Source organism: Coregonus clupeaformis, chromosome 21 (assembly GCF_020615455.1).
Source record: "Coregonus clupeaformis isolate EN_2021a chromosome 21, ASM2061545v1, whole genome shotgun sequence".
Lineage (NCBI taxonomy): Eukaryota > Metazoa > Chordata > Actinopteri > Salmoniformes > Salmonidae > Coregonus > Coregonus clupeaformis.
Genome location: NC_059212.1, coordinates 12,141,426 through 12,213,514, shown reverse-complemented (window position 1 = coordinate 12,213,514; position 72,089 = coordinate 12,141,426). Strand labels below are relative to the sequence as shown.

At 44.2% G+C, this 72,089-nt stretch overlaps 1 protein-coding gene across 1 annotated transcript; it reads left to right on the top strand.

Moving 5' to 3' along the window:
* Positions 1-41,164: 41,164 nt before the first annotated feature.
* On the top strand, positions 41,165-71,510 carry LOC121534928 (ras-related protein Rab-18-B). Its single transcript, XM_041841552.2, has 7 exons — positions 41,165-41,328; positions 49,284-49,339; positions 49,567-49,628; positions 64,733-64,805; positions 65,178-65,299; positions 65,522-65,588; positions 70,840-71,510. The coding sequence occupies exons 1-7, from the start codon at positions 41,261-41,263 to the stop codon at positions 71,010-71,012; spliced, it is 621 nt and encodes a 206-aa protein (XP_041697486.1). The 5' UTR covers positions 41,165-41,260; the 3' UTR covers positions 71,013-71,510.
* The last annotated feature ends 579 nt before the right edge of the window (positions 71,511-72,089 follow it).

Below are 72,089 nucleotides of genomic sequence, written 5' to 3'. Positions count from 1 at the left end.
TTTTCTTCAATGAGTCGGATGCGAAGGATATTCTACAGACACCCGACAAGGCCCAAATCCCCGTCATTCGCATGAGAAAGAGACAGAGATATCGTGGACGTAGGTCAGTATGCCTTGTAAGGATCCGACGGCGAGCGAGTAATCTGCCTCTTCCATCAGTCCTATTAGCCAACGTACAATCATTGGAAAACAAAATGGACAACCTAAGATGAAGTATATCCTACCAACGGGACATAAAAAACGGTAATATCTTATGTTTCACCGAGTCGTGGATGAACGACGACATGGATAACATACAGCTGGTGGGATATATGCTACATAGGCAGGATAGAACGGCTGACTCCGGTAAGACAAGGTGTGGCGGTCTGTGTATATTTGTAAACAACAGCTGGTGCACCAAATCTAATACTAAGAAGGTTTTGCTCGCCTGAAGTAGAGTATCTCATGATAAACTGTAGACCACACTATTTACCAAGAGAGTTTTCTTCTATATTTTTCGTAGGTGTCTATTTACCACCCCAAACTGATGCTGGCACTAAGATTGCGCTCAATGAGCTGTATAAGGCCATAAGCAAACAGGAAAACGCTCATCCAGAGTCAGCGCTCCTAGTGGCCGGGGACTTTAATGGAGGGAAACTTAAATCCGTTCTCTAATTTCTACCAGCATGTTACATGTGCAACCAGAGGGAAAAAAAACTCGAAACCACCTTTACTCCACACACAGAGATGCGTACAAAGCTCTCTCTCACCCTCCATTTGGCAAATCTGACCATAATTCTATCCTTCTGATTCCTGCTTATAAGCAAAAATTAAAGCAGGAAGCAACAGTGACTCGGTTAAAAAGGAAGTGGTCAGATGACTCAGATGCTAAACTACAGAAAGGTTTTGCTAGCACAGGATGGAATATGTTCCGGGATTCTTCCGATGGCATTGAGGAGTATACCACATCAGTCACTGGCTTCATCAATAAGTGCATCGATGACGTCGTCCCCACGGTGACCGTACGTACATACCCCAACCAGAAGCCATGGATTACAGGCAACATCCGCACTGAGCTAAAGGGTAGAGCTGCCACTTTCAAGGAGCGGGACTCTAACAAGGACGTTTATAATAAATCCCGCTATGCCCTCCGACAAACCATCAAACAGGCAGAGTCAATACAAACCATCAAACAGGCAGAGTCAATACAGGACTAAGATTGAATCGTACTACACCGGCTCCGAAGCTCGTTGGATGTGGCAGGGCTTGCAAACTATTACAGACAACAAAGGGAAGCATAGCCGCGAGCTGCCCAGTGACACGAGCCTACCAGACGAGCTAAATCACGTCTATGCTCGCTTCGAGGCAAGCAACTGAAGCATTTATGAGAGCATCAGCTGTTCCGGATGACAATGTGATCACGCTCTCCGTAGCCGATGTGAGTAAGACTTTTAAGCAGGTCAACATTCACAAGGCCGCAGGGCTGGACGGATTACCAGGACGTGTACTCCGAGCATGCGCTGACCAACTGGCAAGTGTCTTCACTGACATTTCAACATGTCCCTGACTGAGTCTATAATGCCAACATGTTTCAAGCAGTCCACCATAGTCCCTGTGCCCAAGAACACTAAGATAACCTGCCTAAATGCTGTAGCCATGAAGTGCTTTGAAAGGCTGGTCATGGCTCACATCAACACCATTATCCCAGAAACCCTAGACCCACTCCAATTTGCATACCGCCCGAACAGATCCACAGATGACGCAATCTCTATTGCACTCCACAATGCCCTTTCCCACCTGGACAAGAGGAACACCTACGTGAGAATGCTATTCATTGACTACAGCTCAGCGTTCAACACCATAGTGCCCTCAAATCTCATCACTTAGCTAAGGACCCTGGGACTAAACACCTCCCTCTGCAACTGGATCCTGGACTTCCTGACGGGCCGCCCCCAGGTGGTAAGGGTAGGTAACAACACATCTGCCATGCTGATCCTCAACACGGGGGCCCCTCAGGGGTGCGTGCTCAGTCCCCTCCTGTACTCCCTGTTCACCCATGACTACATGGCCAGGCACGACTCCAACACCATCATTAAGTTTGCCGATGACACAACAGTAAGTGGTTTGATCACCGACAACAATGAGACAGCCTATAGGGAGGAGGTCAGAGACCTGGCCGTGTGGTGCCAGGATAACAACCTCTCCCTCAACGTGATCAAGACAAAAGAGATTATTGTGGACTACAGGAAAAAAAAGAGGACTGAGCATGCCCCCATTCTCATCGACGGGGCTGTTGTGGAACAGGTTGAGAAATTCAAGTTCCTTGGTGTCCACATCACCAACAAACTATCATGGTCCAAACACACCAAGACACACATCCTCAAAAGGTTCTACAGCTGCACCAGCGAGAGCATCCTGACTGGTTGCATCACCGCCTTGTATGGCAACTGCTTGGCCTCTGACCGCAAGGCACTACAGAGGGTAATGTGTAAGGCCCAGTACATCACTGGGGCCGAGCTTCCTGCCATCCAGGACCTCTATACCAGGCGGTGTCAGAGGAAGGCCCTAAAAATTGTCAAAGACTCCAGCCATCCTAGACATAGACTGTTCTCTCTGCTACTGCACGGCAAGCGGTACTTGAGCGCCAAGTCTAGGTCCAAAAGGCTTCTTTACAGCTTCTACCCCCAAGCCATAAGACTCCTGAACAGCTAATCCTGGCTACCCGGACTATTTGCATTGTCCCCCCCACCCCTGACTCAATACTTTGTAGAAGCACCTTTGGCAGCGATTACAGTCAAAATTGTTCAAGCTCTGTCAAATTGGTTGTTGATCACTGCTAGACAACCATTTTCAGGTCTTGCCATTGATTTTCAAGTAGATTTATGTCAAAACTGTACCTCGGCCACTCATGAACATTCACTCTCTTCTTGGCAAGCAACTCCAGTGTAGATTTGGCCTTGTGTTTTAGGTTATTGTCCTGCTGAAAGGTGAATTCATCTCCCAGTGTCTGGTGGAAAGCAGACTGAACCAGGTTTTCCTCTAGGATTCTGCCTGTGCTTAGCTCCATTCCTTTATTTTTTATCCTGAAAAACTCCCTAGTCCTTACAAGCTTACCCATAACATGATGCAGACACCACTATGCTTGAAAATATGGAGAGTGATACTCAGTAATGTGTTGTATTGGATTTGCCCCAAACATAACACTTCGTATTCAGGACAAAAAGTGAATTGCTTTGCCACATTTTTTGCAGTATTACTTTAGCGCCTTGTTGCAAACAGGATGCATGTTTTGGAATATTTGTATTCTGTACAGGCTTCCTTCTTTTTCAGTCTAGTCAATTAGGTTAGTATTGTGGAGTAACTACAATGTTGTTGATCCATCTTCAGTTATCTACTGTCACAGCCATTAAACTCTTTAACTGTTTAATGTCACCATTGGCCTCATGGTGAAATCCCTGAGAGGTTTCCTTCCTCTCCGGCAATAGGTTAGGAAGGACGCCTGTATCGGTGTAGTGACTGGGTGTATTGATACACCATCCAAAGTGTCACTAATAACGTCATCATGCTCAAAGGGATATTCAATGTTTTTTATCCATCTACCAATAGGTGCCCTTCTTTGCGATCCATTGGAAAACCTCCCTGGTCTTTGTGGTTGAATTTGTGTTTGAAATTCACTGCTCGACTGAGGGACCTTAAAGATAAATTTATGTGTGGGGCACAGAGATGAGGTAGTCATTAAACACTATCATTGCACACAGAGTGAGTCCATACAACACATTATGTGACTTGTTAAGCACATTTTTACTCCTGAACTTATTTAGGCTTGCCATAACAAAGGGGTTGAATACGTATTGACTCAAGACATTTCAGCTTTTCAATTTTTATTAATTTGTGAAAAATTTGAAAAACATAATTCCACTTTGACATTATGGGTTATTGTGTGTAGGCCAGTGACAAAACAATGTCAATTTAATCGATTTTAAATGCAGGCTGTAACACAATACAATGTGGAAAAAGTGTGAATACTTTCTGAAGGCATAATTTATCAATATAATGTAACATCTATAGGCCGTTCTCTTTTTCAGGGGGGTTTGCTCATACATTTGTATTTCCATGGTGTTCTGTTGTTGCCTCCAGAGCTAATTAGACAGTGTGCCATGGCACTCAACATTTGGCCTTGATTGGGTGAGTGAGTGAGTGAGTGAGTGAGGGAATAAGGGAAAGAGGGAATGAGGGAAAGAGGGAGTGCATGAGTGAGGAAAAGGTATTTATATCGCTTATAATTCATCAATACATTTTAATTGCTTTGAATTTTTAATTTCTTTTCAAATATTTATAGTGTTGATGTGCCTTGCTGCAACTCAAACAACAAATGAACTTAGTTCATACTGTACACTAATTTCCTCTCTTCCTTTTTACATTTATTGCATGGAAAATATCATGTGTAACAACATTCAGGTAACCTTAGCAAAATTAGCTATAAGGTCAATGTTTTTATTTAAAAAGTAAATTAATTACTTTTACTCTGAGTACTTTTTAAATGAGCTACTTTTTACTTTTACTTGAGTCGTTTTTACACCAGTAGTTTGACTTCTACTTGAGTAAAATGTAATTTAAGTAACAGTACTTCTACTTGAGTAGGATATTTCAGTACTCTTTCCACCCCTGTCCATGTCACGGTTTACTAAGCCAGAACCCAGAAGCAGACCAGGACAAGGTGAGTTGAAACGAAGGTGAGTATTTATTTAACAGATTCAAAAAACGATGTAGAATAATCCAGGGGACAGAGCGGGCGGCGGAGATGAGTTGGTGGAGGTGCAGTGGCAGATCCAAGAATGGCTCGGCAGCCGCCGACAACCAGGCAGGGTTGGGTGAAGGTTCCGGGAGATTGACTGCAGATAGAAACAAAACGGAGGTAAGTACACGGCAAGCCAACAAGGTGCAAAACAACAAAACTAACGCTAGAAAACTCCAAGGCTGATACACTGACAAACATACTGTTCATGGCTAACGATCCGGCAGGGAATGGATGTCAGGTCAGGGCTTAAGAAGGGTGATGATCAGGACCAGGTGTGCAGATCGCTGATGAGATGCAGGTGCGGTTAATCGGGAGATCTCCCGCCTAGCAACGTCGCCCGGCAACCAGGCCGGGAGCGTTCAAGAACCCTCAGGAAACTGGAGATTCCGAGCAGAAAAATGGCAACACAGGCAGGAACCGACTCAGGATGCAGGGTTCATGACAGTACCCCCCCTCCGACGAACGCCACCGGGCGGACTCCCCGGAGCGCCAGGATGGAGGCGGTAGAAGTCACGAAGGAGGTCAGCATCAAGGATCTGGCGCCGAGGAATCCAACGCCTCTCTTCAGGACCATACCCCTCCCAGTCCACGAGATACTGGAAACCCCGGCCCCGCCGTCTGGAATCCATAATGCGGCGCACCGTGTAGGCAGGACCACCTCCGATCATCCGAGGGGAGGAGGAGGAGGCGGAGGGGGTAACAGAGGACTGAGGAGAACAGGCTTGAGGCAGGAGACATGAAAGGTGGGATGGACTCTGAGCGTTCTAGGTAACTTGAGTCGAACCGCAACAGGATTGATCACCTTCTCCACCACAAACGGACCAATGAACTTCAGTGACAGTTTCTTAGACTCAGTCCGCAGAGGAAGATCCCGTGTGGCCAACCAGACCCTATCTCCGATGGTATAGGTGGGGGCGGGAATCCGGCGCCGATTCGCCTGGAGCTGATACCGGTCAGAAACTCTAAGGAGGGCCTTTCTGGCCCGATGCCAGGTCCGGTGGCAACGACGAATGTGGGCCTGAACAGAGGGCACTGAGAGATCTCTCTCCTGAGAAGGAAACAAGGGAGGTTGGTAGCCATACAGGCACTGGAAGGGCGACATCCCAGTGGCAGATGTAGGGAAAGTATTGTGGGCATACTCAACCCAAGGCAACTGAGAGACCCAGGAGGTGGGGTTGGAGGAGACAAGGCAGCGTAGCGTGGATTCCATCTTCTGGTTGGCTCTCTCCTCCTGACCGTTAGATTGGGGGTGAAAACCAGATGTGAGACTGACTGTAGCTCCAATGGCCAAACAGAAAGACTTCCAGACAGCCGAGGTAAACTGAGGGCCACGGTCGGAAACTATGTCACTGGGCAACCCGTGGACCCTGAAAACCTCCCTAACCAGGATCTCGGACGTCTCAGAGACCGAGGGAAGCTTGGAAATGGGCACAAAGTGGGCGAACTTGCTGAATCTGTCCACGATAGTCAGAATGACCGTGTTCCCCTCAGAAGAGGGCAACCCAGTGACAAAGTCCAGGGCAAGATGCGACCATGGTCGCCGGGGAATAGGGAGGGGGTGAAGTAGTCCAGAGCTGGGCCGGTTGGCACTCTTATTCTGCGCACACACTGGACAGGCAGCAACAAACCTCCGAGTATCTTCTCCCATGGCCGGCCACCAAAATCGTCTGCGAAGTAACGCCATCGTCCGAGTCACGCCAGGGTGACAAGCCATCTTGCTGGCGTGGGACCATTGGAGGACAGCAGAACGAACCGACACCGGCACAAACAAACGACCGGGTGGACCGTTACCGGGACCGGGCTGCGTCCGAAGGGCCGCCATAACCTCCTCCTCAATCCTCCACATAACTGCTCCCACGACACAGTTCCGGGGAAGAATCGTCTCGGTCTTGGCCCCACTCTCCTCCGTCTTGGAGAACATCCGGGACAAGGCGTCCGCCTTGCCGTTCTTAGACCCAGGTCGGAACGTCAGGGAAAAATTAAAGCGTCCGAAAAACAAAGCCCACCTGGCCTGACGGGAGTTGAGACGTCTAGCCGATTGCACGTAAGCAAGATTCTTGTGGTCGGTCCAGACAATAAACGGTTGCTCCGCCCCCTCCAACCAGTGGCGCCACTCCTCCAAGGCAAGCTTCACCGCGAGAAGCTCCCGGTTACCCACATCGTAGTTCCTCTCCGCAGACGAAAGACGATGAGAGTAGTAGGCGCAGGGATGGAGTTTCCCGTCAGTGGAGCATCGCTGGGACAGGATGGCGCCAACCCCCACATCAGACGCATCCACTTCCACGACGAACTGACGGGCCGTGTCAGGTTGAGAGAGAATCGGTGCGTTGGTGAATCGCCTCTTCAAATCCAGGAACGCTCGGTCCGCCTCAGGATTCCAACTGAAGGTCCTGGTACTGGAAGTCAGGGCAGTTAAAGGAGCGGCCACACGGCTGTAATCCCGGATGAATCTGCGATAGAAATGTGCAAACCCCAGAAACCTCTGGAGCTGCAATCTCGTACCGGGCTGGGCCCATTCCAGAACCGCCCTAACCTTCTCCTGGTCCATCCTAATCTCTCCCCTGGAGATGATGTACCCGAGGAAGGATGTAGTGTGGGCGTGAAATTCGCACTTCTCGGCCTTCACAAACAGGCGATTCTCCAACAATCGCTGCAGAACCTGCCTGACATGCTGGACGTGGCTGGAAGGTTCCTTCGAGAAGATAAGAATGTCATCCAGGTAAACAAACACAAAGAGACCGATCATATCTCTCAGGACATCATTAACCATACTCTGGAACACTGCTGGAGCATTGGTCAGTCCAAACGGCATCACCTGATACCAAAGTGACCCATCGGTGTATTGAAACCCGTCAACCACTCGTCCCCCTCTCTGATCCGGACCAGGTGATACGCATTGCGTAGGTCTAGCTTGGTGAACACAGTAGCACCCTGTAAGGAGTCGAAGGCAGAGCTCATCAAGGGCAGGGGATACTTGTTCTTGACCGTGATATCATTCAACCCCCGATAATCAATACACGGTCGAAGAGAGCCATCCTTCTTACCCACAAAGAAGAAACCTGCCCCCAGGGGTGATGACGAGGGACGAATGAGACCAGCAGCTAGGGACTCCTTGATGTAGGTCTCCAAAGCCTCACGTTCAGGTCGGGAGATGCTGTATAACCGTCCCTTGGGATAGACAGCTCCAGGGAACAGGTTTATGGCACAATCATATGGTCGGTGGGGAGGGAGTGACAGAGCCCTCTGCTTACTGAACACTTCCCCCAAATCGTGATATGTCTCGGGAACCAGGGACAAATCTGGGGGTTTAGCCTCAATCACCTGACTGGGAACAGAATGGGAACAGGCAGTATTGAGGCAGTTAGCATGACAATCAAGGCTCCAACTAGTTACCTTGCCAGTCACCCAATCGAACGTGGGATTGTGTTCTTTCAGCCAGGGGTATCCAAGGACCAGAGGAACATGGGAAGAAGGCAGAATGAAGAATGAGATCACCTCAGAATGATTCCCTGACAACAGCATCTTAACCGGTTCAGTCCTCATCGTGATACGTGCCAGACTACTGCCGTTCAGAGTGGTAGCTTCAATGGCTTCCGGTAATCGCTCCTTGGAAAGCCCCAGCTGTTCCACCACTTCGGCATCAATAAAGCTTCCATTGGCACCTGAATCGCCGAAAGCGTTAATCGCTAAACTCTGATTCCTGTTCATGAGGGTAGCTGGGAAACTGGGTCTGACAGAGGTATTGAGAGGTTGAAACTGGCTCGCTAAAAGTCCTCCCAACTTTAACGAGCCGAGCAGTTTGACGACCGCCGGGGACAAGTGGAGATGTAATGTCCCGAACTACCACAGTAGAGGCAGCAGTTGGTCTTACGTCTATGTTGGCGCTCCTCCTTGGTTAACCCGTGCCGCCCCACTTGCATGGGTTCAGAATCTGGAGGCAGGACCTCTCCACTAATCCTGTGTGGTGGACAATGATCGACGTATTCTGGTCCACCCCCTGACCCGACTGGGAACTGAGAAGCTGATTGATTGGACGGGCCCCATTGCTTCTCCCTCCTTCTCTCTCGAACTCTGTTATCCACCCGAATAGACAAGGCTACCAAGCTGTCCAGGTCACTAGGCTCCGGATAGGAGATCAACTCATCCTTGAGCTGCTCCGACAGCCCCTGGTAAAAGGCCGCTTGCAGAGACTCCTCATTCCACCCACTCTCCACAGCCAAAGTCCTGAACTCGATCACGAAGTCGGCAACGCTGCGAGTTCCTTGGCGAAGCGAAAACAGGCGCCTAGCTGCGTCCATACCTCGGACGGGATGGTCAAATAGCTTCCTCATCTCGGCCGTGAACTCCTGGTATGAAGCCATGCAGGTGTCCTGTCGTTCCCAAACGGCTGAAGCCCACTCCAGAGCTCGACCACGCAGCAACTCAATGACAAAGGCTATCCTAGCCTTGTCTGTGGCATAAGAGTGGGGCTGTAGATCGAACACTAACCCACACTGCATAAGGAAAGAACGGCATCTTCCCAACTCCCCCTCATATTTATCTGGCGTCGGAACCTTGGGCTCACGGAAGGGCACAGCTCCAGAAGCAGCAGGCGAGATGGGTGAAACCGGTCGTGGATTCTCCACCGGCAAACTGAGCTGAGCCTGGATCTTCGTCAGACTGGTAGAAAAGTTCCGAACGGACAATGCTATCTCCTGTAGTGCCGTGCTATGTTGTCCCAACATCTTCTCCTGATGGGTAATAGCATGGCGAACAGAGTCCAGGTCCGCTGGATTCATTTCTGGCCGGATCGTTCTGTCACGGTTTACTAAGCCAGAACCCAGAAGCAGACCAGGACAAGGTGAGTTGAAACGAAGGTGAGTATTTATTTATCAGATTCAAAAAACGATGTAGAATAATCCAGGGGACAGAGCGGGCGGCGGAGATGAGTTGGTGGAGGTGCAGTGGCAGATCCAAGAATGGCTCGGCAGCCGCCGACAACCAGGCAGGGTTGGTTGAAGGTCCTGGGAGATTGACTGCAGATAGAAACAAAACGGAGGTAAGTACACGGCAAGCCAACAAGGTGCAAAACAACAAAACTAACGCTAGAAAACTCCAAGGCTGATACACTGACAAACATACTGTTCATGGCTAACGATCCGGCAGGGAATGGATGTCAGGTCAGGGCTTAAGAAGGGTGATGATCAGGACCAGGTGTGCAGATCGCTGATGAGATGCAGGTGCGGTTAATCGGGAGATCTCCCGCCTAGCAACGTCGCCCGGCAACCAGGCCGGGAGCGTTCAAGAACCCTCAGGAAACTGGAGATTCCGAGCAGAAAAATGGCAACACAGGCAGGAACCGACTCAGGATGCAGGGTTCATGACAGTCCATGAACCTTGGCTGTCTAACTGATGACAGAGTCGGAAAAGGTCTCTTTGCTGATGCCGTGTTTGACTTTGAATGTGAGTTTGCGTGACCTCAGCTCAGCCTATCAGAAAACCGGGCCGGCCCATCTTTGTAGGGTGGTCGGCCGTTGCCCACTGATCAGCCAAAGGCTCGGTATAGATTAATATAACAGAGAAATTGTGCAAAATATATAAACTACTAGTCAAAGGTTTGGACACACGTACTCATTCAAGGGTTTTTCTTTATTTTTACTATTTTTTACATTGTAGAATAATAGATTACGACATCAAAACTATGAAATAACACATATGGAATCATGTAGTAACCAAAAAAGTGTTAAACAAATGAAAATATATATTTATATTTTAGATTCTTCAAATAGCCACCCTTTGCCTTGATGACAGCTTTGCACACTCTTGGCATTCTCTCAACCAGCTTCATGAGGTAGTCACCTGGAATGCATTTCAATTAACAGGTGTGCCTTCTTAAAAGTTAATTTGTGGAATCCTTTCCTTCTTAATGCGTTTGAGCCAATCAGTTGTGTTGTGACAAGGTAGAGAGGGTATACAGAAGATAGCCCTATTTGGTAAAATGCCAAGTCCATACTATGGCAAGAACAGCTCAAATAAACAAAGAGAAATAACAGTCCCATGATTACTTTAAGGCATGAAGGTCAGTCAATACGGAACATTTCAAGAACTTTGAATGTTTCTTCAAGTGCAGTCGCAAAAACCATCAAGTGCTATGATGAAACTGGCTCTCATGAGGACCACCACAGGAATGGAAGACCCAGAGTTACCTCTGCTGTAGAGGATAAGTTCATTAGAGTTACCAGCCTCAGAAATTGCAGCCCAAATAAATGCTTCACAGAGTTCAAGTTACAGACACATCTCAACATCAACTGTTCAGAGGAGACTGTGTAAATCAGGCCCTCATGGTTGAATTGCTGCAAATAAACCACTACTAAAGGACACCTAAAAGATGAAGAGACCTGCTTGGGCCAAGAAACACGAGCAATGGACATTAGACCGGTGGAAATCTGTATTTTTAAATTCCAACCGGCGTGTCTTTGTGAGATGAACGCATGTGTAGTTCCCACCGTAAAGCATGGAGGAGGAGGTATGATAGTGTGGGGGTGCTTTGCTGGTGACACTGTCTGTGATTTATTTAGAATTCAAGGCACACTTAATCAGCATGGCTACCACAGCATTCTGCAGCGATACGCCATCCCATCTGGTTTGCGCTTAGTGGGACTATCATTTGTTTTTCAACAGGACAATGACCCAAAACACACTTCTAGGCTGTCTAAGGGCTATTTGACCAAGGAGAGTGATGGAGTGCTGCATCAGATGACCTGGCCTCCATAATCACCCACCTCAACCCAATTGAGATGGTTTGAGATGAATTGGACCACAGAGTGAAGGAAAAGCAGCCAACAAGTGCTCAGCATATGTGGGAACTACTTTAAGACTGTTGGAAAAGCATTCCTCATGAAGTTGGTTGAGATAATGCCAAGAGTGTGCAAAGCTGTCATCAAGGCAAAGGGTGGCTACTTTGAAGAATCTAAAATCTAAAATATATTTTGATTTGTTTAACACTTTTTTGGTTACTACATGATTCCATATGTGCAATTTTATAGTTATGATGTCTTCACTATTATTCTACAATGTAGAAAATATTAAAAATAAAGAAAAACCCTTGAATGAGTAGGTGTGTCTAAACATTTGACTGGTACTGTGTATGGAATTCAAAGCAACCACCATCACCTTAGAGAAACTAATGATGCCAAAATATAAAGGAGGCATGGTACATTTGGATATTAAAACAAGTGTCCCACGGTGGAAGCATATTGGAAAATAATATTCTCTCTATTCCAAGGAGCAATAGAAAATCGACTACACACAAATGGAGCCTTTATCTTGCTTGGAAGTAACCTCCCAGAAAATACACCAAATGCTTCCATGCTCAGGACACTAACTCTCCTTGCTAAAAAGGTCATTTTAAAGCATTTGAAAGAGGAGCAGCCGCCTTCATTTGCAGAATGGCTCCAACTGTCAATGAACACTGTCAAATTTGAGAAAACTATTGCAAATGTATATGTGAAGTCAAAGGAATATGAAAAAATATGGGCCAAGTTTGAAGTTACTGAGTGAATGAAAACAGGTGGAAATGTATGTAATTTATAATATGTAATTAATTCCAATCATGTGTATTGATACCAAATCATTATACCAATCAATAATATGTAATTCTTGCAAAGCATGTACATAATGAGAAACTGAACTGCTGGCATTTCTTTCTCCATGACTGCAATTTTATCATGACTGCAATGTTATGATTATTCATACTATCACTTACCTATTTTTTTGTTTCTTGTTCTTGAAATTTCGTTGTTGTTTGGTGAGTGTGATTTGTTTTATGTGTTGTAAATAAATAATTGTAATAAATGATGTGATTTTTTAAGATGTGACAGGATATTCACATTCTGATTGATGGCCCCTGGTCGGTACTTGATCATGAATGTGAAGTTGGACAACGGCGCAGCCCACCTCTGTTCTACTGCCCCCAGTTTCGCTGTCTAATTGCACTAGAGGGTTATTATCCATGAATATGGTAAAGTCTGCTCCCCATAAGTAGCCCTTAAACTTCTCAGTGACTGCCCAGATGAGTGCCAGCAGCTCCAGTTTGAATGAGCTATAGTTCTGATTGTTACGATCCGTTGGTATGAGGCTGCAGCTCGCATTGGCAATCACCCTTTCCTGCCCATTTTGCACCTGAGATAACACTGCCCCCAAACCCCCTAAGCTATGGTCAGTGTACAACCGGAAGTGTAGGCTATAGTCTGCAAAGGCAAGGATGGGTGCCTGTTGTAGGGCTTGTTTCAGTCGGTCAAAGTCCTGCTGGTACTCCGTGGTCCACTGGACCAGGGCTGATTTCAGTCCATCCGTACCCTGGAGAAGACTCTGTAGGGTGGCAGCAATTTTGTCAAAGGCCGGGATGAACCAGTGGTAGTAGCCGGCGAAGCCTATGAAGGAAAGGACCTGCTTCACCATCTGTGGGACCGGCCACTGCCGCAGTCTTCTAGGTGGCTACCCCCTGTTGGCTGACCATGTGGCCCAGAAACTGCACTTCCTTCCTGAACAGCCGGCACTTCTGTGGTTTTAGCTTCAGCCTGTGTTTTTGGAGCCTCTCGAAGACTTGTTCGAGGTGTTGCAGGTGACTGTCGAAACAAGGAGAGTAGACTATTATATCATCCAGGTATATCAAGAAGAAATTGTTTACCTATTCCTAGAGGCACTGCTGCATCAGACGCTGGAACGTGGCTGGGGCATTACACAGACCGACGGATCGACCCCGACCTGCCAATACCCAATGGCCAAGTCCAGCGTCAAGTTCCACAGAGATTATTTCAGGCCGGGCAAGGGCTCCTCTATCCTGGTTAGCGGGAAGGCATCCTTGTGAGTCAAAGCATTCAGTTTGCGATAGTCTTTCTTACCAGGACTACCTGGGCTTCCCAGGGGCTGGTGCTTTCCTTCACAACCTTACTGTCCAGCATACCTTGTAGTAGAGCACGGAGCTCTGCGTAGAGGCTGGGAGGAATGGGTCTGTACTGTTCTCGTACTGGAGGTGCATCGCCAGTCGGAATCTGGTGCAACACTGTGCTGTTGCAGCCAAAGTCCTTTTCATGGGCTGCGAAGACAGTGGCCAATTCTTGGAGCAAAGATGTCATTGCCTCCACATGGTCAGGGCTCGGACAACAGCCAACAGCTCCCGATCACCAAGGTCGTAGTTCTGCTCTGCCGGGCTGAGCTTCTTGGAGAAGAAGGCACAGGGGCGGAGCTTGAGTGGTGTTCCCGAGCGTTGCGATAGGACAGCGCCTATCCCTACCTCGGACACATCCACCTCCACTACGAACGGTAGTGATGGATCGGGCTGGGCCAGTACCGGGGCTGAGGTGAACAGACCCCTCAGGTTACTGAAGGCCCTGTCAGCCTCAGCAGACCAGCTGAGCTGGGACGGCCCACCCTTCAACAGAGATGTGATGGGAGCTGCGACCTTGCCAAAGCCCAGGATAAACCTCCGATAGTAGTTGGCAAAGCCAATAAAGCGCTGCACCTCCTTTACCGTGATTGGAGTCGGCCAATTATGCACGGCTGAAATGCGATCTCCCTCCATCTCCACACCTGAGGTGGTAATGTGGTATCCAAGGAAGGAGAAGGACTGTTGGAAAAACAGACACTTTTCTGCCTTGGCATAAAGGTCATGTTCCAACAGTCGGGCCAGCACTTTGCGAACCAGGGACACATGCTCGGCGCGCGTAACGGAATACACCAGAATGTCATCGATGTAGACCACTACACCGTGACCAAGCATGTCCCGAAACACCTCGTTAATAAAGGACTGGAAGACGGATGGAGCATTCATCAAACCGTAAGGCATCACCAGGTATTCATAATGCCCCGTGGTTGTGCTGAATGCTGTCTTCCACTCGTCCCCCTCTCGGACACGCACCAGGTTGTACGCACTCCGTAGATCTAATTTGGTAAAGAAGCGCGCCCCATGCATTGACTCGATCACTGATGGAATGAGGGGGAGAGGATAACTAAATCGTATCGTCTCCTTGTTCAGTGATCAATAATCAATGCAAGGGCGCAGACCGCCGTCTTTCTTCTTCACAAAAAATAAACTAGAGGAGGCGGGCGAAGTGGAGGGATGTATCAACCCCTGGCACAGGGACTTGGTGACATATGTCTCCATTGCCTCCGTTTCAGCCTGTGACAGGGGGTACACATGACTCCTGGGAAGCACAGCGTCTACCTGGAGGTTTATCGCGCAATCCACCGCCCGATGAGGTGGTAACTTGGTCGCCTGCATTTTGGAAAACGTGTGCGCCAAATCGAGGTATTCGGGGGGAATGCGCACTGTGGAGGTACTGTCTGGACATTCCACCGTGGTTGCACCAACGGAAACACAGAGACACCTACCCTGACACTCTCGCGACCACCCCATGAGAACCCTCTGCGGTCATGAGATGGTAGGGTTGTTGAGTGTTAACCAAGGAATACCTAATACAAAAGGGAAAGCAGGAAACTCAATAATTTAAAAAAAGTGCCTTGCTCGCGATGAGTCTCGTGAGTAACCATAATGACTGGTGCTGTAACTTCCCTAACAAACCCGGACCTTAATGGTCGACTGTCAAGTGCTCTGATGGGGAGTGGAATGGATAGGGGAACCAATGAAATGCCTAGATTGTGTGAGAATGACCTGTCCATAAAATTCCCAGCTGCGCCTGAATTTACTAGCGCCTTACACTGGGGAACTACAATGTGATCAGGAAAGTGGATGGGTAGGGTACAGTGCGCACCGGAAGTGGTCGAAGAGGGCCCACTCGTTCCACCCGGACCCAGCTGCTAGAGTCCGGAACTCCAGGGTGAAGTCCTGCGCGGTCCTCGTCCCCTGCCTCAGGTGGACCAGCCACTCGCCCGCCTCTCCACCCTCGGGCGAGTGATCGAAGACAGCCCAAAAGAGACGAGCGAACTCCCCGTAGTTGTCCAATAAAGCTCCTCCTTCAAGCCCACTCCAGGGCTTTCCCCGAGAGGCAGGAGACAAGGGCAGACACCTTCTCCCGCTCCGATGGGGCCAGGCTGATGCTGGAATAATAGAGCTCCAGTTGGAGGAGGAATCCTTGGCAGAGAGCAGCTGCCCATCGAAATCCCTTGGTCAGGATATATGGATCCCTCTTGGTGCTGGGGTGTGGGTGGCTGGATCCGGTCGCCCAGCTGGTCTCGACAGATCGGGTCCTCTCCTCTCCAGGCGTTGGACGACCTGGAGAATCCGATCCATCGCTTCTCTCAAGCTGGCTAGCATCATCGAATGCTCCTGGACCCATGCCACGACTCCAGGCATGCGCTCCTCTCCCACTGACTCCATAGTTGATGGGTGATTCTGTGATGGGTGATTTGAAGGAGTCAGGCGCAGGAGGGTAAATCACAGAATACAGAGTTTATTCCAGAATAGTTAGGCAGGATAGCGTCAAACAGTCCAGTGCGCAAAACAAAAAACAGGAACACGGGGAAAAAATACACGTAGCTCAACCGAGCTACTCTCTCCTCACATAAACAATCACCCACAAGGACAAGGGGGCAGAGGGAACACTTATACACTTACTAATGAGGGGATATGAACCAGGTGTGTGTAATAGACAAGACAAAACAAAGGGAATTATGAGATGTGAAATGGCAGTGGCTAGAAGGCCGGTGAAGACGAACGCCGAAGCCTGCCCGAACAAGGAGAGGAGGCAGCTTCGGAGGAAGTCGTGACAACCACTTTATTTTAAGAATGGAAATGTCCGAATAATAGTAGAGAGAATAATTTATTTCAGCTTTTATTACTTTCATCACATTCCCAGTGGGTCAGAGGTTTACATACGCTCAATTAGTATTTGGTAGCGTTGCCTTTAAATTGTTTAACTTGGGTCAAACGTATCGGGTAGCCTTCCACAAGCTTCCCACAATAAGTTGGGTGAATTTTGGCCCATTCCTCCTGACAGAGCTGGTGTAACTGAGTCAGGTTTGTAGGCCTCCTTGCTCGCACACGCTTTTTCAGTTCTGCCCACACATTTTCTATAGGATTGAGGTCAGGGCTTTGTGATGGTCACTCCAATACCTTGACTTTGTTGACCTTAAGCCATTTTGCCACAACTTTGGAAGTATGCTTGGGATCATTGTCCATTTGGAAGACCCATTTACGACCAAGATTTAACTTGCTGACTGATGTCTTGAGATGTTGCTTCAATATATCCACATAATTTTCCTTCCTCATGATGCCATCTATTTTGTGAAGTGCACCAGTCCCTCCTGCAGCAAAGCACCCCCACAGCATGATGCTGCCACCCCCGTGCTTCACGGTTGGGATGGTGTTCTTCGGCTTGCATGCCTTCCCCTTTTTCCTCCAAACATAACAATGGTCATTATGGCCAAACAGTTATATTTTTGTTTCATCAGACCAGAGGACATTTCGCCCAAAAGTACGATCTTTGTCCCCATGTGCAGTTGTAAAACGTAGTCTGGCTTTTTTATGGTGGTTTTGGAGCAGTAGCTTCTTCCTTGCTGAGCGGCCTTTCAGGTTATGTCGAAATAGGACTTGTTTTACTGTGGATATAGATACTTTTGTACCCGTTTTCTCCAGCATCTTCACAAGGTCCTTTGCTGTTGTTCTGGGATTGATTTGCACTTTTCGCACCAAAGTACGCTCATCTCTAGGAGACAGAACGCGTCTCCTTCCTGAGCAGTATGACGGCTGCGCTGTCCCATGGTGTTTATACTTGCGTACTATTGGTTGTACAGATGAACGTGGTACCTTCAGGCGGTTGGAAATTGCTCCCAAGGATGAACCAGACTTGGCTGATTACTTTTGATTTTCCCATGATGTCAAGCAAAGAGGCCCTGAGTTTGAAGGTAGGCCTTGAAATACATCCACAGGTACACCTCCAATTGACTCAAATGATGTAAATTAGCCTATCAGAAGCTTCTAAAGCCATTGACATCATTATCTGGAATTTTCCAAGCTGTTTAAAGGCACAGTCAACTTAGTGTATGTAAACTTCTGACCAACTGGAATTGTGATACAGTGAATTATAAGTGAAATAATCTGTCTATACACAATTGTTGGAAACATTAATTGTGTCATGCACAAAGTAGATGTCCTAACTGACTTGCCAAAACTATAGTTTGTTAACAAGAAATTTGTGGAGTGGTTGAAAAACGAGTTTTAATGACTAAGTGTATGTAAACTTCCGACTTCAACTGTACCCCTATTTGGGTGAAGTGTCCTCCTTCCCTCTAAACATTACATGTTTATTGCTAGGCAGGAAGTTAAGTGATGTAGGCAATAAACTGTTCCTTCTCCCTTAATGTGACCTGACCTGACCTCATTCCTCATTCCTCACTGATCCACAGCTATCCATCCTTATCAGTGACCGCAACCCTGTGATTGCCTTTCCCTTACTCAGTAACATTCCAAGCCCCTGGCTCATATCCAACCTTAATTGACCCCACCATATACATTCCTCCTACAGATAACCATTAACTTCTGGTGTAGAAACCAGACTGTGGCACTCCTCATTTCCATAGGATACTTGATAATTAACAATAACATATTCTGACAGTATTTACACGTCCTGCATTCTTCTCTCTCCCTCTGTGAGATGACTAAGGATATTTCTAGTTCATAAGTCAGAACCCATCACAGGATACTTGGTTTTCTTGCCCTTGGCATGTGTGCTTGTGCAAGCATAAACGCACATGCACAATGGAACATTTAATGAGGATTTATACTAGGATCACTTAAGGGTCCGAGCAAAATACTGGTCTTGTTAAAGTTGTAAATAGACCCTGAAGCCCCTTTGACTCTACAGCTACATTAGTCACCAGTTTCTCCCCAGAGGTCCATAGGTCATCCCTGTAGACTGTCTGAAGCTAGTGCCTTACAGCTGTAGACTTATCATGTAGTTATCAACTTAGGATAGTGACTAAGCAACACACCACTAAGTAGGATCGGCCTAGATATGACATTAGACAAAATGCCATGAAAGAGTCATTTAGCCAAGACCGTGGACGTATATAGAATAGAGTCCAATTAGATGATTAAGGTGTGGTAATTATATTTTGCATATATTTTTGTTTGTCTTTTTTTTCGTTTTCTTTGACACTTAGGAAGTGATACTGCCACAAACAAGTTCCCCATACAACCACCAATTAGTGCCACAACGGCGCTAATTTGGGGAAGAAATTTTATGATGTATTGCGTGAGTGTTGTGCGTTATTAACGTCTGCCTAAGTTACTGCCTAGATCCAACAACCTGGACAACCGGACGACAGGTTCGGAACGACGATCCACTAACAGGACAACCTGTGGTCATTCTTGTGGTGGGTTGCAACTAGCAGAATCCTTCCAAGATTGAACCCACCAGAGGGGGACTGTCATGACTGACCACGAGAATCCAAATAGGTCAGATCAGGTTGGCAATGAATAACTTCAATCAGACCCCCTCTCACCCATAGAGGGGGAAGGAAAGAACTAGTGGGGATTAACAACTCACGTCCTGTTGTACATCAAGGGAGAAGATCCAGGCCTGTGCTCTCCAAATTCACCAAAGGAATGTGCTTTGTTTCAACAGACCAATTTCCCACTGAAACTTTAACACGTTCAAAATCGAATACTGGAACAATATTTCTAACGTAGAACGTGGGGAATGGTCAGAGGCCATCTATAGAACACTAATGTCATTTTGTTTGTTATTTTGTGATGTCATTAAAAATGTTATAAAGGAAATACTAGAACTTGGAAAGTATACCCACTACATAGATGAAGTTTCCATAAATGGGTTGTGTGTGTAATATGAAAAATTATGAAAGTGTTTTTGTTAACCTTTTGACGTGGAAGTTCTAAATATTAATAACCGTACTTACAGCGTGAGTTATTTTTGCACGCGGTACCAGAATTCTATGCTGCTGTTCTAGAATTTGATTGTTGTATTTTGCCACTATTCTCTGCACCCCTCATTGTTTCAATACCGCAATGACTGCTTCATATGAGGCTTTATACAAATATTTTCCTATAGTAGTAGCAGTTAGTATCTATAGTATTATTGATAATTGTATAATTATTATTATCATCTATATTACATTATCTGAAAGAGGCTTTGGTATTAGCCGGTCTGAGGGGCTGCGCGTGTGCGATGGGGTGGGAAATCTGAGGCGCTAAATCGGTGTATTTGATACAATAGTGGCGAACAAAAAGTGAGAGCGGGGTATGAGCATATATTACATATGTCGACCATGGCTAAGGGAAAGGCTGGCATCCTAAATACTTTTTCTTCATTTTTTAAAAATTAATTAAATGTATTCTCCCCTGGAAAAACTAGGCTACAGCGGTGGCTACATTTCATCATCATGTCAACGTATTATCACCACTGTAGCCTACAGATGCCTGCCTCATCACCAAGTGAGGAAGATATTTCTCATGAAATGCGGTGAGTATTATGGCTTGGATAGGTTTTAACCTGGTCGAGGCGGAGGATGATGAGAACAGGGTGGTGGACAAAGTCATTTAAGCAACAAAGTGAGGTAGTTTGTGCCGGCGATCAGATTGAATGGTGCGTGCGTGTAATCAGCTATATTGTATGCAGAGACCGTGGCATGAGTGAAGCGAGGTCGTAGATATAATGGGTTATCGTAAACTATGGAGCTAGACAGGATTATCTAGGTTTATGCTTTGGCGCCATCTACGGGCTGAATGTTACGTTGGTGGACCAGTTATCGCTCTCCTTCCAAAACATGGTTACATTTGTATAAACTTCAAGTATTACTAACTATACAGTATATTCCTAGGAAAAGTCGATGTAATGTAACAACTAAAATCATGCTCTTTAGTCTAAAGTAGTCTACAGATTAGACTAAAGGTTGTTGGCCAGGTCCTGAGGCAGCAAAGCATCCCCAAACCATCACACCACCACCACCATGCTTGACCTTTGGTATGATGTTCTTACTGTGGAATGCAGAGTTTGGTTTTTGCCAGGCATTACTGGAACCATGTCGTCCAAAAAGTTATACTTTTGAATCATCTGTCCATAGAACGTTCTTCCAAGAGTCTTGATGATCATCCAGGTGCTTTTTGGCAAACTTGAGTCAACTTTTTGGACGAGATGGGTCCCATTATGCCTGGCGAAAACCAAACACTGCATTCCACAGTAAGAACATCATACCAAAGGTCAAGCATGGTGGTGTGAGGGTTTGGGGATGCTTTGCTACCTCAGGACCTGGACGACTTGCCTTAATAGAAGGAACCATGAATTCTGCTCTGTATCAGAGAATTCTACAGTAGAATGTCAGACCATCCATCTGTGAGCTGAAGCTGAAGTGCAGCTGGGTCATGCAGCAAGACAATGATCCAAAACACACAATCAAGTCTACATGAAAATTGCTAAAAAGCAACACATTTGAAGTTTTGGAATGGCCTAGTCACTTCTCCAGTGTGCCAGTGGCCATCGAAGATGAGCATTTTCCCACTGAAGTCGGTTACAACGCCGAACTGCAGTCAGGTCAAGTCCCTGGTGAGGACAACGAGCGCGCAGATGAGCTTTCCTGAGATGGTTTCTGACAGTTTGTACAGAAATTATTTTGTTGCGCAAACCCACAGTTCTCTTTCAGTCGACTCGGTTCGACATCGCACTATCGGACACGCCCTCTTTTGCAGGTCATTGGTTGAAGCCTTATTCAATCACACCTAACAGGCCAATCAGAGCTTTGTGGGTGTACACCCCGCGTGTCTATATAACACCCTGCACTGCTCTGGTTTCGTTACTCTTCGCCTCTTCACGAGTATATTTGGTTACTAGCCCATTAAGCAGCTTTCTTCAGAAAACTAGCTCTCAACTTTACTGTTCTTTTCGGTGTGGGTTTCCACCCCACCATGGAGCATTGAGTGGCTTATTTTCAATTTTCATGAATTCTGTTAACTTCAGCTTCACTTTACTTAGTGAAGTTACCTCAGTTAGCTTGTTAAGAGCGCTTTTTGTTATTGGCTAGCTACAGTACACCTGTTTTTATTATATTTTTTCTTAGTATTCTTATTTTAATTTTTAATTTTTTACAGTACACCTGTTGCCTACACACAATTGGCTTTGTTATTTTGCTAGCTGCACTGCTTTAGCATCCCGCTAATAACAGGTTCCCACAAATGTTAGCTACTTCTACATGGGGTCTCTAGCTCTCCGTCGGTTCCCACCGTTTGGAGTTAGCTAGTTGAACTTTCGAGTGTCTTGGCTAGTTAGTGGGCTAACGGCTTCACTGGTGTTTTTAGTTAGCAACCTCTGGGCTAAACCCCCATTCGGTTTGTTTGGCTAGCATGAGCGGGGATGTTTCTTTAGTGTCTTACCCCACCATTGAAACACCATCCCTTTTACATTCCCCTGTGAAAGATAACCCAGCCATTCGTTCTACCTTGAGTTACTTGGTTTACACACCGAGTCGGAACTTGGTATCTCACGCGACGGCTCAGATAGCTGGCTATCATCACTAATTAGCTAGCATCACTGTTGGCTCTACTTTCACTACACCGAAAGTATAAAGATGGCATTTATTTCCCACCACCCTGGTAAATAAAGCTTTCTGTTTCTGCTTACCTGGCTCAAGCTCACGTTACCCAGTGTCTCTCCTGACTTACATTTACATTTACATTTTAGTCATTTAGCAGACGCTCTTATCCAGAGCGACTTACAGTTAGTGAGTGCATACATTATTTTTTTCATACTGGCCCCCCATGGGAATCGAACCCACAACCCTGGCATTGCAAATGCCATCCCTGCCGGCCAAACCCTCCCCTACCTTGGACGACGCTGGGCCAATTGTGTGCCACCCCATGTCTCCCGGTCGCGGCCGGCTACGACAGAGCCTGGATTCGAACCAGGATCTCTAGTGGTACAGTTAGCACTGACTTCATGTCATAGTAGCAGCACGTGGAGTGGCAAAGCTAGCACCCCGGTAATCCCATTTGTTTTTGTCCGTCCGGTCGAAACGAGATGTCAACTGGCTTACCGGCAAAGTTGTCAGGGAAGGGGGAGAAAAAGCAGCGCAAGCCTAGCAAAGCTTGCCCTGGCAATTGCGGGCATGACGGATTCCCATCCGCTCTGTACTACTTGCCTTGGCGTTGAACACGCTATGGAGGCTCTCATCGAACCCGCTAGTTGTGTGCATTGTGTTCAGCTGGGCTCTGGTGTCCTTAGTACATGGAAAGTATTGCCCAGGCCTCATCCTTGCTCGAGGACGACTCTGTTGACAACGAAGTTCCAGAGGAGGGAGAAGCTACTCAGGCATCTCCTCTGTCTGCGCTTCAGGCTGATTCGGAGAACCCCCACCTTTCCCAGGGGGCGGACCTTAATTCTGATGAAACCGGAAGTGAGGACGATGGCATGTCTCTTGCTGCATCAGGCAGCGCCCTCTCTGACCAGGAGATTGATTACGCTCCTGAAGTCTCCCCTCTGCTCAGTTTGTGCTACCCAGCCAGACTGAAGAGGTAGGGCAGGAGTCAATAACTGACCTCCCTTTCTTCGAGGCAATCAGACGCGCTGCCACCAAACTTGATGTTGAGTATCCCATGCCTCCCCCACCTTCCAAGAAGACTAGGATGGATGGAATCTCCTCTCAAGAGTAATTCTATAGTCGTCCGACAGCATGTACCAGCCTTCCAAGACTGTCTAGCGTGGTTGGAGTCTTCCTGGGCGGAGCCACTCAAGTCACCTTCTCCTGTGACTGGCTACCCCCACTTGGATATGCACGGCATGGAGTCGTCGGGATGGCTCAGCTCGCTTCCCATGGAGCCTTCAATGGCTGAGCATCTCGACCCAAAGGCTTTGAGCTCCTCTTCCTCTGCCCCCAAGCTCGCTCATTCCAATGACCGCTTCCCAATGACCGCGTGTGTATGAGAGGATCTACCGATCTGCAGCTCAGGCGAGCGCTCCGTGAACGCAGCTGCCCTCCTCTCCATCTACATGGCAGTGGCACATCAACCGGGAGAAGCTAATGGAGCTAAGTCACCTTGCCGACTATACTACCCGGACCCTCAAATGTACCGCTGAGGCTTCTGGGAAGGTCATGGTGCACTCGACCGTCAGCCAAAAAGCCCTCTGGCTGAACAATGCAAGGGTGTCTGAGAGGGAGAAGGGAAATAACCTGAATGGACAGATCGATCCCACCAGACTGGAGATACAGGCCAGGTTCGAGTCTAAGAAAAAGGAGACTGAGTCGCTGTGCTCCCTTTTACCACAGAAACAAGCCCCAAAGCCCCAGAAGCCCACATTCACCCAGGTCGTCACCATGAGGCTTCCCTCCCAGAACTGGAGGATCCCTAAGAAGCCTCAGCAGCCTTCTCCGGCAGCTCCGACCCAGGGACAGACACAGTCCGCTCACCGGCAACGCGGTACCTAAGGTCACAGGCGTCACAACAAGCAGCAGAGACCCACTCAGCTCCATCCAGAGGGAAGGGGAAGAAGCGGCACACCTAGCGCAAGGTGCGGGGGCTCGAGGAGCTGGCAGAGCTCCTCCGACCTCGACGACCAGAGTCTCCTCGGGAGTCCTGCGTCAGGACACACAAGCTTGTTTACACACTGGAGAGGTGTAGCATAGGAGCCCCCCACCTCAAGACCCATAAGCCCTCGTTGGGATGGGTCAACACAACAGTTCCCCAAGTTCAGTTCTCAAATAAAGAGTTCTCATCACATCCAGGCCCAAGGGCCGAGGGTGATTGTTTTGAATGGGAACATTCTGAACTATCAGCCTCTCGAGGGCAGCCTTGTCTGGCCACTAGGCCTGGCAGGCTCCCCATCCCTTCCACAGGACAGGTTGCCCACATGCGGCGTCACCCCAGTGGGGCGACTGCCCCATGGCTCTCCCGTCCCCCAGAGGGGACAGGCAGGTTCCCTTGCGCCTCACAGAGAGCAGTGGTGCGTGTGTGCAGTCTGCACTTGGATTCTACGCACCGTAGACCAGGGGTATAGACTACAATTCACAGGGTTCCCCCTGCGTTTCATGGGAATATTGCAATCCACTGCACAGCGGGAAGCCGCCCAAGTCCTCAGAGACGAGATACAGTCTCTGTTGGCCAAGGGAGCCGTACGCGTGGTACCGAGGGAGGAAGCTCATCAGGGCTTCTTCAGCCGTTATTTATTGGTCCCAAAAAAAGGGGGGACGGGTACGCCCCATCCTGGATTTACGGCACCTCAACAAGCATCTGAGAGTCTACAGATTTCGAATGCTAATGCATCGCATGCTGTTAGATTCGATTCGGCCGAACGAGTGGTTCACCACAGTAGACCTCAAGGATGCTTATTTCAACATCTGAGTTTATCCTGCACACAGGAGATATCTAAGGCTCGCCTTCGAGGGCATAGCCTACAAATATCTCACCTTACTATTCGGTCTGTCCCTTGCCCCATGGACATTCACAATGTGTGCTGAAGCCGCCCTAGCCCCCCTACGGGAGAGAGGCTTAAGAGTCCTGACGTGCATTGACGACTGGTTGATCTGCGCGGACACTCGGGCTCAAGCAGTGGAGCACACAGCCCAGCTGTTGTCGCACTTGCTTGCTGTAGGCTTCAGGATAAATTGTGCCAAAAGCTCGCTCTTAACGACCCAGCAGTGGATGGATTATCTTGGCAAAGGAGAAATGCTCATTAACAGGGATGTAAACAAATTTGTGCACAAAATTTGAGCGAAGTAAGCTTTTTGTGAGTATGGAACATTTCTGGGATCTTCTATTTTAGCTCATGAAACATGGTATTTTTTTGTATTTTATTAGGATCCCCATTAGCTGTTGCAAAAACAGCAGCTACTCTTCCTGGGGTCCACACAAAACATGAAACATGACATAATACAGAACATTAATAGACAAGAGCAGCTCAAGGACAGAACTACATATATATTTTTTAAAGGCACACGTACATACACACAAACTATCTAGGTCAAATAGGGGAGAGGCATTGTGCCGTGAGGCGTTGCATTATCTGTTTTTTGAAACCAGGTTTGCTGTTTATTTGAGCAATATGAGATGGAACGGAGTTCCATGCAATAATGGCACTATAAATGTTGCGTTTATATTTCTGTTCAGTGTAGTTCTGTTTTTTTGTGAAACCAACACACCGTTTCTGTAGAGAGAAATCAAATCATTCACAAGAGAAATCAAGTGAAGAACTACACTACAGTTTATTAGGTACACCACCCCCGTTCACAAAAATGGTTCGAGTCAAGTCGCTATGGCTTGCTATATAAAGCAGGCAGACAGGCATCGAGGCATTCAGTTAATGTTCGATTGAACGTTAGAATGGGCAAAACAAGTGACCTATGTAACTTTGATCGTGAAATGGCCGTCCTGCTGGGCTTTTCACGCACGACAGTGTCTAAGGTTTACAGAGAATGGTGAAAAAAAAGAAATCCAGTCGGCTGCAATCCTGTAGGCAAAAACAGCTTGTTGATGAGAGAGGTCGAAGGTGAATGGCAAGAGTCGTGCAAGCTAACAGGCGGGCCACAAACAGACAAATAACAGCGCCGTACAACAGTGGTGTGCAGAACGGCATCTCTGAAGCAGGCGACCACACCGGGTTCCACTCCTATCAGCTAAAAACAAGAAGAAGCGGCTCCAGTGGGCACGCGATTGCCAAACTGGACAATTGAGGAGTGGAAAAACATTGCCTGGTCCGACGAATACTGGTTCCTGTTGCATCATGCTGATGGCAGAGTCAGGATTTGGCGTAAGCAGCATGAGTCCATGGAACCATCCTGCCTGGTGCAGGCTGGTGGTGGTGGTGTACTGATGTGGGGAATGTTTTCTTGGCACACGTTAGGTCCCTTGATACCAATTGAGCAATGAACAACACCTTCTAGAATTCATGCCCCTAAGAAACTGGCTGGTGAGTGTATGTGGGACGCTGGGCTGAAGGGAGTTGTAGTTTTCATTAAGCAAATATTCAACCTACTTGAGGGCAGAAACGTGGTAATTAACTACAATGACCATAATCCATTGCTTCTGTTCTTTCCTGCTCCGACAGAGAAGGATACACTTTTACGCCTGCTATGTTAGGTTAGATACACACAGACCGCATGAGCTCTGCAGCCTACTTAGGCAGGCTAGCCTAGCTAAATAGGATGACTAAAGACAGTATGGGGAGCACAGAGATAACGTTAGGTTGTCTGGCTGGCTGCTGCTACTACTGGCTTTAGAATTTCCATTAGAAAGCTCTAAAATAATTGAAATGTCATTATTTCATAATGCATTTAATTTCCCATTTATAAACGTGACATACATTTTTTAAATGAAATGTATTCCAGAAACGTTTAAAAAATATATATATTTAAAAACAATACATAAATCTCACACGTAAGGATTAATTATTTTCTAATTGCATTTAGTGTTAGGCAACCTTATGACTACTTTGTTGTTTCTTGTATGTACTGTAGATGATACTTGCCATCTAATTTTCAGATTAGATCGAGATGGCGTAGACTATTGTAGGTTAATAATTTGGAAAACACACAGAAACCTATCTATACTGAACAAAAATATAAACGCAACATGTTAAGTGTTGGTCCCATGTTTCATGAGCTGAAATAAAAGATCCCAGAAATCTTCCATACACACAAAAAGCTTATTTATCTCAAATGTTTTGCACAAATTTCTTTACATCCCTGTTCGTGAGCAGTTCTCCTTTGTCAAGATAATCCATCCACCTGACAGGTGTGGCATATCAAGAAGCTGATTAAAAAGCATAATCATTACACAGGTACACCTTGTGCTGGGGACAATAAAAGGCCACTAAAATGTGGAGGTTTGTCACACAACACAATGCCACAGATGTCTCAAGTTTTAAGGGAGTGTGCAATTGGCATGCTGACTGCAGGAATGTCCACCAGAGCTGTTGCCAAAAAATGTAATGTTCATTTCTCTACCATAAGCCGCCTCCAACGTTGTTTTAGAGAATTTGGTAGTGCGTCCAACTGGCCTCCCAACCACAGACCATGTGTAACCACGCCCGCTCAGGACCTCCACATCTAGCTTCTTCACCTGCAGGATCAGCCACCCGGACAGCTGATGAAACTGAGGAGTATTTCTGTCTGTAATGAAGCCCTTTTGTGGGTAAAATCTCATTCTGATTGGCTGGGCCTGGCTCCCAAGTGGGTGGGTCTGTGGCTGCGCCCCTGCCCAGTCATGTGAAATCCCTAGATTAGGGCCTAATGAATTTATTTCAATTGACTGATTTCCTCATGTGAACTGTAACTCAGTAAAATCTTTGAAATTGTTGCGTTTATATTTTTGTTCAGAATAGCAATGATCAACAACCAATTTGACAGAGCTTGAATAATTTTTTTAAGAATAAAGGGCAAATATTGTACAATCCAGGTGTGCAAACCTCTGAGACTTATCCAGAAAGACTCACAGCTGTAATCGCTGCCAAAGGTGATTCTAACTGACTCAGGGGCGTGAATACTTATGTAAATTAGATTTTTCTGTATTTCATTTTCAAAAAATGTGCACAAGAAAATAAAATAATGTTTTCAATTTGTCATTTTCATTGTTTGTAGATGGGTGAGAAAAAAAATCAATTTGGAATTCAGGCTGTAATACAACACATTTTATTTCTGAAAGCACTGTATATCACGGTGGTGTATTAACTAGCTGGTTATAGAGCAAACAATGCAATTATCACAACACATAAGTTATAATATGCCTTTTTTCCTGGCTTTCTTCCCCAGTGATTTTACATTTACATTTACATTTTACCCTACGCAACGCTACTTTATTACAGTCATGTCGACCAGACCGAGCTGCTATCGCATTGGTGTCTATGGGAGATCCACCATGTTAAGGAGACCAGAACTGACCATTTTCTTCAATGGTTAACGGCCTGAGTGAACTTTCTTCATTCATTCACCATCTTTGGAGGCACCTCCACCCCTGTTACACTTCAATGGACTACAAATTGAGTCAAATGGACTACAATTAATGTAATATCAGATCACAACACTAGAGTGGCCCCAAGGGCCAGGAAAGCAGAGGATTCCCTTTTCTCCTTTTAGTCCTTCATCGGATCCTCCTTCCTGTACAGTTAAATTAATCCCTGTACAAACACATGTAAACACATACACACAGTACCTATGCATGCAAACACACACACACTCACACAGTACGTATATACGTACGCATGTAGACACAAAGGGGGTAAAAAAATACCAAAAATATATATAATAATAAATAAAACAAATAGCCCACAGATGGGCTGAAATGTGTGATGGACTGTTGAGAGGTGCGGTAGTGACGTGAACAGGCAGGTGTAAAATCACAGAAAGGCCTCCTAAGAACTTGGAAGTGCTAACACAACAGCAGAACCCACCCGCTTCCACAGCTGTGACAGAATACACACACACACACAGACACGCAGACAGGCAGGCAGGCAGGCAGGCAGGCAGGCAGGCAGGCAGACAGACAGGCAGGCAGGCAGGCAGGCAGGCAGGCAGGCAGGCAGGCAGGCAGACAGACAGACAGACAGACAGACAGACAGACAGACAGACAGACAGACAGACAGACAGACAGACAGACAGACAGACAGACAGACAGACAGACAGACAGACAGACAGACAAAGACACACTCACACTCTCTCTGTCATCAGTTTTCATATGTTGTAGGTTTAAATAGGATTTGCCAGTGTCATATACTTCCACAACCTGTGGAGGAACAATAAAGCATGTGCTGCTCTCTAGTGGTGGTCCATGTGTTTCCATTTGAAAGGTTTCTTATGAAAAATACCTTTATTTGACTGCTTATATTTTGGACCATGGAATCTGTCATAATGAAATCATCGTAATGATGTGTTGTTAAGCATTAAATTACAAGGGAGGATGCCAACAGGATGAACAAAATCATAAAGAAAGCTGGTTCTACCATCAGCACTCACCTGGACAATCTCGAGCCCATTCTGAATAAGCGGGTCATCAAGAAGCTCAAGAGCAATAAGGCCACCCCATCCACAGTATCTGTTTGGACCATCGCAGTGTAATGGCAGACAGATTCATTTTACCTAGGAGCCAAACAGAACGTTTCCACATTTGTTTTACCTTATGCTATGAGGGTTTTTAACATGAACACTTACGTGCTGTTTTTTGTTGTGTTTTATAGTGTATTTCTGGTGTTGTATGTATTAGCTGGTGCGATCAAATTTCCCCTTTGGGGGATTAATAAAGTACTTTCTTATCTGTAATGACCCTATAGGTGCCTTACGATCACTCATCACACAAAGTATATATAGCAATGATGGTTAATCACCCAACAACAATATTATTGTAATAAATGTTTTGTTTCCCTGTAACACAGGATTTGCTCAAGTAATCATGGATTTTGCGAACTGATGTTTTTATTTTCAACAGAATATGTGATGAAACAAAGCACTTGCACTCCTTTACATTCATACCCAAAGTCAGAGCAAACATCTTGTCTCTTTTAACAGGAAGTGAACTTCAAGATTATAGGCCTATGGCAGACGATTTGCCTCAGTCACTACTGTAGGGCTAATAATATTTAACAATCTACATTTAATAAATCTGACTATCTGGCTCCATTTAATATAGTAAATGTCCGATCAGGTTTTATGCATTTAGCTGACTAAGATTAAGAAATGGTAATGAGAAGCGAATCCAAGGTATTATTTAGTTATTCTCAATGAACAAGTTTCAAATAGATAACAAACATGGATGCTATAGTATTATTCTATCACACATTCCAATAGTCAGTCCTCTGGATAATGTAGAGAGAGAGAGAGAGAGATACTTTTGGCCTCTCAAATGGGGGAAGGGCTGTTTTAGGGCAATTCGCCATGCAGCCCCAGGTGACAGAGAGCACAGTTTGAGGCAGGGCCTACACTACCACTGCTGAAGTCATTGTCTCTGTCCCTTCATCTGGACTATTTCTGGTGTCATTTTCTGGACGCCCATGGTCCATTTCTGGCCACCTCAAATGCTCTGTCCAAGTCACTGTCCTCAGCAGCATCTTTAAGCGACTGCATCACAAGGGCATTTCTCCTCCTTGTATCCTCCATTCTCACTGGGTTAGCTTCAGGGAAATGCTTCATCAATTCCTTCTTCCTTTCTTCTCCTGGGGAAATCACTGAAAACATTGTATATCCAACACCTAGTGCACCGACCAGCGCTGTGGATGCCAGGATAGTGACTCTGCTCATAGTGTAACTTGGTCCCCTCGGTTTTGCATATGACTATTGAGACTTGTTTTTCTATGTTATGTTTTCTATGTTATCAATCACTGTTGTGTTTTTCCTTCAGCAGTGCACAATGTCCGCCCAGAGGTTTTGTAAGTGCCTTTATTTTGGTCTGTTGACAGTCACAATGCATTCTGGGATGGGAACAGAACGGAAGCTGCCTGGCACAAAAAGAATCCACTGTCAGCTGTGTGATCCAAGCAAGAGGAAGAAGAACTAGCAAGAACAAGGACGTGATTCCCTTTCAAAAGAAAAGTCCTGCGATGAAACTGATACAAAAGGGTACGAATTGTCAGAATTCGTACCATATTTGTAGTAGTAAATGGCATATGCTTAACAGAGTTTGAATATTCTTAAACATGATCAACAAAGTAATTATTTAATTAATTTTACAATTATTATTATTATTATTATGGTATTGGTTCTCCTTGTCCCATATGCATATCAGTGAGTAATAAATATAAGAGGATCTGAAAGATGTAGATGTTTTTCAATCTGTAGAGAGGTTAAATACCGGTAATGTAATTAAAGAGATTCTCCTGTACTTTTGTACACTTTTTAGCCAGTAGTTCTGAAAGTAGCGCTCACGAGCCAAAAGTGGTCCCAGAAAATCGCATACTACGCCACATACATTATGTGCAGATATGTGCACCACGTCATTGCTCTCTCTCTCTCTCTGCTGTGTGTGCATCTTGCTAGCTGTCACTCAAATGGCGAGGAGCTAAGCTTATTGGTTATATCTCGAGGGGCTGGCCCACGTGGGGAAGAATGTTGGGAAAATGGCGCAGCACAGCTTCCAGAAAAATAGTCACTTTCAAAATGGAGATTCCGTGGCTAATTGAGGTAAGGCAATAATTCTGCTCATAGATTATGCATGTATGAACTGCACATTGACAGATCCAGCCCAAAGTGGGAGGTTTAAAGGACCCATCTTGCACATATAATTGATGGTAATTATGTTTGACATTTCACTCAAGAGCCTCAAAAACCCTTTTTACCACGGTAACCATGGTAACCATGGTACCATTAATGTGTGGCGGACCTCTCCACATGCCTTTCTGATAAGCAGACAGAGACTGAAAGGAAAGGCTGCTTTTCAAGGCTCCTTTTCAAGCATGTCCATATTCATGTCGATTCTTTGTGTGAGAGCAGCCCCTGTACATTGAATTGTATTCATCACAGCAGATTCTACAGTATATGCCACCTAAACCTGCTTTTCCACTGAGCAAGCAAGGTCTCATACGTGTTGTGGTTTATTGTGTTTTAGTTCAATAATCACTGACAAGTAACGTCCCACCAAGTGTACAAAACATTAGGAACATTATTCACACCCCTTGACTTTTCCCACATTTTGTTGTGTTACAGCCTGAATATAAAATGTATTAAATTGAGATTTTTTGTCACTGATCTACACATAATACCCCAAAATGTTAAAGTAGAATTTTGTTTTTAGAAAGTTTTACAAATTAATTAAGTCAAGCCTAAAAAAGTTAAAGAGTAAACATTTGCTTAACAAATCACATTAAAAGTTGCATGGACTAACATAAAATGATCTGTATGGTCCCTCAGTGGAGTAGTGAATTTCAAGCACAGATTCAACCACAAAAATCAGGGAGGTTTTCCAATCCCTCACAAAGAAGGGCACTTATTGGTAGATAGAATAAATATATATATATATACAGCTCTGGAAAAAATTAAGAGACCACTGCAAATGTTTCTTAAATCAGCATCTCTACATGTATGACAGCCATTCCTTTCCAGTGTCTGTTGAATTCCAACACAGGCACACCTCATTCTACTGAATTAGGTACTGATTAGGTGATCACATGAACCAAATCTTATTTAACTAGGAAAAGTATAAAAACCACTGCTGTGGTCATCACTATCCTCTTGCAATAGGACCAGCTGGATGGCAAAAACAGTGCTAATAGTACCTCAAAAGTAATATGAATCAAAAAATAACTATTGACCATGCCAAAAGAGTTGAAAAGGAAAGTTTTGAGTGAGGAAAAGAAGGGTTCAATTCTGGCTATACTGGCAGAGGGATACAGTGAGCGTCAGGTTGCTTCCATCCTTAAAATTTAAAAGACGGCGGTTCATAAGAACAAGGTCAAGCAGCAGACATTGGGGACAACAAAGCTACAGACCGGCAGAGGGTGAAAACTACTCTCTACTGACCGGGATGACCGCCAACTCATTCGAATGTCACTCAACAACCATAGGATGACATCAAGTGACCTACAAAAAGAATGGCAAACGGCAGCTGGGGTGAAGTGCACGGCGAGGACGGTTCGAAACAGGCTCCTAGGGGCAGGGCTGAAGTCGTGCAAAGCTAGAAAAAAGCCCTTCATCAATGAGAAGCAAAGAAGAGCCAGGCTGAGGTTTGCAAAAGACCATTAGGATTGGGCCGTAGAGGACTGAAGTAAGGTCATCTTCTCTGATGAGTCCAATTTTCAGCTTTGCCCAACACCTGGTCATCTAATGGTTAGACGGAGACCTGGAGAGGCCTACAAGCCACAGTGTCTTGCACCCACTGTGAAATTTGGTGGATGATCGGTGATGATCTGGGGGTGCTTCAGCAATGCTGGGTCACAAGCCATCAAACAAAGCCGAGCTGCTTGAATTTTTGCGCCAGGAGTGGCATAAAGTCACCCAACATCAATGTGAAAGACTGGTGGAGAGCATGCCAAGACGCATGAAAGCTGTGATTACATATCAGGGTTATTCCACCAAATATTTTTTTTCTCTACTCTTCCTTAGTTAAAACATTAGTATTGTGTTGTTTAAAAATGAACTTGAACTTATTTTCTATTGCATTATTCGAGGTCCGTACCTTCAGGCTCTGATCAGTCCCTACACCCAAACGAGGGCATTGCGTTCATCCACCTCTGGCCTGCTGGCTCCCCTACCTCTGCTGAAGCACAGTTCCCGCTCAGCCCAGTCAAAACTGTTCGCTGCTCTGGCACCCCAATGGTGGAACAAGCTCCCTCACGACGCCAGGACAGCGGAGTCACTCACCACCTTCTGGAGACATTTGAAACCCCAGGATAAAGTAATCCTTCTACCCCCCCAAAATAAATAAATAAATAAACATTGTAAAGTGGTTATCCCACTGGCTATAAGGTGAATGCACCAATTTGTAAGTCGCTCTGGATAAGAGCGTCTGCTAAATGACGTAAATGTAAATGTAAATGTCTGACAACACTTTTTTGTTATTTTGACCAATTGACATTTTCTGCAAATAAATGCTCTAAATGACAATATTTTGGGGGGGAATTTGGGAGAAATGTTGTCAGTAGTTTATAGAATAAAACAAAAATGTTAATTTCACCCAAACACATACCTATAAATAGTAAAACCAGAGAAACTTATATTTTTACAGTGGTCTCTTAATTTTTTCCAGAGCTGTATATATATATATATATATAGTTGAAGTCGGAAGTTTACATACACCTTAGCCAAATAAATTTAAACTCAGTTTTTCACAATTCCTGACATTTAATCCTAGTAAAAATTCCCTGTTTTAGGTCAGTTAGGATCACCACTTTATTTTAAGAATGTGAAATGTCAGAAAAATAGTAGAGAGAATTATTTATTTCAGCTTTTATTTCTTTAATCACATTCCCAGGAGGTCAGAAGTTTACATACACTCAATTATTATTTGGTAGCATTGCCTTTACATTGTTTAACTTGGGTCAAACGTTTCGGGTAGCCTTCCACAAGCTTCCCACAATAGGTTGGGTGAATTTTGTCCCATTCCTCCTGACAGAGCTGGTGTAACTGAGTCAGGTTGGTAGGCCTCCTTGTTCGCACACGCTTTTTCAGCTCTGCCCACAGATTTTCTTTAGGATTGAGGTCAGGGCTTTGTGATGGCCACTCCAATACCTTGACTTTGTTGTCGTTAAGCCATTTTGCCACAACTTTGGAAGTATGCTTGGGGTCATTGTCCATTTGGAAGACCCATTTGTGACCAAGCTTTAACTTCCTGACTGATGTCTTGAGATGTTGCTTCAATATATCCACATAATTTTCCTTCCTCATGATGCCATCTATTTTGTGAAGTGCACCAGTCCCTCCTGCATCAAAGCACCCCCACAGCGTGATGCTGCCACCCCCGTACTTCACGGTAGGGATGGTGTTCTTCGGCTTGCAAGTTCCCCCTTTTTCCTCCAAACATAATGATGGTCATTTTGGCCAAACAGTTATATTTGTGTTTCATCAGACCAGAGTACATTTCTCCAAAAAGTACAATCTTTGTCCCCATGTGCAGTTGCAAACCTTAGTCTGGCTTTTTTATGGAGGTTTTGGAGCAGTGGCTTCTTCCTTGCTGAGCAGCCGTTCAGGTTATGTCGATATAGGACTCGTTTTACTGTGGATATAGATTGATTGATTTGCACTTTTCGCACCAAAGTACATTCATCTCTAGGAGACAGAACGCGTCTCCTTCCTGAGCGGTATGACGGCTGCGTGGTCCCATGGTGTTTATACTTGCGTACTATTGTTTTTACAGATGAACATGGTACCTTCAGGCGTTTGGAAATTGCTCCCAAGGATGAACCAGGCTTGTGGAGGTCTACAATCTTTTTTCTGAGGTCTTGGCTGATTTATTTTTATTTTCCCATGATGTCAAGCAAAGAGGCACTGAGTTGACGGAGAGGAAGGAAACCGCTCAGGGAATTCACCCTGAGGCCAATGGCGATTTTAAAACAGATACAGACTTTAATGGCTGTGATAGGAGAAAACTGAGGATGGATCAACAACATTGTAGTTACTCCAAAATACTAACCCAAATGACAGAGTGAAAAGGAGTAAGCCTGTACAGAATAAAAAATATTCCAAAACATGCATCCTATTTACAACAAGGCACTAAAGTAAAAAGGCAAAACATTTTCAGAAGGAATTAACTTTTTGTCCGGAATACAAAGTGTTATGTTTTGGGAAAATCCAACACAACACATCACTGGGTTCCACTCTCCATATTTCAAGTGTGGTGGTGGCTGCATCATGTTATGGGTATGCTTGTCATCTGCAATAACTATGTGAGAATGCTGTTCATAGACTACAGCTCAGCGTTCAGCTCATCACCAAGCTGGGGACCCTGGGACTGAACACCTCCCTCTACAACTGGATCCTGGACTTCTTGACGGGACGGAACCCAGGGGGTGAGGAGGTGAGGGCATGTGCTGACCAGCTGGCAAGTGTCTTCCCTGGCATTTTCAACCACTCCCTGACCCAGTCTGTAATACCTACATGTTTTAAGCAGACCACCACAGTCCCAGTGCCCAAGAACGTCAAGGTAACCTGTCTAATTGACTATCGCCCCGTAGCACACATTTGTAGCCATGAAATGCTTTGAAAGGTTGATCATGACTCACATCAACGCCATCATCCCAGACACCCTGGACCCACTCCAATTCGCATACTAACCCAACATCTATACCAGGCGGTGTCAGAGGAATGTCCTAAAAATTGTCTTAGTCCAGCCACCCAAGTTCCAGACTGTTCTCTCTGCTACCTCATGGCAACTGGTACTGATGCACCAAGTCTGGAAAAAACAGGACCCTGAACAGCTTCTACCCCCAAGCCATAAAACTACAAAATAGTTAACCAAATAGCTACTCAGCTAATCTGACTGGGCCCTCTTTGCACTAAATATTTGGACTCATCACATACGCTGCTGTTACTGTTTCTTATCTATCTTGTTGCCTAGTCACTCTCCCCTACCTACACTACCGGTCAAAAGTTTTAGAACACCTACTCATTCAAGGGTTTTTCTTTATTTTTTTACTATTTTCTACATTGTAGAATAATAGTGAAGACATCAAAACTGTGACATAACATGTAGTAACCAAAAAAAGCGTTAAACAAATCAAAATATATATTATATTTGAGATTCTTCAAATAGCCACCCTTTGCCTTGTTGAAAGCTTTGCACACTCTTGGCATTCTCTCAACCAGCTTCATGAGGTAGTCACCTGGAATGCATTTCAATTAACAGGTGTGCCTTCTTAAAAGTTAATTTGTGGAATTTCTTTCCTTCTTATTGCGTTTGAGCCAATCAGTTATGTTGTGACAAGGTAGGGATGGTATACAGAAGATAGCCCTATTTGTTAAAAGACCAAGTCCATATTATGTCAAGAACAGCTCAAATAAGCAAAGCGAAAAGACAGTCCATCATTACTTTAAGACATGAAAGTCAGTCAATATGGACAATTTGGACAAAAACCATCAAGCGCTATCATGAAACTGGCTCTCATGAGGACCGCCACAGGAAAGGAAGACCCAGAGTTACCTATGCTGGAGAGGATAAGTTCATTAGAGTTAACTGCACCTCAGATTGCAGCCCAAATAAATGCTTCACAGAGTTCAAGTAACAGACACATCTCAACATCAACTGTTCAGAGGAGACTGCAAGAATCAGGCCTTCATGGTCGAATTGCTGCAAAGAAACCACTACTAAAGGACAGTAATAAGAAGAACAGACTTGCTTGGGCCAAGAAACACGAGCAATGGACATTCGACCGGTGGAAATCTGTCCTTTGGTCTGATTAGTCCACATTTAGATTTTTGGTTCCAACCGCTGTGTCTTTGTGAGACGCAGAGTAGGTGAACGGATGATCTCCGCATGTGTGGTTCCCACCATATAGCATGGAGGAGGAGGTGTGATGGTGTGGAGGTGCTTTGCTGGTGACACTGTCTGTGATTTATTTACAATTCAAGGCACACTTAACCAGCATGGCTACCACAGCATTCTGCAATGATACGCCATCCCATCTGGTTTGCGCTTAGTGGGACTATCATTTGTTTTTCAACAGGACAATGACCCAAAACACATCCAGGCTGTGTAAGAGCTATTTGACCAAGGAGAGTGATGGAGTGCTGCATCATATGACCTGTCCTCCACAATCCCCTGACCTTAACCCAATTGAGATGGTTTGGGATGAGTTGGACCGCAGAGTGAAGGAAAAGCAGCAAACAAGTGCTCAGCATATGTGGGAACTCCTTCAAGACTGTTGGAAAAGCGCTCCTCATGAAGCTGGTTGAGAGAATGCAAATAGTGTGCAAAGCTGTCATCAAGGCAAATTGGTGGCTATTTGAAGAATCTCTAATATAAAATATATTTTGATTTGTTTAAAACTTTTTGGGTTACTACATGATTCCATGTGTTATTTCATAGTTTTGATGTCTTCACTATTATTCTACAATGTAAAACATAGTAAAAATAAAGAACAACCCTTGAATGAGTTGGTGTGTCCAAACTTTTGACTGGTACTGTATATAGCCAAGTTATCGTTACTCATTGTGTATTTATTCCTTGTGTTATAATTTTTTCTATTTTTTTCTCTCTGCATTGTTGGGAAGGGCCAGTAAGTAAGCATTTCACTGTTAGTATACACCTGTTGTTTACAAAGCATGTGACAAATGAAATCGCGTTGTTTGTAACTTATTTTTTAACTTATTGTGTACATAATGTTGCTGCTACCGCTCTTATGACCGAAAATAACTTCTGGACATCAGAACTGAGATTACTCAACTGGCAAGTGTCTTCACTGACATTTTCAACCTCTCGCTGACCGAGTCTGTAATACCTACATGTTCAAGCAGACCGCCATAGTCCCTGTGCCCAAGGAAGCAAAGGTAACCTGCCTAAATGATTACCGCCCCATGCTACTCACGTCGGTAGCCATGAAGTGCTTTGAAAGACTGGTCATGTCTCACATCAACAGCATCATCCCAGATACTCTAGACCTACTCCAATTCGCATATCCCCCCAACAGATCCACAGATTACGCAATCTCAATCGCACTCCACACTGCCCTTTCCCAACTGGACAAAACGAACACCTATGTGAGAATGCTGTTCATTGACTACAGCTCAGCGTTCAACACAATAGTGCCCACAAAGCTCATCATTAAGCTAAGGACAATGGGACTAAACAACTCCCTCTGCAACTGGATCCTGGACTTCCTGACGGGCTGCCTCCAGGTGGTAAGGGTAGGCAACAACACGTCTGCCACGCTGATCCACAACACTGGGGCCCCTCAGGGGTGCGTGCTTAGTCCCCTCCTGTACTCCCTGTTCACCCACGACTGCGTGGCCAAACACGACTCCAACACCATCATTAGGTTTGCTGACGACACAACAGTGGTAGGCCTGATCACCGACAACGATGAGACAGCCTATAGGGAGGAGGTCAGAGACCTGGCAGTGTGGTGCCAGGACAACAACCTCTCCCTCAATGTGAGCAAGACAAAGGAGCTGATCGTGGACTACAGGAAAGGCGGGCCAAACAGGCCCCCATTAACATCAACGGATCTGTAGTGGAGCGGGTCGAGAGTTTCAAGTTCCTTGGTGTCCACATCATCAACAAACTATTGTGGTCCAAACACACCAAGACAGTCGTGAAGAGGGCACAACAACACATTTCCCCCCTCAGGAGACTTGGCTTGGGTCCACAGATCCTCAAATAGTTATACAGCTGCACCATCGAGAGCATCCTGACCGGTTGCATCACTGCCTGGTATGGCAACTGCTCTGCATCTGACCGTAAGGCACTACAGAGAGTAGTGCATACGGCCCAGTACATCATTGGGGCCATGCTTCCTGCCATCCAGGACCTATATACTAGGCGGTGTCAGAAGAAAGCCCAAACAATTGTCAAAGACTCCAGTCAACCAAGTTATAGACTGTTCTCTCTGCTACCGCACGGCAAGCGGTACCAGAGCGCCAAGTCTAGGACCAAAAGGCTCCTTAACAGCTTCTACCCCCAAGCCATAAGACTGCTGAACAATTTTTCGTATGGCCACCCGGACTATTTACTATTTACCCCCTCCATTTGTTTTTACACTGCTGATACCCTCTGTCTATTATCTATGCATAGTCACTTTACCCCTACCTACATGTACAAATTACCTCGACTAACCTGTACCCCCGCACATTGACTCGGTACCCCCTGTATATAGCCTCGTTATTGTTATTTTATTGTGTAAATACTTTCTTGAACTGCATTGTTGGTTAAGGGCTTGTAAGTTAGCATGTCACGGTAAGGTCTACACCTGTTGTATTCGGCGCATGTGACAAATAAAGTTTGATTTGATTAGAAATTTGATTTGATTGAGGCCCGAAAAATTGCCAAAGACTTCAGCCACCCAAGCCATAGATTCTTCACCATGCTACCGTCCGGCAACCGTTACCGAAGCATCGACTCACGGACCAACAGGCTCCGAGACATCTTCTACCCCCAAGCCATTAGACTGCTAAATAGCCATAAGACTGCTAAATAGTTAATTAAATGGTTACCCGGAATATATTTTCCAGATTGCGATTTATAATGGACCGTTTTTGGATTACGTAAACAACAACAGTAATTTTGTGAGGGTGGGGATGCAGTGTAAAGGGTTTAGTATTGAATTAAATATATATATATATTGTACACAGGAAAAATTTAGTTGAACATGTAAAAATAATATTTTAAAGGAAAAGTGAAATAATGGATGTTGAGTTCAAAAACAAAAAAGCAAAAGCAAAACAAAAATAATTATATCCCCCTCAAAAATATGTTTTTATCTCAACATTATTTTTTTCACTTTTCCTCGAAAATATTATTTTTACATGTCCAACTTCATTTTTCATGTTTACGATGTATTTGAATTAGAATAGAACACTTTTTTTACGTAAAATTGACACCATAAATAATCCATTACACAGAATAGTATCTACTCTTATTTTGAAGGATTTTCAAAAACGCGACCAGGAAGTGTTTCGTTATTCTTGTCAGCTTCACTAATAATAGCAAAGACGTGTATGAAGATAGTCTAAAAATGCTTCTCCAATAGAAATCCCCGATAACTCTTGTAGGCAATGTCACAGTGAAGTTGGCTAGCTAAAGCGCATGCACAGAATCACGTAATCAGTCTAACTATCGTTTCGCGCCGAACTGCGCTAGTGCAGGCCAACAAATCAAAAGGCACTCCTTCGCTATAAAGTGTTTTTTTTTTACAAAAATCTAAACATGTCAGTTTGTCACTTTCACGAGGTTCGAGTAATAACATGTTCAACTACTTAAGACATTTGCTCGAATCTAGGTTGAGAAAATTAACAACTAAGGAAGAATTCTTTACGTTTCCCATTGACTTCTCAAACACTTGTCTGCTTCGCAAGCGTTCCCGGAAGTCTCGCAATGTTGTGTCTCTGGGTTTAGAAACTCTGTGCTAATAGTTACACTGTCAACATCAGACAAACGCCACAAAAAACTCTGACAGCTGAATAAAACAAATTAATATGGATGACGAGGTGTTGACAACTTTGAAAATATTGATAATAGGTGAGAGTGGTGTCGGAAAGTCAAGGTAAGTGTCTTTGTTTTGAAGTTTTGCTAATTAACATACGTAGTTAACATTGCAGGGGTGTTGTTGCTTACAAGCTTGATAGGTAGCTAACGTTAAGTAGTTAACGTTATCTGGCTAACCAGCTGAATTCCTTTGTTACAATTGGGAATAAAAACAGTTTCCCACACTTGGTTTGCTGATTTACTTTTTATCATCTTACTTGTTGGTTATTTAAATATTAGCTGGTAAATAGCTAGCTAGCAACTTGTTACAGTTGCTTTGTTTGTCTTTGTTGTCGGAAAGCTATCTGGTACTGGTGTTGTGTGGCAAGCAGCCCACCCCAGCCCTAGCTAGTGTGGCCAGCTCCTATTCATAGTTTTAAAAAATCGTTGTTATACTGCTAACCACTTATCCTTCTAGCTGGAGAACCTAGCTGGCTAGCTAATGTTATTTAGTCTCCTGAGTGGCGCAGTGGTCTAAGGCACTGCATCGCAGTGCTAGCTGTGCCACTAGAGATCCTGGTTCGAATCCAGGCTCTGTCGCAGCCGGCCGCGACCGGGAGACTCATGGGCGGCGCACAATTGGCCTAGCGTTGTCCAGTGTAGGGGAGGGAATGGCCGGCAGGGGTGTAGCTCAGTTGATAGAGCATGGCGTTTGCAACGCCAGGGTTGTGGGTTCGATTCCCACGGGGGACCAGTTTGGGAAAAAAAAAAAATATATATATATATATATGTATTCACTAACTGTAAGTCGCTCTGGATAAGAGCGTCTGCTAAATGACTAAAATGTAATGTAAATGATTTAGTACTAGCCAATGTCATGAGACTTGACATCGAACCAGTCAGGTAATTGGTTGAACATTCTTGAGTGTGTGACGTGGTTAGTACCGACCGAAGAACTTGGGAAACCCAGGGGCGCGTTCAGCAGGACGCAACGTTTTCGAAGTTCAGATATAAATATTCTATGTTGAACAAATATGCGCCTCTGACATGTAGAGTAAGGAATCACGTCCGCTCTATTCATGGTATTTCTATCTGCAACGTTCGAGAACGTTTTTCAGCTGAATGTGGCCCAGCTTCAGCTTGATCAACAAATTTAATTGGGAAATAATTAGGCTCACCAGCTAGCTACCAATCTACCAATCTATTTTAGTTTCACTGTATGATCATTCAATAAACGAGCCCACTAATTGTTATTTTTACCTTTCCACACAAGGTCTGGTATGTATTGCTTGATATGAGCAAGTTAACTTAAATGTATCAAAGAATGTCATGCCTCCATGACTAGTTAGTGCAATACTAGGTGTAATCATGTCTAACCAGTTGGCTAATGTAGCCTGTGTGCCCATGAGCTCCCAAGTCTAGATAGCTATGTCTTCTGGCGTCCACGATTAGCTAGTTGGCTACTACATGGCCAGTGTGAGCCAGCATGCGAGCTAGCCAGCTACATTTCAGTCAGTAGCTATCCTTCTAAATGTGGTGGTCACTGGATAAACTAGCTATGAGTTAAACATATATTTAGCTGAATACGAACTAGTAGCCAGTTGTTGTTGCCCATGGTGGAATCATATCTAACTCTGGCTCCTAAAGCCTATGTCCCCATGAGCTCCCGAGTCTCGCTAACGTTAGCTAATTTCACATGCTAGCTGAGCTGTTTTATAAGAAAACGGCTGATATGAATCAGGCCCTCCTTGGCGACCATGTTATTGGGGCGCGGGAATGTCAAATTCATATTTAAATTGTATGTTAGCTGTCATTGAAGTTGGTGGTTACTACTGGTTTCAGATTCGAGGCGAGAGAAATTGTCCGCCATGTTTTGGTAAGGGCTCAGTGACATCGCGCACTCAAGAAGGCTCAACCAATCACCTGAAGGGTTCTATGTCGACACTCATGAATATTCATGACCCTGGAACCCTGGATTGCTGATGCTATGTATTGGCCATTGAGAGGCTTTGAAGGCACAGTCAGCCATATTTGTGACAAGACCGGCTCGATTCGGTATTATGTAGCAACATTTGAAATTGTGTTTTTTACATTGGATAAAAGTAAAGACTCAGAGCTAGAAAATGGTATCATACACTACAGTTGAGGAACAATGGGAAAGTGATTCTGCTTTGAAACTTGATAAACTTGTAACCTCACTTGAGAAAATGGCCCTTGAATGTATTGGTAAACCTACTGGAGACCTCTTCTTTGTCTACACCCATTCAGCATCGTTCACACCCTCTTAAGCCGTAGCCCCACCCATCCTTTAAGGATTCACATGTGAGGCCATCTACTAAACAACCTAAGATTTCAACACTAAAGGCTGGTTTATACTACGGGTGTATTCGTAAATTCAATCTGGAGTGCCAGAGTGTGCTCTGGGCGTTCGTAAACTCAGAGCGTTGTCAGATTGTCTGTTCGGAGCGTTCAGAGTGCACACTGGACACTCTGGCCTAGGAGTAGGGTTGATCCAAGCAATCTGATCCTAACAACAGCAGTCAAGCACCCAAACTAACTGGCTTAACATTGGCTAGCTTGCTAGCTACTTCCAGACACAAATGAGAGAACAGCTCACTCTAACCATTTTACTCGGCCTAGCAGAGCTGGTTAGGCTGTTTTTTTATGTTATCCAGAGCGTTGGTGACTGTAACTGTGCTGCTGGCAACAATTTAATTCAGATTATTTTCCAACATTTACTGACACTGGCCATATTCAACGGATGTTGAGCGTTCGTAAATTTGTCAGTTATTCTGCGCTATGGCACACTCAGACGAGGGTGCTCTGAAATCGGAGTAGATAGCCAGAGTGAATTTACCAGCTACGTCTATCGACAGTTGTCACAGTGACATCATGAACATTCTATTGAAATGGTTACTTGCATAGTGGAGACTTTTTTGTTTAGACATTTAGCTAGCTAAACAATGAACCATAATCCCAACTCATAACGTTACTACCCTGCATGAATCTGCAGGTAACTAACCAACCAGGTTCAATGTTATCTAGCTAGCTAACATTAGGCTATAACAAGCAATGCAAATGGCTCTGCGATACGAATAATATTACTACACAGATCATACATGTAACGTTAGCTAGCTAGCTAACAGTATGCTTTAACTTGAAATGAAAATGACTTTCTGACAAAATTAGAAACGTGTAATATCTGGAAAATTTAGCTAGACTATCTTACCTGTATACATGGATGGACGCTTCTCCCTCTGGATGCCATGGTTGCCCTTAGTTTGAAGATGTAATCCGGAGACAGGTGTTTTATACAACAGCCTTCTGTGTGTTCTCTTTTCGACTCCGTCTGCATATTTGCCATCAAACGGCAGCATTTTCTCCATCTCCTTAGCTATCATACTCTAATTCCACCGGGCATTCCACTGATTTCAAAACTCTGTCCTCCAGAGAGTGGAGAGCAACACTTTCGCAGATCTACTATGTGATATCTTTCAAAAAAGCCACGTTAGAAAGGATTACCTACACATATTGACTAGCTCATGTTATAGACAGAAGCGTGCTACATGGCAGACCAATCCGAACTCATTCCTCGGCATGTCCAGCTAACTCATTATCTCAGCCAATCATGGCTAGCGGGAAGGTTCCTGTCTTTTCCCATGGCTAAACCAACTAGGCTCATAATTTAACAATTTACAGATGGCATACAAGTTTGTTATTAAGGCACATGAAAGTTCACATGTTCCAGAAGGCATTTATGCCAAAAAACGCATTTTTAAAACAAATGTTTAAGTTCAAATGGCTGTAGTTTCCTGAAACGAGTCACATTTGCACTCCCCAGTAAGAGCAGCCCTTCAAAGGAATTTATGGAATTGGTCTGTGTCAGTAAGTGGTCCAGTGTAAATATCTGGATTTGGAGTGAACTTTAAAATAATTCACTGTGGGGATCGAACTTGATCATCATAAACTAATTTTAGACGTGTAAAAAAATGTTTGGGGCCGTTCTGGGGATCGTAATTTACGTAGGATTTCTAAGGCAAACCAGGGCATTTGGCACCATTAGGTTGCTACGCAGTAGCCGACCAGTAGAGCTTGTGACGTCACGCTCCAGAACGGACACTGGGGGCCTGGTTTTGACATAATTAAGTAGAATACCATTGGAAATGAATGTTGAAAGTTACATTGAAATTCTTTAAAGATAAGTTGAAAATAACACTGTCAGGTTGAATGCACTGTTGAAAGGCCACACTGAATCGGAGAATAATTTTTTATGTCACTGTAGGGCTGACCCCAATTAGTCGACTGGTCGATTGTTTGGTCGATAGGCTGTTTGTAGACCGCACATTTTTTGTTGTAGCATGCAGTAGCATAGATGTATATTTATGGCACACGAGACACCTGTCTTATTCGCGCCCATCTCAGTGAACTAATCCATTGCAAAGGCCATAGGGATGGCACAGTCCAAGAAGGGGAGTGTGGCTGCACAATGCACATCTCTCTCCATAATGCGCTCTCTCCCGCCAATTTGTGCACATTCATTGTTTCATGACTTGTGTGAATTGTTTGCGTTTGATTGTTAGTCTATCAATTCCCCATTACCTACAGTACCAGTCAAAAGTTTGGACACACCAACTCATTCCAGGGTTTTTCTTTATTTGTACTATTTTCTACATTGTATAATAATAGTGAAGACATCAAAACTATGAAATAACACATATGGAATCATGTAGTAACCAAAAAAGTGTTCAACAAATATACAAAATATATATTATATTTGAGATTCTTCAAATAGCCACCCTTTGCCTTGATGACAGCTTAGCACACTCTTGGCATTCTCTCAACCAACTTCATGAGGTAGTCACCTGGAATGCATTTCAATTAACAGGTGTGCCTTCTTAAAGGTTAATTTGTGGAATCCTTTCCTTCTTAATGCGTTTGAGCCAATCAGTTGTGTTGTGACAAGGTAAGGAGGGTATACAGAAGATAGCCCTATTTGGTACTATCATACTATGGCAAGAACAGCTCAAATAAACCAAGAGAAACGACAGTCCCATCATTACTTTAAGGAATGAAGGTCAGTCAATACCGAACATTTCAAGAACTTTTAAAGTTTCTTCAAGTGCAGTCGCAAAAATCATCAAGCGCTATGATGAAACTTGCTCTCATGAAACACGAGCAATGGACATTAGACCGGTCGAAATTTGTCCTTTGGTCTGGAGTCCAAATTTGAGATTTTTGGTTCCAACCGCTGTGTCTTTGTGAGACGCTGTGTGGGTGAACGGAAGATCTCCGCATGTGCATTCCCACCGTGAAGCATGGAGGAGGTGGGGTTATGGTGTGGGGGTGCTTTGCTGGTGACACTGTCTGTGATTTATTTAGAATTCAAGGCACACTTAACCAGCATGGCTACCACAGCATTCTGCAGCGATACGCTTGTTTTGGCTTAGTGAGACTATCATTTGTTTTTCAACAGGACAATGACCCAACACACCTCCAGGCTGTGTAAGGGCTATTTTACCAAGAAGGAGAGTGATGGAGTGCTGCATCAGATGACCTGGCCTCCACAATCCCCCGACCTCAACCCAATTGAGATGGTTTGGGATGAGTCGGACGGCAGAGTGAAGGAAAAGCAGCCAACAAGTGCTCAGCATATGTGGGAACTCCTTCAAGACTGCAAAAGCATTCCAGGTGAAGCTGATTGAGTGAATGCGAAGAGTGTGCAAAGCTGTCATCAAGGCAAAGTGTGGCTATTTGAAGAATCTCAAATATATGTTTAACACTTTTTGTTTACTACATGATTACATGTGTTATTTCATAGTTTTGATGTCTTCACTATTATTCTACAATGTAAAAAATAAATAAAAATTGAATGAGTAGGTGTGTCCAAACTTTTGACTGGTAGTGTATATCACCGCTAGTACATTTAACATTAATTTCTATAATTTCTAATCTACAATGTTTGTTTGGTTATGGTAATGTCTGTTAATGCATTGAATGTAATATTATTCCAGTCTTAACGTTCTCATTGTCGGAGTGGACACGTTGTTTGCAGAGCGCACAACCGATGCTACACTTGTGAGAAACAAGTTTTGGTTTATTTCATTCCATTTACGAGTTTTGTCAATTTAGTCATTGTCTTTTGTTTTAAGCGCTCCTGTCAATGTTGAGTAAAGACGCGCATCTGATTACGCATAGAAGTAAGCCTATAGGCTACCTGGCCTGCAAGCAAATGTAGGCATATCAATGTGCCCATTTGGGGATCTGATAGTATTTCTGATTGGCTTAACGCACCACCGCTAATGAGCTGCGGAGCTTCTCAAAGTAATGTTTTCTTCACCTCAAACAGCAATCAAATGAAGTCTGTTTTTACATCCACTGAGAATGACCGTAGTTCCTCAATGTATTTGAAAAATCTTACCAGCTCTCTCCCTTTTGATAACCACTCAGCGTGAAAGGGAAAAATGTAATGCTCTGATCCAGTGGAAACAGCGTAAAATAGGCCTACCTGATTACTTCTTATCCCTTGCGCAAATAGCCTACAGCTGTGTCTGTCCCGAGCTCTCTTGTGCATGAAACTCTGAGGGCCCAGAATATTTGGTCTAAGGCACTGCATCGCAGCTAGCTGTGCCACTAGAGATCCTGGTTCGAATCCAGGCTCTGTCGTAGCCGGCCGCGACCGGGAGACCCATGGGCTGGCGCACAATTGGCCCAGCGTCGTCCAGGGTAGGGGAGGGATTGGCCGGCAGGGATGTAGCTCTGTTGGTAGAGCATGGCGTTTGCAACGCCAGGGTAGTGGGTTCGATTCCCACGGGGGGCCAGTATGAAAAAAATAACAAAAAATAATGTATGCACTCACTAACTGTAAGTCGCTCTGGATAAGAGTGTCTGCTAAATGACTAAAATGTAAATGTAATGTTGCAAGTTTGCGAGCATGAGCTTCAAGTTGATACAATGTTTCAAGTTCGTCGCAGACAGGCCTTGCATAGCCAATGTGATTTATAGGAGATTTATTTTTATCAGGATATTTTCTACCTGCAGACTGCAATGTTTTAATTTGTTGGCTTTATAGGCTATTTTTACATAGTTGGCAATGGCAATAAAGTTACTTTTTAGGTTTGTGTCATTTCCATTAGTTGAGTTTTGATTTAACCACTTGACAATCATTTTGAGATACGGAGACGTTATTATAAATGAAATGAAACAGTTCCATGAAAATGTGCATATGAAAACATTGTTTGTTGTTGTCTGGGACAGCCCTATATCACAGAAAGTCATCTAAATTCTAGAATGTCAGATGGAAGTTTTGGGAGGCTGCCGAAACAGGGAAGGAAACAAATCAGTTGCTTTGTAATTGTAACGAATCACGACCCGGCATAGGATATCAACAGTGACAACAGTTGGCTGCTATTTGAGTGATAGTTTAACTGTCAAATCCATGTATTGGTGTGTGTGGTCAATGACTTTTATAGAGAGACCGCCCCGAACTATCCGTGCCATTTTAATGAGAAAATGTCAAGAGTTCTCAGTCCTGGGACCCCCAGCCCGTATGACAAAATCAACAGCAGAAAGCCAAAGATATTGATCTGTTTTAAGCAATCGATCTTGTCATTGTGTTGACTATGAACTTTTATACTAACATCACCAATCTGAAAAGGATGTGTAATTCCCCACCAATTCGATGTGGTCAAAACGTCAGCTTGTGTAATGTAGTAACATGCTTTACACATCAAGTAAAGTAGTGTAATATAAAATAATTAAATATGGAAAAAATGATGACATTTTAATTTAGAATGATAGTAAATGAAGCAAACACAGCTTTTTACAATAATCACAGATTTCTCACTAGTTTAACCATCAAAATAGTTGCTCTTATGCACGATTTAACCGGACGCTTTAGAGCGCAGTTTCCATAGTGACTGCACAGCAGCCTGTGTAATCACCCTCCCTACTAGTACAAATAATTCACGTATGGAGTGTCAGTGTTACAATGTCTGCTCACTGATATGGTATTCCCATGCGTCTGTCCCCAAACAGTCTTCTCCTGAGATTCACAGACGATACTTTTGACCAAGAGCTAGCAGCAACCATAGGTAAGTCTAAAGGAGCTCCATCATGAAAGGAGTATGACCCAGTGCACTGTTAATGTGGAGGGAAAACACAGAATTCCAACTCTAACAGTCCTTTTGACACAGTTGCTAGGCCTATGAGATACTGGAATATTTTTATGTCACACATTAAGCTATTAATTTTTATGGGTCAACAATTGAAAACCAATGGTTCCTCTGAGTCTGCATCTTCCGCTCTCTTGTTGATGCAGGTGTGGACTTTAAAGTAAAAACAATTGCAGTGGATGGGAACAGAGCCAAGCTTGCTATTTGGGTAAGTCTAATCTCTGTCAATGTAAGTGGATTGATTATTTTAGGTGTGGCCAAAGTAATCTGTGAAGTGAACATCAGGAATTTCACTTTCTTAAAGGGACTATCTTCAGTTCAAACAACAGCAAAGCCGACACCCCGCCACTGTTTTTGTAAACAGCTGAGGAATTGGGATGGAGAAATGTAACCACTCTCAAAATCATAGACAGAGCTATGGATACAAGGACTGACCATCTACAGGGGTTCCCAAACCTTTTCACTCAGAGGCCCACCTTCCAGTATTGGGGAACATCCCGTGCCCCCCCCCCCCCACACACACACCACGTCTATTTATTTAATTTGTATTTAACCTTTATTTTATCAGGGAGTCATACTGAGACCAAGGTCTCTTTTACAGATGAGCCCTGAATCACATAAATACACACATCAATATAAATACAAAATGCAAGCAGAAAGAAAGAACAACATGGCCATAAAAAACAAACACATGAATCAGTAATAAGGTCCTCAATCAGATTTCTGAATTGCCCTAGAGGCACCAAAACATGACATTTTCAAGATTGTTCCACAAATAAGGTTCAAGAAAACCAAAAGCTTATTTACCTAACTCGGTAGACACCAAAGGAAAGTCCAGAGTTAACCATCCCTGAGACCGGGTGTGGTAACTCGTATGTCTAAAGTTTAGTAAAGATGTTAGGTACAGTGGGACTTTTTGTAAAATGGCTTTATAAATGAAAACCTACGTGACATCAGAGGGCCAACCAAGTTTCTGGTAGAGAATGAAGTGATGGGTACTAAAATTGTCGCCCATAAAAAAGCGCAATGCGCTATGACAAACTGCATCTAACGGCTTTATTGTGGCAGCTGCTTTCATTTAGATGATGTAGCCATAGTCCAGGACCAATAGAAATGTCGACTGAATAATCTGCTTTCTACTTTCTCTATTTCTATGCGCATAAGCACTGTTCATGACACAAACTGTTCACACCCCTCTAGTTATCGGAGAGAACATTTTGCAGGTTTAAAGCTTATTTCCTGCAATTCTACAAATTCTTCACAGGGTGCAGAGAAAATGTTGCCGTTTTGAAAGCAAATTTTCTTGCAATTCTATACATTTTGCCATGTCTAATGTGTATTAACCTCCTGAGTGGCGCAGTGGTCTAAGGCACTGCTTTGCAGTGCTAACTGTGCCACTAGAGATCCTGGTTCGAATCCAGGCTCTGTCGCAGCCGGCCGCGACCGGGAGACTCATGGACGGCGCACAATTGGCCCAGCGTCGTCCAGGGTAGGGGAGGGAATGGCCGGCAGGGATGTAGCTCAGTTGATAGAGCATGGCGTTTGCAACGCCAGGGTTGTGGGTTCGATTCCCACGGGGGGCCAGTATAAAAAAAAAAAATGTATTCACTAACTGTAAGTCGCTCTGGATAAGAGCGTCTGCTAAATGTAAATGTAAATGTATTCATGTGATATGTGAGTGACTCAAACATTACATTGCTGCCTCTGCCGATCCCTCGCATGCCCCACAGTTTGGGAACCACTGATCTATGATGTACAAATTATAGTTTAAAGGGGAATGGAAACGCTTAAGGAAGTAAAGCTGAGCAAAGAGATGTATTCAATCCACTAATACTAAACATGCGCTTATAACATAGAAACTCCTCTATTTTAATTGAACAATGTTTATTAGAGGTATGGGTAGCGGCATCTTGAATTGCCATAGTAATGACTGACGCCAATACGTCATTGGTAGGAATGAGGAAATTGTGAGTTTTGACGCAGAGAAAAAAGTGAATGCTGCCACCGGGAGGCGCCTCACCTCTAGTGGACCTGAAAGGTTTCTCACAACTTTCACATCTCTGTCATTAAGATCAGGACAACAATATTAAGGTAAGAAACAGTATACAATTTCATTTTTATGTTGGTAATTATAATATGTACTTTTTAGAGTATTTTTTTCCAACGGATAAGATGTAAAATAAAATTTTAATAACAAGCCGAGTAGACAATCAGCTAGCTAGCCTACTTTATTTAGCTTTTCTCTTTTTTTTATGTAAATGTTTTAATTGATAACTGTACAAAATAAAATACTCATTGACAATTTGAAGAGCATTTGTTGTTAGGTATTAGCTAGACCTAGCTAAAGTGATCTGGCTAGTGATTAGATATGAAACTAGCTAGCCAGCCAAGCAGAAGAGAAGGCTGCTGCAGGATTGCTATTTTACCAGTAAAAGTACTTATTAGCTAGCTAGCTAACTACTTACAGTGCCTTCAGAAACTATTCATACCCCTAGACTTATTCTACATTTTGTTGATACAGCCTGAATTCTAAATGGATGAAATGTGTTTGTTTTTCTCTCACCCATCTACACATAAATCAAATCAAATCAAATCAAATCAAATTTTATTGGTCACATGCGCCGAATACAACAGGTGCAGACATTACAGTGAAATGCTTACTTACAGCCCTTAACCAACAGTGCATTTATTTTAAACAAAAAAGTAAGAATAAAACAACAACAAAAAAGTGTTGAGAAAAAAAGAGCAGAAGTAAAATAAAGTGACAGTAGGGAGGCTATATATACAGTAAAATAAAGTGACAGTAGGGAGGCTATATATACAGGGGGTACCGTTGCATAGTCAATGTGCGGGGGCACCGGCTAGTTGAGGTAGTTGAGGTAATATGTACATGTGGGTAGAGTTAAAGTGACTATGCATAAATACTTAACAGAGTAGCAGCAGCGTAAAAGGATGGGGTGGGGGGGCAGTGCAAATAGTCCGGGTAGCCATGATTAGCTGTTCAGGAGTCTTATGGCTTGGGGGTAGAAGCTGTTGAGAAGTCTTTTGAACCTAGACTTGGCACTCCGGTACCGCTTGCCGTGCGGTAGCAGAGAGAACAGTCTATGACTAGGGTGGCTGGAGTCTTTGACAATTTTGAGGGCCTTCCTCTGACACCGCCTGGTATAGAGGTCCTGGATGGCAGGAGCTTTGCCCCAGTGATGTACTGGGCCGTACGCACTACCCTCTGTAGTGCCTTGCGGTCAGAGGCCAAGCAGTTGCCATACCAGGCGGTGATGCAACCAGTCAGGATGCTCTCGATGGTGCAGCTGTAGAATTTTTGAGGATCTGAGGACCCATGCCAAATCTTTTTAGTCTCCTGAGGGGGAATAGGCTTTGTCGTGCCCTCTTCACGACTGTCTTGGTGTGTTTGGACCATGATAGTTCGTTGGTGATGTGGACACCAAGGAACTTGAAGCTCTCAACCTGTTCCACTACAGCCCCGTCGATGAGAATGGGGGCGTGCTCAGTCCTCTTTTTTTTTCCTGTAGTCCACAATCATCTCCTTTGTCTTGGTCACGTTGAGGGAGAGGTTGTTGTCCTGGCACCACACGGCCAGATCTCTGACCTCCTCCCCTATAGGCTGTCTCATCGTTGTCGGTGATCAGGCCTACCACTGTTGTGTCGTCGGCAAACTTAATGATGGTGTTGGAGTCGTGCCTGGCCATGCAGTCATGGGTGAACAGAGAGTACAGGAGGGGACTGAGCACGCACCCCTGAGGGGCCCCCGTGTTGAGGATCAGTGTGGCAGATGTGTTGTTACCTACCCTTACCACCTGGGGGCGGCCCGTCAGGAAGTCCAGGATCCAGTTGCAGAGGGAGGTGTTTAGTCCCAGGATCCTTAGCTTAGTGATGAGCTTAGAGGGCACTATGGTGTTGAATGCTGAGCTGTAGTCAATGAATAGCATTCTCACGTAGGTGTTCCTCTTGTCCAGGTGGGAAAGGGCAGTGTGGAGTGCGATAGAGATTGCATCATCTGTGGATCTGTTGGGGCGGTATGCAAATTGGAGTGGGTCTAGGGTTTCTGGGATTATGCTGTTGATGTGAGCCATGACCAGTCTTTCAAAGCACTTCATGGCTACAGACGTCAGTGCTACGGGTCGGTAGTCATTTAGGCAGGTTATCTTAGAGTTCTTGGGCACGGGGACTATGGTGGTCTGCTTGAAACATGTTGGTATTACAGACTCAGTCAGGGACATGTTGAAAATGTCAGTGAAGACACTTGCCAGTTGGTCAGCACATGCTCGGAGTACACGTCCTGGTAATCCGTCTGGCCCTGCGGCCTTGTGAATGTTGACCTGCTTAAAAGTCTTACTCACATCGGCTACGGAGAGCGTGATCACATAGTCGTCCCGGAACAGCTGGTGCTCTCGTGCATGCTTCAGTGTTGCTTGCCTCGAGCGAGCATAGAAGTGGTTTAGCTCGTCTGGTAGGCTTGTGTCACTGGGCAGCTCGCGGCTGTGCTTCCCTTTGTAGTCTGTAATAGTTTTCAAGCCCTGCCACATCCGACGAGCGTCAGAGCCAGTGTAGTATGATTCAATCTTAGACCTGTATTGACTCTTTGCCTGTTTGATGGTTCGTCGGAGGTCATAGCGGGATTTCTTATAAGCGTCCGGGTTAGAGTCCCGTTCCTTGAAAGCGGCAGCTCTACCCTTTAGCTCAGTGCGGATGTTTCCTGTAATCCATGGCTTCTGGTTGGGGTATGTACGTACGGTCACTGTGGGGGACGACATCATCGATGCACTTATTGATGAAGCCAGTGACTGATGTGGTGTACTCCTCAATGCTGTCTGAAGAATCCCGGAACATGTTCCAGTCTGTGCTAGCAAAACAGTCCTGTAGCTTAGCATCTGCGTCATCTGACCACTTTTTTATTAGCCGAATCACTGGTGCTTCCTGCTTCAGTTTTTGCTTATAAGCAGGAATCAGGAGGATAGAGTTATGGTCAGATTTGCCAAATGGAGGGCGAGGGAGAGCTTTGTATGCGTCTTTGTGTGTGGAGTAAAGGTGGTCTAGAGTTTTTTCCCCTCTGGTTGCACATTTAACATGCTGGTAGAAATGAGGTAGAACGGATTTAAGTTTCCCTGCATTAAAGTCCCCGGCTACTAGGAGCGCTGCATCTGGATGAGCGTTTTCCTGTTGATTAATGGCCTTGTACAACTCATTCAGTGCAATCTTAATGCCAGCATTGGTTTGTGGTGGTAAATAGACAGCTATGAAAAATATAGATGAAAACTCTCTTGGTAAATAGTGTGGTCTACAGCTTATCATAAGATACTCTACCTCAGGCGAGCAAAACCTCGAGACTTCCTTAGTATTTGATTTTGTGCACCAGCTGTTGTTTACAAATATACACAGACCGCCACCCTTTGTCTTACCAGAGTCTGCAGTTCTGTCCTGTCGATGTAGCGTATAGCCCGCTAGCTGAATGTTGTCATTGTTGTCGTTCAGCCACGACTCCGTGAAACATAAGATATTACAGTTTTTAATGTCCCGTTGGTAGGATAACCGTAATCTTAAATCGTCAATTTTATTCTCAAAAGATTGAACATTGGCTAATAGGATTGATGGGAGAGGCAGTTTACTCGTTCGCCGTCGGATCCTTACAAGGCACCCGGATCTGCGTCCACGATATCTCCGTCTCTTCTTCACGCGAATGACGGGGATCTGGGCCTTGTCGGGAGTCTGTAGAATATCCTTCGCGAACGCCTCGTTGAAGAAAAAGTCTTCGTCCAACGCGAGGTGAGTAATCGCTGTCCTGATATCCAGAAGCTCTCTTTGGTTATAAGAGACGATGGCAGAAACATTATGTACAAAATAAATTACAAATAACGCGGAAAAACACACATAGTAGTACAATTGGTTAGAGGGCTGTAAAACGGCAGCCATCTTCTTCCGGCGCTGTTCATAATAGCCCATAATGACAAAGTGAAATCATGTTTTTAGAAATTTTGGCAAATTTGTTGAAAATTAAATACAGAAATATACAGTACCTGTCAAAGGTTTGGACACCTACTCATTCAAGGGTTTTTCTTTATTTTTTACTATTTTCTACATTGTAGAATAATAGTGAAGACATTAAAACTATGAAATAACACATTAATGGAATCATGTAGTAACCAAAAAAAGTGTTAAACAAATCAAAATATATTTGAGATTCTTCAAATAGCCACACTTTGCCTTCATGACAGCTTTAACACTCTTGGCATTCTCTCAACCAGCTTCACCTGGAATGCTTTTCCAACAGTCTTGAAGGAGTTCCCACATATGCTGAGCACTTGTTGGCTGCTTTTCCTTCACTCTGCCATCCGACTCATCCCAAACCATCTCAATTGGGTTGAGGTCGGGGAATTGTGGAGGCCAGGACATCTGATGCAGTATGCCATCACTCTCCTTCTTGGTAAAATATCCCTTACACAGCCTGGAGGTATGTTGGGTCATTGTCCTGTTTAAAAACAAATGATAGTCCCACTAAGCCCAAACCAGATGGGATGGCGTATCGCTGCAGAATGCTGTGGTAGCCATGCTGGTTATGTGTGCCTTGAATTCAAAATAAATCACAGACAGTGTCAACAGCAAAGCACCTCCACACCATAACACCACCTCCTCCATGTTTTACGGTGGGAACTACACATGCGGAGATCATCCGTTCACCCACACCGCGTCTCACAAAGACACGGCGGTTGGAACCAAAAATCTCACATTTGGACTCCAGACCAAAGGACACATTTCCACCGGTCTAATGTCCATTGCGTGTTTTTCTTGTCCCAAGCAGGTCTCTTCTTCTTATTGGTGTCCTTTTAGTAGTGGTTTCTTTGCAGCAATTTGACCATGAAGGCCTGATTCACACAGTGCCCTCTGAACAGTTGATATCCTCCTCTCCACCCTCTCCGAGTTGGGTATCTCCGGCGCTGCTCACTCTTGGATTGCGTCCTACCTGACAGGTCGCTCCTACCAGGTGGCGTTGCGAGAATCTGTCTCAGCACCACGTGCTCTCACCACTGGTGTCCCCCAGGGCTCAGTCTAGGCCCTCTCCTATTCTCTCTATACACCAAGTCACTTGGCTCTGTCATATCCTCACATGGTCTCTCCTATCATTGCTACGCAGACAACACACAATTAATTTTCTCCTTCCCCCCTTCTGATAACCAGGTGGCGAATCGCATCTCTGCATGTCTGGCAGACATTTCAGTGTGAATGTCGGATCACCACATCAAGCTGAACCTCGGCAAGACGGAGATGCTCTTCCTCCCGGGGAAGGACTGCCCGCTCCATGATCTCGCCATCACGGTTGACAACTCCATTGTGTCCTCCTCCCAGAATGCAAAGAACCTTGGCGTGACCCTGGACAACATCCTGTCGTTCTCCGCTAACATCAAAGCGGTGACCCGATCCTGCAGGTTCATGCTCTACAACTTTCGCAGAGTACGACCCTACCTTACACAGAAAGCGGCACAGGTCCTAATCCAGGCAGTTGTCATCTCCCGTCTGGATTACTGCAACTCGCTGTTGGCTGTGCTCCCTGCCTGTGCCATTAAACCCCTACAACTTATCCAGAACGCTGCAGCCCGTCTGGTGTTCAACCTTCCCAAGTTCTCTCATGTCACCCCGCTCCTCCGCACACTCCACTGGCTTCCAGTTGAGGCTCGCATCTACTACAAGACCATGGTGCTTGCCTACGGAGCTGTGAGGAGAACGGCACCTCCTTACCTTCAGGCTCTGATTAGACCCTACACCAAAACGAGGGTACTACATTCATCCACCTCTGGCCTGCTAGCCCCCCTACCTCTACGGAAGCACAGTTCCCGCTCAGCCCAGTCAAAGCTATTCGCTGCTCTGGCACCCCAATGGTGGAACAAGCTCCCCACGATGCCAGGACAGCGGAGTCACTGACCACCTTCCAGAGACACTTGAAACCCTACCTCTTTAAGGAATACCTGGAATAGTATCAAAGTAATCCTTCTATTAAAAAAAAATAAAAAATTTAAAAAAGTGGTTGTCCCACTGGCTATCATAAGTTGAATGCACCAATTTGTAATAAGAGTTGATGTGTCTGTGACTTGAACTCTTTGAAGCATTTATTTGGGCTGCAATTTCTGAGGCTGGCAGCAGAGGTAAATCTGGGTCTTCCATTCCTGTGGCGGTCCTCATGAGAGCCCGTTTCATCATAGCGCTTGATGGTTTTTGCGACTGCACTTGAAGAAACTTTCAAAGTACTTAATTTTCCATGTTGACTGACCTTCATGTCTTAATGTAATGATTGCTTATTTGAGATGTTCTTGCCGTAATATGGACTAGGTCTTTTACCAAATAGGGCTATCTTAAATCAACACTCTAACTTTGCCACTCATGTAATTCACCGTCTTCTTGATAAGCAAGTCCAGTGTAGATTTGGCCTTGTGTTTTAGGTTATTGTCCTGCTGAAAGGTGAATTCATCTCGCAGTGTCTGGTGAAAAGTAGACTGAATCAGGTTTTCCTCTATGATTTTGCCTGTGCTTAGCTGCATTCTGTTTCTTTTTTATCCTGAAACTCCCGTCCTTAACGATTACAAGCCTACATATAACATGATGCCGCGATCCCTATGCTTGAAAATATGGAGAGGTGCTCAGTAATGTGTTCTATTGGATTTGCCCCAAACACTTTGCCACTGTTTTTTTTGTTGCAATATTAGTGCCTTGTCACAAACATGTGCATGTTTTCTATTCTGTATAGGCTTCCTTGTTTTCACTCTGTCAATTAGCTTAGAATTGTGGAGTAACTACAATGTTGTTGATCCATCCTTAGTTTTCTCCTGTCACAGCCATTAAACTCTGTAACTGTTTTAAAATCGCCATTGGCCTCATGGTAAAATCCCTGAGTGGTTTCCTTCCTCTCCGGCAACTGAGTTAGGAAGGACACCTGTATCTTTGTGGTGACTGGGTGTATTGATACACCATCCAAAGTGTAATTAATAACTTCACCATGCTCAAAGGGATATTCAATGTCTGCTTTTTTATTTATTTATCCATCTACCAATAGGTGCCCTTCTTTGCGAGGCATTGGAAAACCTCCCTGGTCTTTGTGGTTGAATCTGTGTTTTGAAATTCACTGTTCGACTGAGGGACCTTACAGATAAATATATGTGTAGGGTACAGAGGAAACTCTATCACCACCGATAAATCTACAATAATCGAGAATTTCAACAAGCATTTTGCTACAGCTGGCCATGCTTTCCACCTGGCTACCACTACCCCGGCCACCAGCTCTGCACCCTCCGCTGCAACTTGCTCATGCCCCCCCCGCTTCTCCTTCACACAAATTCAGACAGCTGATGTTCTGAAAGAGCTGGAAAATCTGGACCCCTACAAATCATCTGGGCTAGACAATCTGGACCCCTTCTTTCTAAAATTAGCCGCCGAAATTGTCGCAACCCCTATTACTAGCCTGTTCAACCTCTTTCGTAACGTCTGAGATCCCCAGAGATTGGAAAGCTGCTGCGGTCATCCCCCTCTTCAAAGGGGGTGACACTCTAGATCCAAACTGTTACAGACCTATATCCATCCTGCCCTGCCTTTCGAAAGTTTTTGAAAGCCAAGTTAACAAACAGATCACCGACCATTTCGAATCCCACCGTACCTTCTCCGCTATGCAACCCGGTTTCCGAGCTGGTCATGGGTGCACATCAGCCAGGCTCAAGGTCCTAAACGATATTATAACTGCGATCGATAATAGACAGTACTGTGCAGCCGTCTTCATTGAACTGGCCAAGGCTTTCGACTCTGTCAACCACCGCATTCTTATTGGCAGACTAAATAGCCTTGGTTTCTCAAATGACTGCCTCGCCTGGTTCATCAACTACTTCTCAGATAGAGTTCAATGTGTCAAATCGGAGGGCCTGTTTTCTGGACCTATGGCAGTCTCTATGGGGATGCCACAGGGTTCAATTCTCGGGCCGACTCTATTCTCTGTGTATATCAATGATGTCGCTCTTGCTGCTGGTGACTCTCAGATCCACCTCTACGCAGACGACACCATTTTGTATACATCTGGCCCTTCATTGGACACTGTTAACAAACCTCCAAACGAGTTTCAATGCCATACAACACTCCTTCTGTAGCCTCTAACTGCTCTTAAACACTAGTAAAACTCGGCGGGTCTGACCTAGAGTATGTGGACAACTACAAATACCTAGGTGTCTGGTTAGACCGTAAACTCTCCTTCCAGACTCACATTAAGCATCTCCAATCCAAAGTTAAATCTAGAATTGGCTTCCTATTTCGCAACAAAGCCTCCTTCACTCATGCTGCCAAACATGCCCTCGTAAAACTGACTATCCTACCGATCTTTGACTTCGGCGATGTCATTTACAAAATAGCCTCCAACACTCTACTCAGCAAATTGGATGTAGTCTATCACAGTGCCATCCGTTTTGTCACCAAAGCCCCATATACTACCCACCACTGTGACCTGTACGCTCTTGTTGGCTGGTCCTCACTACATATTCGTCGCCAAACCCACTGGCTCCAGGTCATCTATAAATCACTGCTAAGCAAATCCCCGCCTTAGCTTAGCTCATTGGTCACCATAGCAACACCCACCCGTAGTATGCGCTCCAGCAGGTACATCTCACTGGTCATCCCCAAAGCCAACACCTCCTTTGGCCGCCATTCCTTCCAGTTCTCTGCTGCCAATGACTGGAACGAACTGCTTCAGAGACTCTTATCTCCCTCACTAACTTTAAGCATCAGTTGTCAGAGCACCTTACCGATCACTGCACCTGTACACAGCCCATCTGTAATTAGCCCGCCCAACTACCTCATCCCCATATTGTTATTTATTTTGCTCATTTGCACCCCAGTATCTCATCAGCTCATCAGCTAGTCCATGCAACGTATTATGTTACTTGTTATTATGTTACTTGTTATTATGTGACTTGTTAACTCCTGAACATATTTAGGATTGCCATAACAAAGGGGTTGAATACTTATTGACTCCAGACATTTCAGCTTTTCATTTTTAATTCATTTGTAAAAATTTCTACAAACATATTTCCACTTGGACATTTTGGCTTATTGTGTGTAAAAGTAAATCTTCCACTTTGACATTAGTATTTTGTGTAGATCGTTGATAAAAAATGACAATGAAATCCATTTTAATCCCACTTTGTAACACATCAAAATATGGAAAAAGTCAAGGGGTGTGAGTACTTTATGAAGGCACTGTACATACCATACATAGGTACTAGTAATGGGAAGCCTTTTAGTCTTCACCCAGTAGCTCAGATTGTCACTGGTAATTTCCCCTTGCTTGGCTTTTAATTTGTTCCCATTCTGACTGTGTATTAGGCTGTTTTATGTATGTATGTATGTATGTATGTATGTATGAAGAAATTGAAGTTGTAAAAGCCAATTATAAAAGCCAATTATTGTTATTATATGCCTTATAATATTTTGTTATTCCAGTTAATTTTTTATGACAATATCCTTGATGAATGTTGTATAAAATGTTATGGTTATAATAGCGTGATGTAACTTGCACTTTTTGTCAGGTTTGAATGAGACCATATATTCTAACCTTATTCTTTCAATAAAGTTATTGGTTTATTCATATTATATTACTTGTTTGTCTTTCCTTATCAAATTTAAGACTAAATGCCATTTGTAATATGTTTTGGTGTATGTGTTTAATATACTATCCAGATAAAGTGTCTGATCACAGAACATTCCATAGAATTGTAGAAAAATACCACCAGTCACTAAAACGGCTGTGATTCCTTCACAGTAAAAGGTATTGCTTTTCTGATTTCAGATCATCAAACCTTAGAAAATAAGGGCGAATCAATATGCAACATCTTCATTAGGAAGTGTTTTTTTTCTTGACTGATTACAATTTGATGTAGTGCTATTGCATGTCATATCATTTGAAAGGGCTGTTTCTCAGCTTTCAAAATATGGGGTTGGGCTGAGGTCAGGCCCCCCAGATAGCATGAAGCCATGATATAAAATACAAATATCACAAGAAATTTGCTTTAAAACTGTTATTTTCTCTCCGCCTCATGGCAAAATGTGTAGAATAGTAGGAAATTAGCTCAGGGATTCTTGAAAATCGGGACAATCCTTGTCCTGCAGGGAAATGTTATTTTTATTGTATACATTTTATTTTTCATTATTTCAGTTTAAAATGTACATTTGAGGGGAATTTTATAAGAGAAGATTTGTTTTAGAAATGTTCTGAATACTTTCAATATTATTAATTTCCATGTCAGCTCTATGCCTGGAAATGCCCTTGTCCGGAGCAAAAGATCCCAATTTCAAACTCAACAAAAAAAGTGTTTAAAATTCAAATAACTGGCAAAAAGTAGATATTCACCGAAAAATGATCAGATGTCGTTTTTTGCAAGGCTCCGTGGAAAAAGGCTCTGTGACTTTAAAGAATATTTATTTAAACATTTTGATTCCTAAAAGATGTGTCCGAAGATTTGCTTTACTCCGTCAGATTAGTCTAAAATCCTAAATTAATTAGGAATGAGCAGGGTTAGCTATACCATGTAGTGCAACAAGACCACTCGTGGTCTGTAAAGTTCTCTACTTTTGATAGATTGAACGAACAATATTGGAATCACCATGGTCAAAACCATAAACTGTCAACTCCATCTGCCTGATAGATAAACATTTAGTTAGAATTTTGGTTCAAATATTTTTATTTTAATCAGGTTTTAGTTATAAAGCAACTGAGGAAAAACTTTGCTGAGCAAAAAATTTTAATATATATTTTACTGAACAAAAATATAAAAGCAACATGTAAAGTGTTGGTCCCATGTTTCATGAGGTGAAATAAAAGATCCCCAGAACAGCCTCAATTCATCTGTGCATCGACTCTACAAGGTGTAAAGTGTTCCACAGGGATGCTGGCCCATGTTGATTCTAGTGCTTCTCACAGTTGTGTCAAGTTGGCTGGATGTCCTTTGGGTGGTGGACCATTCTTAATACATACAGGAAACTGTTAAGCATGAAAAACCCAGCACCATTGCAGTTCTTGACACACTCAAACTGGTGCACCTGGCACCTACTATCATACCCCGTTCAAAGGCACTTAAATCTTTTGTTTTGCTCATTCACCCTCTAAATGGCACACACACAATCCATGTCTCAATTGTCTCGATACTTAAAAATCCTTCTTTAACCTTTCTCCTCCCCTTCATCTACACTGATTTTGAAGTGGATTTAACAAGTGACATCAATGAAAGATCATAGCATTCACCTGGTCAGTCTGTCATGGAAAGAGCAGGTGATCCTAATGTTTGATACAATCATTATATATTTCACATGTTGTTAATATTAAGACAAATATTTGAGATTGTCCCGTCTTTCAAGAATCCCTGAGCTTTAAAACAATATTTTCTCTCAGCCTCATGGCAAAATGTGTAAAATAACATGATTAGTTATAAAAAAAAAAATGTTCTTCAAAAATGTCAATTTCAAGTTAGCTGGTGTTCTAAAGCCAAGTGTTTCCATTACCGTTTAAATCTTGTTTTGAGGCTAAACAGTATTTTTTTTACAATTACATTGTTTACAAACAATGGAGTAAAACAAGCTTATATTTTGGGTCCTGATGGGGTATGACAGTTGAACTAAGTTCATGAGGCATTTCTAAGTTATATTCTTCAATAATAAATGGGTATACAGTTGAAGTCAGAAGTTTACATACACTTTAGGTTGGAGTCATTAAAACTCGTTTTTCAACCACTCCACACATTTCTTGTTAACAAACTATAGTTTTGGCAAGTCGATTTGGACATCTACTTTGTGCATGACACAAGTAATTTTTCCAACAATTGTTTACAGACAGATTATTTCACTTATAATTCACTGTATCACAATTCCAGTTGGTCAGAAGTTTACATACACCAAATTGACTGTGCCTTTAAACAGCTTGGAAAATTCCAGAAAATTATGTAATGGCTTTAGAAGCTTCTGATAGGTGAATAGACATCATTTGAGTCAATTGGAGGTGTACCTGTGGATGTATTTCAAGGCCTACCTTCAAACTCAGTGCCTCTTTGCTTGACATCATGGGAAAATCAAAAGAAATCAGCCAAGACTTCAGAAATAAAATTGTAGACCTCCACAAGTCTGGTTCATCATTGGGAGCAATTTCCAAACGCCTGAAGGTACCACGTTCATCTGTACAAACAATAGTACGCAAGTATAAACTCCATGGGAAGACGCAGCCTTCATACCGCTCAGGAAGGAGACGCGTTCTGTCTCCTAGAGATGAACGTACTTTGGTGCGAAAAGTGCAAATCAATCCCAGAACAACAACCCAACCGTGAAGCACGGGGGTGGCAGCATCATGCTGTGGGGGTACTTTGCTGCAGGAGGGTCTGGTGCACTTCACAAAATAGATGGCATCATGAGGAAGGATATATTGAAGCAACATCTCAAGACATCAGTGAAGAAGTTAAAGCTTGGTCGCAAATGGGTCTTCCAAATGGACAATGACCCCAAGCATACTTCCAAAGTTGTGGCAAAATGGCTTAAGGACAACAAAGTCAAGGCATTGGAGTGGCCATCACAAAGCCCTGACCTCAATCCTATAGAAAATGTGTGGGCAGAACTGAAAAAGCGTGTGCGAGCAAGGAGGCCTACAAACCTGACTCAATTACACCAGCTCTGTCAGGAGGAATGGGCCAAAATTCACCCAACTTATTGTGGGAAGCTTGTAGAAGGCTACCCAAAACGTTTGACCCAAGTTAAACAATTTAAAGGCAATGCTACCAAATATTAATTGAGTGTATGTAAACTTTGGCCCACTGGGAATGTGATGAAGTAAATAAAAGCTTAAATAAATAATTCTCTCTACTATTATTCTGACATTTCACATTCTTAAAATAAAGTGGTGATCCTAACTGACCTAAGACAGGGAATTTTACTAGGATTAAATGTCAGGAATTGTGAAAAACTTAGTTTAAATGTATTTGGTGTATGTAAACTTCCGACTTCAACTGTATATCATAGCAGAAGGTTGTGTTCCCAAAGTGAAATCCACGGCCCTAGTAGGACCTGGGAAGTTTACTTGTTTACGTATTGAATAGATGTGTAGCTCTTCATAGTCTCCGCAGAATTTGATGATTGTGAACTCATTGAAATGGTCATGTTATAGCTCCATAATGCTGCTTATTGATACTTCCTGCCAAGTTAGTTCCTCTTGATGCTAGCCTGGTTTACATGCTGAAGGTTAGCCCACTGCTTTCTCTCATTGATCATGATTGTTGACTATCTTGGACCTGTCAGGACACAGCAGGACAGGAGAGGTTCAGGACCCTGACGCCCAGCTACTACCGTGGTGCACAGGGAGTCATACTGGGTGAGTGTTTTGTTTATCTCACGGCCAATGGGGGTCTACATCAACTCTCTGGCCGTATGTACCAAGCCTCTCAAAGTAGGAGTGCTGATCTAGGATCAGGTTCCTCCTGTCCATAGAATCTTATTCATGGTGATCTAAATGACAAAACCGATCATCGTAGATCCAGCACTCCTACTCGAAATGAGTTGCCAAATAAGTCAACATGGCCTCAGTTGGAAATTGTACTCCATACAAGCCACATTCTCAAATCTGGACCTCTAGTACTGTGGACCGCCATACTTTGATTCGAGTACCCCCCTGCTATAACACATCTTAGTTGTAGATATGGATGAGGTACAGATACACAGTTAACCTCCTCTATTTTGTTGTTAGTGTATGATGTCACTAAACGGGTCACGTTCACGAAGCTGGAGAACTGGCTGAACGAACTGGAGACATACTGCACACGGAACGACCTCGTCAAAATGCTGGTCGGGAACAAGATTGATAAGGAGGTGGGTGTCCCAGTGCATCATGTATCAAGATACTTTGTGAAGAGGTTTTCGGAAAGATGATCACATCATTCAGTAATGTTTTGTGTTGCTCAAATTATAGCTGATGGTATTAAACGTTCCACATACTAAGATAATAGATGGTTTTATTCTGTTGTCAGACAGGCTAACACCTGTTATGTGAACCCATTGTTGTTAAATTTGACAATTCTGTTTTTGTTTCAGGAAAACCGTGAAGTTGACAGAAACGAAGGCCTTAAATTCGCAAGGAAACACTCCATGCTTTTTATTGGTAAGTTCTTCATCTTAGTGATATAGCTGGGCATCTATGAGTAAAGGAACCAGGATACTGAAATTTCAAACAAAGTGATCCAGGGACTATGTTAAAGGCCTACTTCTTCAGTAAAAATATATACAGTGCATTCGGAAAGTATTCAGACCCCTTCCCCTTTTCCACATTTTGTTACGTTACAGCATTATTTAAAACATTTTTTAGAAAAATCCTCATCAATCTACACACAATACCCCATAATTACGAAGTGAAAATAGGTTTTTATACATTTTTGCAAATGTATAAAAAAAAAAGAAACAGATGGCTTATTTACATAAGTATTCAGACCCTTTGCTATGAGACTTGAAATTGCGCTCAGGTGCATCCTGTTTCCATTGATCATCCTTGAGATGTTTCTACAACTTGATTGGAGTCCACCTGTGGTAAATTCAATTGATTGGACAAGATTTGGAAAGGCACACACCTGTCTATATAAGGTCCCACAGTTGACAGTGCATGTCAGAGCAAAAACCAAGTCATGAGGTCGAAGGAATTGTCCGTAGAGCTCCGAGACAGGATTGTGTCAAGGCACAGATCTGGGGAAGGGTACCAAAAAAATTCTGCAGCATTGAAGGTCCCCAAGAACACAGTGGCCTCCATCATTCTTAAATGGAAGAAGTTTGGAACCAACAAACTCTTCCAAGAGCTGGCCGCCCGGCCAAACTGAGCAATCGGGGGAGAAGGGCCTTGGTCAGGCAGGTGACCAAGAACCCGATGGCCACTCTGACAGAGCTCCAGTTCCTCTGTGGAGATGGGAGAACCTTCCAGAAGGACAACCATCTCTGCAGCACTCCACCAATCAGGCCTTTATGGTAGAGTGGCAAGACGGAAGGCACTCCACAGTTAAAGGCACATTACAGCCCGCTTGGAGTTTGCCAAAAGGCACCTAAAGGACTCTGATCATGAGAAACAAGATTCTCTGGTCTGATGAAACCAAGATTGAACTCTTTGGCCTGAATGCCAAGTGTCACGTCTGGAGGAAACCTGGCCCTATCCCTACGGTGAACCATGGTGGTGGCAGCATCATGCTGTGGGGATGTTTTTCAGCGGCAGGGACTGGGAGACTAGTCAGGATTGAGGGAAAGATCAACGGAGCAAATTACAGATAGATCCTTGATGAAAACCTGCTCCAGAGCGCTCAGGACCTCAGACTGGGGCGAAGGGTCACCTTCCAACAGGACAACGACCCTAAGCACACAGCCAAAACAACGCAGGAGTGGCTTCGGGACAAGTCTCTGAATATCCTTGAGTGGCCCAGCTAGAGCCCGGACTTGAACTCGATCGAACATCTCTGGAGAGACGTGAAAATAGCTGTGCAGCGACGCTCCCCCTCCAACCTGTCAGAGCTTGAGAGGATCTGCAGAGAAGAATGGGAGAAACTCCACAAAATACAGGTGTGCCAAGCTTGTAGCGTCATACCCAATAAGACTTGTGGCTGTAATCACTGCTAAAGGTGCTTCACAAAGTACTGAGTAAATCAATCAATTTTCAATTTTATTTTATATAGCCCTTCGTACATCAGCTAATATCTCGAAGTGCTGTACAGAAACCCAGCCTAAAACCCCAAACAGCTAGTAATGCAGGTGTAGAAGCACGGTGGCTAGGAAAAACTCCCTAGAAAGGCCAAAACCTAGGAAGAAACCTAGAGAGGAACCAGGCTATGAGGGGTGGCCAGTCCTCTTCTGGCTGTGCCGGGTGGAGATTATAACAGAACCATACCAAGATGTTCAAAAATGTTCATAAGTGACAAGCATGGTCAAATAATAATCAGGAATAAATCTCAGTTGGCTTTTCATAGCCGATCATTAAGAGTTGAAAACAGCAGGTCTGGGACAGGTAGGGGTTCCATAACCGCAGGCAGAACAGTTGAAACTGGAATAGCAGCAAGGCCAGGCGGACTGGGGACAGCAAGGAGTCACCACGGCCGGTAGTCCCGACGTATGGTCCTAGGGCTCAGGTCTCTCAGTTGGCTTTTCATAGCCGATCATTAAGAGTTGAAAACAGCAGGTCTGGGACAGGTAGGGGTTTCGTAACCGCAGGCAGAACAGTTGAAACTGGAATAGCAGCAAGGCCAGGCGGACTGGGGACAGCAAGGTGTCAGCATGCCCGGTAGTCCTGACGTATGGTCCTAGGGCTCAGGTTCTCAGAGAGAAGAGAGAACGAGAGAATTAGAGAGAGCATACTTAAATTCACACAGGACACTGGATAAGACAGGAGAAGTACTCCAGGTATAACCAACTAACCCCAGCCCCCCGACACATAAACTACTGCAGCATAAATACTGGAGGCTGAGACAGGAGCGGTCCGGAGACACTGTGGCCCCATCCGAAGAAACCCCGGACAGGGCCAAACAGGAAGGATATAACCCCACCCACTCTGCCAAAGCACAGCCCCCGCACCACTAGAGGGATATCCTCAACCACCAACTTACAATCCTGAGACAAGGCCGAGTATAGCCCACAGAGGTCTCCACCACAGCACAAACCAAGGGGGGCGCCAACCCAGACAGGAAGATCACGTCAGTAACTCAACCCACTCAAGTGACGCACCCCTCCTAGGGACGGCATGAAAGAGCACCAGCAAGCCAGTGACTCAGCCCCTGTAACAGGGTTAGAGGCAGAGAACCCCAGTGGAGAGAGGGGAACCGGCCCGGCAGAGACAGCAAGGGCTGTTCGTTGCTCCAGAGCCTTTCCGTTCACCTTCACACTCCTGGGCCAGACTACACTCAATCATATGACCTACTGAAGAGATAAGTCTTCAGTAAAGACTTAAAGGTTGAGACCGAGTCTGCGTCTCTCACATGGGTAGGCAGACTGTTCCATAAAAATGGAGATCTATAGGAGAAAGCCCTGCCTCCCGCTGTTTGCTTAGAAATTCTAGGGACAATTAGGAGGCCTGCGTCTTGTGACCGTAGCGTACGTATTGGTATGTACGGCAGGACCAACTCGGAAAGATAGGTAGGAGCAAGCCCATGTAACGCTTTATAGGTTAACAGTAAAACCTTGAAATCAGCCCTTGCCTTAACAGGAAGCCAGTGTAGGGAAGCTAGCACTGGAGTAATATGATCAAATTTCTTGGTTCTAGTCAGGATTCTAGCAGCCGTATTTAGCACTAACTGAAGTTTATTTAGTGCTTTATCCGGGTAGCCGGAAAGTAGAGCATTGCAGTAGTCTAACCTAGAAGTAACAAATGCATGGATTAATTTTTCTGCATCATTTTTGGACAGAAAATTTCTGATTTTTGCAATGTTACGTAGATGGAAAAAAGCTGTCCTTGAAACAGTCTTGATATGTTCGTCAAAAGAGAGATCAGGGTCAAGAGTAACGCCGAGGTCCTTCACAGTTTTATTTGAGACGACTTTACAACCATCAAGATGAATTGTCAGATTTAACAGAAGATCTCTTTGTTTCTTGGGACCTAGAACAAGCATCTCTGTTTTGTCCGAGTTTAAAAGTAGAAAGTTTTCAGCCATCCACTTCCTTATGTCTGAAACACAGGCTTCTAGCGAGGGCAATTTTGGGGCTTCACCATGTTTCATTGAAATGTACAGCTGTGTGTCATCCGCATAGCAGTGAAAGTTAACATTATGTTTTCGAATAACATCCCCAAGAGGTAAAATATATAGTGAAAACAATAGTGGTCCTAAAACGGAACCTTGAGGAACACCGAAATGTACAGTTGATTTGTCGGAGGACAGACCATTCACAGAGACAAACTGATATCTTTCCGACAGGTAAGATCTAAACCAGGCCAGAACTTGTCCGTGTAGACCAATTTGGGTTTCCAGTCTCTCCAAAAGAATGTGGTGATCGATGGTGTCAAAGGCAGCACTAAGGTCTAGTAGCACGAGGACAGATGCAGAGCCTCGGTCTGACGCCATTAAAAGGTCATTTACCACCTTCACAAGTGCAGTCTCAGTGCTATGATGGGGTCTAAAACCAGACTGAAGCATTTCGTATACATTGTTTGTCTTCAGAAAGGCAGTGAGTTGCTGCGCAACAGCTTTTTCAAAAATTTTTTGAGAGGAATGGAAGATTCGATATAGGCCGATAGTTTTTTATATTTTCCGGGTCAAGGTTTGGCTTTTTCAAGAGAGGCTTTATCACTGCCACTTTTAGTGAGTTTGGTACACATCCGGTGGATAGAGAGCTGTTTATTATGTTCAACATAGGAGGGCCAAGCACAGGAAGCAGCTCCTTCAGCAGTTTAGTAGGAATAGGATCCAGTATGCAGCTTGAAGGTTTAGAGGCCATGATTATTTTCATCATTGTGTCAAGAGATCATTGTGTCAAGAGAAAAGGGTCTGAATACTTATGTAAATGTGATATTTCTGGTTTTTATATTTTTTGCTTTGTCATTATGGGGTATTGTGTGTAAATTGAGGGGGAAAAAACAATGTAATCCATTTTAGAATAAGGCTGTAACATAACAAAATGTGGAGAAAGTCAAGGGGTCTGAATACTTTCCAAATGCATTGTACATAAAGATTTGAATTTAATCAAGAAACAGTAAGACTTTCTGCAGACGGGCATACATCAGTGTGCAGACTCATTCATTTTTGCACAGATGCCACCCTGTTACTCTACTTTGACTTTTGTAATCTCCACTGTCAGAACCCCACTAAAGGATGCAGCCCTTCCAGGAGAATTGCATTACGATCGCAAATCTGTGGTCGATCAACTATCAATCCCATGTCTACATACATTTATATTTCCTAGCTCTGGTCACCTCCTTTTTTGGAATTAGGTTATAACATTTCTGAAGAATGACTAAATTAAGGGTTTTGGAAAAAGGTTTATGGAAAAGAGGCCTTTCTTAGATGTGCCGTGTAGGCTACACATATTTTCTGAACGCTGAATGTGTATGGCTTACGTTGGCCTGCATTTTTGTCTACACAACTCAATCTAAATTACCCATATCAAGATCAACATTCTCAGAAAATCAACAGACTAAAAAAATATCCCTTTAGACATCACTCTGGGAGAAAAAAATCCATCCCAGTCCGATGTCATTATGCTCGTCATGCACAGATCTTGTTGCGTCAAAATCTCGGTGATGTGCGTTCATAAATATTTCTCAAAAATGAAAAAAAAATGAAATAATGCATTTTTGCTCCCATTTATTTGAAACAAACCAGAAATTGTTTAGTGAGTTTGTGTTGGTGCATCCCCTTACATTGATACCATACTAATGTGCCCTCCCACCCTGGCAGAGGCCAGTGCTAAAACACGGGACGGTGTCCAGTGTGCCTTCGAGGAGCTGGTGGAGAAGATCCTCCAGACCCCAGGGCTTTGGGAAAGCGACACCCAGCCTCGGGGCGTCCAAATGGGGGACCAGCAGCAGCGCAGGCTGGGGGGCTGTGGAGGATACTGCTCCATTCCATAAACCAGAACTGACCCAAAACCCAAACGGCATACTGGAAACCAGAAACTGAGGATATCAAGAGGATAATACTGTGTGTTCTGGTGCCATCTGCACCTTCGGTCTTGGTCAAAAGGACTTACACACTTCCTGTACCATTAGTCAGTTATCACAGTGCATTATGGCATGTTCAAAGTATGGTTGGTATTAATCACGTATAAAAGATAATGGTAAGGAAGTACAGGGTTTTAACTATCATGGGTTGTTAACCACACCAACTCACATGTACGTCTTGTTGAACACATGGTGAAATGTTGAATTTCCTCTCTACAATATAATATTGAATGTTTTCTACATGTTTATGCAATACAGTATGTTACATACATCAAGTTAAAATATAATCACTGCATCATGTCAAATACCTACCAAGTTATACCAAAAATAGCTTTGCTATTTACAGTTGATGTCGGAAGTTTAAGTACACTTCGGTTGGAGTCATTAAAATTTGTTTTTCAACCACAATTTCTTGTTAACAAACTATAGTTTTGGCAAGTCGGTTAGGACATCTACTTTGTGCATGACACAAGTAATTTTTCCAACAATTGTTTACAGACAGATTATTTCACTTATAATTCACTATATCACAATTCCAGTGGGTCAGAAGTTTACATACACTAAGTTGACTGTGCCATTAAACAGCTTGGAAAATTCCAGAAATGATGTCATGGCTTTAGAAGCTTCTGATAGGCTAATTGACATTATTTGAGTCAATTGGAGGTGTACCTGTGGATGTATTTCAAGGCCTACCTTCAAACTCAGGGCCTCTTTGCTTGAAAAAAATGGTAGACCTCCATAAGTCTGGTTCACCCTTGGGAGCAATTTCCAAACGCCTGAAGATACCACATTCATCTGTACAAACAATAGTACGCAAGTATAAACACCATGGGACCACGCAGCCGTCATACCACTCAGGAAGGAGACTCGTCCTGTCTCCTAGAGATGAACGTACTTTGGTGCGAAAAGTGCAAATCAATCCCAGAACAACAGCAAAGGACCTTGTGGAGATGATGAAGGAAACCGGTACAAAAGTATCTATAAATA

What these genes read in the sequence shown, in the direction of transcription:
- LOC121534928 (XM_041841552.2), top strand. Translation starts at nt 41,261, where the DNA reads ATGGATGACGAGGTGTTGACAACTTTGAAAATATTGATAATAGGTGAG. An exon ending in AGAGCTAGCAGCAACCATAG is followed by an intron (nt 49,340 to 49,566) that starts GTAAGTCTAAAG and finishes TTGTTGATGCAG; the next exon opens with GTGTGGACTTTAAAGTAAAA. An exon ending in GAGCCAAGCTTGCTATTTGG is followed by an intron (nt 49,629 to 64,732) that starts GTAAGTCTAATC and finishes TGGACCTGTCAG; the next exon opens with GACACAGCAGGACAGGAGAG.